This window comes from Perissodus microlepis, chromosome 7 (assembly GCF_051167445.1).
Source record: "Perissodus microlepis isolate ML-2025 ecotype Zambia chromosome 7, ASM5116744v1, whole genome shotgun sequence".
In the NCBI taxonomy this organism is placed as follows: Eukaryota; Metazoa; Chordata; class Actinopteri; order Cichliformes; family Cichlidae; genus Perissodus; species Perissodus microlepis.
The window spans coordinates 409,598-481,686 of record NC_140467.1 but is presented as its reverse complement, the minus strand read 5'-3'; the positions used below and the strand labels follow the sequence as shown (position 1 = coordinate 481,686).

The 72,089-nt window shown below is 42.2% G+C and overlaps 1 protein-coding gene across 1 annotated transcript; it reads left to right on the top strand.

Moving 5' to 3' along the window:
• The first annotated feature begins 22,078 nt into the window (after positions 1–22,078).
• On the top strand, positions 22,079–49,304 carry cbln1 (cerebellin 1 precursor). Its single transcript, XM_084932660.1, has 3 exons — positions 22,079–22,853; positions 24,054–24,173; positions 47,107–49,304. Exons 1-3 carry the CDS (start codon positions 22,596–22,598, stop codon positions 47,302–47,304), a joined length of 576 nt encoding a protein of 191 aa, XP_084788786.1. The 5' UTR covers positions 22,079–22,595; the 3' UTR covers positions 47,305–49,304.
• The last annotated feature ends 22,785 nt before the right edge of the window (positions 49,305–72,089 follow it).

Sequence of the window (72,089 nt, the reverse complement as noted above, 5' to 3'; positions counted from 1 at the left end):
CTTACCCTGCCAATTCAAGCCACTGTACTGGAAAGTGTGTTTGTTGTGTTGTTGTTTGCATTTTAATGCATTTATCTGACAAACCGTGGCCTGCTCTGAGGTACAGGTTTGTGTTTCAGTGAGTGAAATTGTTGCATTTGATTTGTATTTCTGTGCATCGTGGTCAGCCTGAATCGGATACACCACGATAACCGAGCTTGCTGTTAGTTTATAACTTTGCACTCCAACCACTCAAATACGATCAGTTCTTACTTTTGGAGTCCAACACAGGCTCATCTAAAGGACGACGCTGATAAGGTCTGATAGCCAGACAAGCTTTCTACCAGCTTTAAGGCCAATTTCAGTTATATTAACATTAAAGATGAAATATTCCAGCATTAGTTTTACTATATCATGTGGCCTGTCTTTCTTCTCTTTCTACTGATATATGTACATGTATTTATTTTTCATGGAACAAACATGTTCTGGGAGACCTGAATAATTCGTGAATCATGACTCAGGCTGGTGAAGGTTTTAACAGAAATATGTGATTTAAAAAAATACTGTTTATGTTTACTGAAAATGACAGAAAACTGCTGACATTTTCTTTGTACTGTCAGTCTGGAAATAAAAAAAAAGCTAAAAAAAGCTAAATCTTTGTTTTTGAATATAACAATGGAGAGCCCATTTTGAATGGCTGTTAAAATCACCCATTATAACCGTGAGACCGTGAGAGACTGATTCATCCCCTCTAGACATTGCTTATTTTTCCTCTGTCTGCACTGATGTAATACACAGTGCGATGTTGAGCCACGTTTTACTTGTGCACACAGGAGCATGTCAACGTGAGTCATGTCCCAGGCACAAAATGAAACATTTTCCCAAATCCTCTCAACTAATAACAGCTCCATGATGGTAAATCTGTTCCTATAGGAACAGGGACTGACAGACTAGTCTGAGGGTGAAGGTTAGACTCACGGAGATTGTGCAGCTTTCACGGAAGATGGAATAAAACAGAAATGGTGCAACTGTCAAACAATTATTTCTAGGCCAGACAGAGTGTCAAGTTTGTATCCCAAGATATCTGATATGCCAGTAGAGTAGATACACTGAGGGAGTAAGGGTTATAATTACCAGTGACTCTGATCATTTAACCCCTATTACATCTAAAAACATTTTTTTATTTGCTATCTGTGCATAAAACATATTCACTCAACACACAGTTGTAGATAACTATGCCTGTTCCTGAGAGGGTGTATTTTGTTTTCGATAGGAGATGGATATCATGCAATATTGATGGCAGAGAGTTTGCTGCCTGTTTCTGCTGAGTGCTCTCTCCACAGTTTAAAAAAATGAAAAGACCCCAGCGACGGGATGCCAAATAAAAGCATGTCAGTCAAGACCATTATAGTCAAAAGGAGATGGTTATTTCCATCTGATGTAATTAATGTTGTGGCATTATGGCTCTGTTCTGGGACTCATCGTCCTTCCATGAGGATAATGTGGGGAAAGCAGACCTCCCAGCACTACGGAGAGCAGCAGCGACACACACCAGAATAAAATGAGCTTCAGCATCGTTAAGTCTTAAGTCTGAGAGAAGTCACCCAGATGTCTGTGGGTTGCAAAGTAGCTTTCATGCACAGCAAATGTAGATGCACTAAAACAGGTTAAATAGCACACAACAACATTACATATGAGCGGGCGTAGGGAGGTTTGAGGTCTTCACTCACCCCGGTTCTGTTAGCTGTCAGGGCTGGGGGGCTGGGAGGAGGTGCTGGCCGTCAGACTGGGGTCTGGGATGCGGGGCCTCCCTGCTACTGCAGATAAGGAGGTGGTCCGCTTGCCTCCACCCCAGAGAGAAGGGTTACATCTCCTGGGTCTAGGTGCGGCTTGCCCCTCTGGGGGCGGGGGTACCTGGACCTGGGATATAGAGTATGTTTGGGGAGTGCGACTGTCTGTGCAGTGTCTATTTGTGTCTGTCTACACGTTGGGTGAGTGCCGAGTATTTGGTTGTGCATATGGGGGTGGGAATGCACGTCTGTGTCCACGTGTGCCTGTTTGTCTGTGTCTATATGTCAGGTTGGGTCTTAGACTCAACCTCTCTGGGTACATCTCAGGCCCTCTAAAGTACGGAGGCCTATCTCCCCTCACCACACTCCCTGCCGGTGGCTGATGCCCTTAGACTTTGGTGTGTTGGTGGTCCTTGTCATCTGGGGCTGGGCGCTCATGCATGTACCGGCTCACTCCTGGTGGCCGATTGGCGGGGCCGGGCGCCTGTGGCCCGGCTGGGCTCCTTCCGGGGGGTGGGATGCCCTCAGGCCTCTAGCCTCTGGGCCTGAAGCTCGGTCCTCTCTGGCACAGCTGGCTGCCGGCGGAGCCCGCGGGCACGCCACTGCAACCCCCTCTGGCCTCTGCTCCGTAGCTGCGGGGGGACCTCTCGTTTGGGGCTCTACTCAGCTCTTCCCAGGAGGGTGGCACGGTTCCCCCCCCCTTTGGTGGTCCTCCTCGGGTCCTTGTACTCTGGGGCCTCTGGATATCTGGGGCCTGGATCTCCTCCATACCTGCTTCATACCCTGGTGGACGGGGCTATGGCTCCCCACACTCCCTAGCAGATCGTTACATGGAGAAACCTTTGGAATACAAGCATGCTGATCCACACAGGTATGCACACAGGTGTACACACGGGTGTTCACAGACGCGGACTACACCTTTCTTGGCTGCTGCCTCAAAGCACATTGTGCGCTGTCTATCTTGCGTGCTGCACAATATCGTTTATTATTTAGTATCTACTGTTATCTACTGCTAGCTAGTTTATTGTGATGGTGCTGTTTATATTATGTTGCTCTTTGTTGTTTGCTTTCTCTTCTGTTTTTTTTCTCCATACAGGTGATCCAGGTGTTTTGTTTGTTTTTGTTTGTTTTTTCCTTTCTTCCCCCCCTTCTCACCGTCTCTTCTCCCCTTTGGTTTTCTTTCTCTCCCTCTCTTTCTTTCATTCTTTCTCCCTGTCCTATCCCCCAGTCACGTCTGTCCCGTTTGTAGCAACCGAAAATAAAATAAATACATAATTATAATAAAGGTCAATCAAATGGACCAATATGGCAAGGCCATGATGATCCACTTGGTAAAATAAATCCGCTTGGCATCTTTCTTGGCCTTAAGACAACAATTCTGATGGCTAAAGATCCAAACGGGACACAAAAAAAAAAAAAAAAAAAAAAAAAAAAAATAGCACATTATAGATAGACAGCAGCCATTTAGATGCATCAGTTAAAGAGGTCGGATATAAATACACCCAGTATGACTAAACTCAGAATGCCAACAATAAACCTGACCCGCTGTTTCGTGTGGATAAAGGATTATTACGCCCATTTGTTTCTACCAGCAACACCAGCGTTACCCTTTAACCATGCAGTCATTATCCTCATGCTCGTCACGGTACAGTTGATGAATCCTCTGAGGTTCTGGTCATGAACTCTTCTCTTAATCGCTGACGATGAAACATACACACCTACGTGCTGGCGAGCGCCCTTTAGTTGCTGTGCAGTCATAAAGGGGTTATTTGCTTATTTGCACTTGTTTACCTTTGATATCTCGTCTCCTACTTGGCTTCCTCACCTTTTCACTCCTCGTACTATCAGACAACTTTACAAATGGAAAGTCTCCAACTTCAGTCAACTCTAAGATATCTGTGAGCTCTTCTGGGAATCAACCAAACTATTATATTTACCTAAAATAACAATAAAGAGTGTCTGTATAAAATACACATGGATGTGCCCAAACTCTTAGTTTTGAACCTTTGAGCACTGTATCTTGAAAAACCTGTAAATCCCCCTGATGTAAACTGACCTTTAATGTATTATCGATTACTTTGGTTGAAACTAGTCTGAAGAAACACAACACCAAGTTCCAAAATCCAAAACTGTCACTTTGTGTAACACAACAAACTCTAAAAATATTTCAGTTATAGCTTTTGTTGTAACTGTACATAAGCCGATTGCACAGGTAAGCATTTATTCTTTTGTAAATTCGATCTTTACACAGAGCATAATGGGGCATTTTAAATAGGACACGACATCCTTGCTGTGCACTCGGCTGTCAGGGGCCAGCAACCATCAGATATGCCAATATCTTGTCAACAAAATGTAATAAGGTCTAGAAAATGAGATTATAGTCTGTGCTTTACATATCGGATTTGATTATTTTATCAGAAGTGCTATATCTGGTGACACATCATAATTCACTTAATGGCAGCTCCGCTTCAAAAATATGACTATAAATAGCAAGAGCATATGCTAATTAATCTCATGCCAGTTCGACTGTATATTAAAGGACTTATTCGATTTGTGGCAGCCCGCTGCATCAGGACACGCCGCTGATACAGGGACGTCGTACAAAGAGGTCAGGATCAGGTGTGAGCCAGAGACAACTGCTACACATATTCAATTCAATTCAGTTTTACTTATACAGCAGCAAATCACAACAACAGTCACCTCAATATCTTTATATTGTACAGTAGATCGTACAATAATAGACACAGAGAAAAACACAACAATCATATGACCCCCTATGAGCAAGCACTTTGGCGACAGTGGGAAGGAAAAACTCCCTTTTAACAGGAAGAAACCTCTGGCAGAACCAGGCTCAGGGAGGGGCGGGGCCATCTGCTGTGATTGGTTGGGGGAAGAGAAGGAAGACAGGATAAGGACATGCTGTGGAAGAGAGACAGAGGTTAATAACAGATATGATTCAATGCAGAGAGGTCTGTGAACACATAGTGAGTGAGAAAGGTGACTGGAAAGGAAAAACTCAGTGCATCATGGGAATCCCCAGCAGCCTACGTCTATTGCAGCATAACTAAGGGAGGATTCAGGGTCACCTGGTCCAGCCCTAACTATATGCTTTAGCAAAAAGGAAAGTTTGAAGCCTAATCTTGAAAGTAGAGATAGTGTCTGTCTCCTGAATCCAAACTGGAAGCTGGTTCCACAGAAGAGGGGCCTGAAAACTGAAGGCTCTGCCTCCCATTCTACTTTTAAATACTCTAGGAACAACAAGTAGGCCTGCAGTGTGAGAGCGAAGTGCTCTAATAGGGTGATATGGTACTACAAGGTCATTAAGATAAGATGGGCCTGATTATTTAAGACCTTGTATGTGAGGAGCAGGATTTTGAATTCTGGATTTAACAGGAAGCCAAAACAGGAGAAATCTGCTCTCTCTTTCTAGTCCCTGTCAGGACTCTTGCTGCAGCATTTTGGATTAACTGAAGGCTTTTCAGGGAGGTTTTAGGACTTCCTGATAATAATGAATTACAGTCGTCCAGCCTGGAAGTAATAAATGCATGAACTAGTTTTTCAGCGTCACTCTGAGACAGGATATTTCTAATTTTTTTTTTTTTTTTTTTTGCCTGTCCCATTTGGTTCTTTAGCCGTCAGAATTGTTGTCTGAAGACCAACAAGGATACCCAATGGATTTGTTTTGCCAAATGGATCATCATGGCATTGCCGTATTGGTCCATTTGATCGACCTTTGTTTTTATTATTTATTTTATTTTATTTTCAGTTGTTACAGACGGGACAGACATGAGTGAGGGATGGGAAAGGGAGAAAGAAAGAGGAAGGAAAAGAAAAACAGAAGGGAAGAGGGACAGTGAGAGAGGGAAAAAAAAAATCTCCTGGATCACCTGTTGAGAGAGAAAGAAGAGAAAACAAGCAAAAAAAACCCCAAAGCAACATACTAAACACAACACCATCGCATTAATCTAGCTAAGTGTAAACAGCAGTAAATACTAAATATTGAATATTGTTGTGCAGCACGCAGGACAGACAGCGCACAATGTGCTTTGAAGTAGCAGCCAAGAAAGGTGTAATTTAAGTCTACGAACAGTGAACACCCGTGTGCACACCTGTGTGGATCAGCGCGCTTGTATTCAAATGGTTTCCACATGTAATGGTCTGCTAGAGGATGTAGAGAGCCATAGCCCCGCCCCCAGGGCATGAAGCAGGCATGGAGGAGATCCAGGCCCCAGACATCCAGAGGCCCCAGAGTGCGAGAGCCCAAGGAGGACCACCGGAGGGGCATCCGTGCCACCCTCATGGGAAGGGCTGAGGATCCCCAGACGAGGGGTCACCCAGTAGCCACCGAGCAGAAGCTAGAGGGGCCTGCACCGGCGCGCCAGCTGTGCCAGAGTGGACCGAGCCGCAGGCCCAGAGGCCAGAGGCCGGAGGGCCCCCCGCGCCCCGGAGGAGGCCTGACCGAGCAACAGGCACCAGGCCCCGCCAAGTAGCCACCGGGAGTGAGCTGGTACATACCTGAGCGCCCAGCCCCGGACACCAAGAACCACCAACCCACCGACCCCTGAGGGCATCAGTCACCGGCAGGGAGTGTGGTGAGGGGAGATAGGCCTCCACACTTTGGAGGGCCTGGGAGTTCCCAGAGAGGTGGAGTCTAAGACCCGACCTGACATATAGACACAGACGAACAGGCACACACAGACACAAACATGCATTCCCACCCTCATGCACACATATACAAAAACTCAGCACTCACCCAACGTAAGGATTGACATAAATGGACATGTACACACAATCACACTCCCCAAACATACTCTATACCCCAGGTCCAGGTACCCTCGTCCCCAGAGGGGGAAACGGCACCCAGACCCAAGAGATGTTACCCTTCCCCCCGGGGTGGAGGCAAGCAGACCGTCCCAGGCTCCGCAGCAGCAGGGAGGCCAATCGGACAGCCAACATCTCCTCCCAGACCCCCCGCCCCGATGGCTAGTAGAGAACGGGGGTGTGTGAAGACCCCATACCTCCCTCCTCCCGCTCATGTGTTAGGATATTTCTAACTTTAGAGATGTTGCACAAATGGAAGAAAGCAGTCTTACATATTTGTTTAATATGTGCGTTGAAGGACATGTCCTGGTCAAAAATGACTCCAAGGTTCCTCACAGCGTTACTGGAGGCCAAGGTAATGCCATCCAGAGTAAGAATCTGGTTAGATACCATATTTCTAAGATTTTCAGGGCCGAGTACAATAACCTCAGTTTTATCTGAATTAAGAAGCAGAAAGTTAGCGGCCATCCAGGTCTTTATGTCTTTAAGACATTCCTGCAGTTTAACTAATTGGTGTGTGTTATCTGGCTTCATGGACAGATAGAGCTGGGTGTCATCTGCATAGCAGTGTAAATGTATGCTATGTCTTCTAATGATGCTGCCTAAGGGAAGCATGTATAATGTAAACAGAATTGGTCCTAGCACTGAACCCTGTGGAACTCCATAATTAACCTCAGTGTGTGAAGAGGACTCTCCATTTACATGCACAAATTGGAGTCTATTAGATAGATATGATACAAACCACTGCAGCACAGTACCTGTAATACCTACAGCATGTTCTAATCGCTCTAATAGGATATTATGGTCGACAGTATCGAACGCTGCACTGAGGTCTAGCAGGACAAGCACAGAGATGAGTCCACTGTCAGAGGCCATAAGAAGATCATTTGTAACCTTCACTAAAGCTGTTTCTGTGCTGTGATGAGCTCTGAAACCTGACTGAAACTCTTCAAATAAACCATTCCTCTGCAGATGATCTGTTAGCTGTTTGACAACTACTCTTTCAAGGATTTTTGATATGAAAGGAAGGTTGGAGATTGGCCTATAATTAGCTAAGACTGCTGGGTCTAGAGATGCTTTTTGAGTAAAGGTTTAACTACAGCCAGCTTGAAGGCCTGTGGTACATAGCTGATTATTAGAGATAGGTTGATCATATTTAAGATCGAAGAATTAATCAATGGCAGGACTTCTTTGAGCAGTTTTGTAGGAATGGGGTCTAAAAGACACGTTGATGGTTTGGAGGAAGTAATTATTGAAGGTAACTCAGAAAGATCAATTGGAGAAAAAGAGTCTAACTTAACATCAATGGTACTAAGAGTAGCTGTAGATAATATTACATCTGTGGGATGATTACTGGTAATTTTTTCTCTAATGATAAAAATGTTATTTGTGAAGAAGTTCATGAAGTCATTACTAGTTAACGTTAAAGGGATGGTTGGCTCAACAGAGCTCTGACTCTTTGTCAGCCTGGCTACAGAGCTGAAGAGAAACCTGGGGTTGTTCTTATTTTCTTCAATCAGTGATGAATAGTAAGATGTTCTGGCTTTGCGGAGGGCTTTCTTATAAAGCAGCAAACTATTTCTCCAGGCTAAATGATGATCCTCTAAATTTGTGACACGCCATTTCCTCTCCAGCTTACGAGTCGTCTGCTTTAGGCTACGTGTTTGAGAATTATACCACGGAGTCAGGTACTTCTGATTAGAGACTTTAGTTTTCACCGGAGCTACAGTATCCAGAGTCGTACGTAGTGAGGAGGTAAAATTATTAACAAGATGATCGACCTCTGTTGGGGTAGCGTTCAGGCAGCTGCTCTGCTCTATGTTGGTACAGGGCATTGAAGATGATAACAGTGGGTGGATTATATTCTTAAACTTAGTTACAGCGCTTTCAGAAAGACATCTACTTTGATAAAATCTACTCTCCACCGCTGTGTAATCAATTATTGTAAATGTAAATGTTATCAGGAAATGATCAGACAGGAGAGGGTTTTCAGGAAACACTGCTAAATGTTCAGTTTCTATGCCATATGTTAAAACAAGATCTAGAGTGTGATTAAAGTGGTGGGTGGGTTCTTTTACAGTTTGAGAGAAGCCAGTTGAGTCTAATAACTCAATTGTAATATTCATTTTGCACACGCTCTGAAATAAAAACAACTGTTCTAATGCATTCTTACACAAACGGCCTAACAAAGATTGTAACAACACTGACATTCTAAATATATATATAGTGAGCCACGCCCTCTGTGGCTTCTTTAGATCTAAATCTAATCAGGCTGTTGGAAAGCCTCAACACCTCCTACCCAAAATATACTCTAGCTACAGATAGTGGACAAGTTTGTTGAAGTTTACGGCATGAATGACTGAACTATTGCATAGTCTAGTGAAAATGTAAACATTTAAGAACATAAGATACGACCTCACAGATGAGCCTCTACTGTGATTAAACACTGCGTGCCAAGAGTGAGAGTCAGTTTGATGCTTGAAACAGGATAGTGGGCATGAGTTTGTCGAGTAATTGGGACGACACACTATCTTGCCGACTGTCTCCACGTCTGCTCTACCAGTGGCTCCTTAAAAAGCTCCATGTGTACTGTCCCAGTGGTGAACTGCATCTGCTTTTCTCTTTGAGTTTTGTCACCCACATTTCTCTGAGATGCATGACATGTACAAGCAAGAGGAAAGCAAAGCTCGAGCTCCCCAATGAAACAAAAAGAGGGCAGAAATAAAGCAGAGGGCATTAGCGTTTTCTCCTCCCTTTCTCTGCTTCTGGTTCTTTTGGATAATGTCGTTTATCTCAGGCAAAGGTATGACGCAGTGACAAGGCATGCTCACATGAACACTTCGACGGGTGTCTCACACACACACACACACACACACACACACACACGCTCATCGCTCATACAAACGTGGGTCTCAGGAGGGAAGCCCCCGATCACCCAACAGTACATTGCACTGATGCCTGGTTAACCCTGATCCGTCTCTGCTTACCTGGCTCTGTGTGCCTGAGTATGTGTGTGTGTGTGTGTGCACATTTTATTCTAGAAGGCTGCCTCTATCTCCGTGCAAGCTTGTGTGTCTGTGTGTGTGTGTGTGTGTGTACTGTTTTGCAGGAATTTGCAGGACCTGACTTTTATCTTCCACGATGTTCTTTTTAGCTGCTGAAAAATCACATTTATGTCTTTGCAGATGTCAACAACTGTGAAGTAGTATGCATGGATTCTTTTTAAGTGAACACTATATTTTCTCTGTAGTTTGGTTTTAAACGTAAACATATAAAATGAAAGCCTAACACAGTGAAAAACCATGGTAAAGGTTTTCACACTCCTTGGGAAAGACGCATATTTGTATAAAATGACAGGACTGTGATTTACCATCCTTACCATATGCAACAATGGCACCAGCCAAACTTAGCACACAACATGTTTTGTTAGATTCTGTCAGAAGGAAAAGAAAACTCTCCTCTGTGATTGGTACAAATATGCTGCACAAGGTGCAAATATTTCTTTTTTTATCATTTCATTCATCAGATTTATATTTCTAACATCAGTTATTCTTTTTGGACCAACCATCGCAGTATTTTTACAAATTAGCTGCAAAATGAAAACCACTGAGAGCCACTGAGAGGTGAAGTGGGTAACACTGCTCCTCTGTTTTACTTTGCTCCTTGCATGCTTGTGGATGTTATGTGGGTATGTACCAGCCTCCAGTGGTGGGGACATAACTCAAAAAAAGTAATATGTTACACATTACTTTTCATAAAAGTAATGCAGTATGGAGAAAGTATTTTGTTACACTGCTACTTACGTTACTTTCTGAGACACACTGTCACATATTTACAAAGTAACAACAGTCCAGCACACCAGCACAAACCCCTGTTCTAATGAGAACACACTCACAGTCCTTCTTTTAGTTTTTCCATAAAACACAAAGCAAAGATCAAAAACAACCTAAAGAGACTTCAAAGCGATCACCACAGTGATTCTACTTTAGGAACATTAAACGCTGCAGCCTGGTTGCTCATCACTGCCTTTGTTACGCGTTGAAGATCAGGGTCTGGCTGCTGGGCTTTGGTCAGCATGCACTCAGCTTTACAGTTTTTTCTGATGGCTTAAGCACATTTTTTGTAACTATTGGCTATTTTTGCAAAACTCTACACACAAATAAGAAAACTCTTCACCCAATCAGCAAAACATTGTAGTTTTCTTGTAAAAGCGAATAACCCTGCTTAACTCTCCACACCTTTGTAAAAATGGTATTTTCGTATCCAACAGTTAACACAAGCCATCATATTAACCTCCTAGGACCTGGCGTCCACATATGTGGACATCACATTTTGGGTTATTTAGACCAAAATACTAAATTTTGCTCTACAAGGGCCTGATATCCACTTACAAGAACATTATACTGCCTCTGTTCTATCAAAATTTTAAATGAATATCCTCATATGTGGCTCTTATTTTTCTTAAAAACAAAAATAAGGTAAAAAAAAAAATCTGGTAATTCTTTGTTTTTACATTCATCAGGACCCAATCAGCCCAAATATCAAAGAGAAATTAAAAATGCTGCTGTGGAAGAGTTCGGGTCTTAGGAGGTTAATAAGCACACAATGCACCAACTAAACACTGATGGTATGAATAAAAAACACATCTGGCTTTTGCTTTCTCTGTGCACAAGGTAGGCTATGTCAGTTTGAGCTCATACTTTTGTCATAGGTCTGTAAACATGGAGGGATCCAAACTTCATGTACTGGTGTTTATTTACACACATCAAAACAAACATAAGTGTTTATTCCCAAGTCCAAACAAAACAGTAATTTCACTGAGGAAAAAAAAGAAATCAGTCTACATCGTGTCGTCTCTCTGGGTCCGGCCACAAAATTTCATCAACATCACATGCAATGTCCTCGAGTCCAAGGCACCGGGGAAAATATCTCCTGGAATGGCGTATCCAGGCCTGACATGATGCCTGGTCAATATCCCCACATGCCTCCTCCATTGCCTGTAAAAGGGCTATGCGTTGATGGGGATGACGGTCATAGACCTTCCAGCGCCAGGCAGAGAAGAACTCTTCAATTGGGTTCAACAATGGAGAGTATGGGGGGAGGCTGAGTACAGTGAAGAGTGGGTGATCTGTAAACCAGTTGCGGACCAAAGCAGCCCTATGGAAACTAACATTGTCCCATATGATGACGTATCTGGTCTGCTCTGGTCTCTGAATATTAGTGAGCATGTCATGTAAGGTGTCCAGGAATGTAATAATGTGTGCAGTGGTATATGGGCCCAGGGTTGCATGATGGTGAACAACTCCATTTTGACTTATAGCTGCACACATAGTTGTGTTACCACCATGTTGTCCTGGGACATTGATAATGGCACGGTGTCCAATGATGTTCCTGCCACGTCTCCTTGTCTTAGTGAGGTGGAAACAAGCCTCATCCACAACAAACTGCTCAGGACCCATCTGCCTCTAGCTCCATCACTCTCTAGACAAGACAAAACAAATTCAGCACAGCAGGCACATGCACAGCACTACAGTGTGCACTTCCAGATTCAGTACCAATGATACTATAGCTCACCTGCACATAGTCATATCGCAGCTGTTTTACTCGTTCACTGTTTCTTTCCAAAGGTGCTCTGTAGATTTGTTTCATTCGGATTCTGTTGCGGGCAAGTACACGACCTAATACAGAAATGCTCACATTTCGTATGTTTTGGAAGGTGGTGTCATCCTCAATTATGTGCTGCTGAACTTCGCGTAGTCTAATGGAATTATTTGCAATCACCGTATTGACTATATGGGTTTCTTGGCCTGCAGTGAACATGCTTCCTCTGCCCCAGCATCTGGTCAGCTAGCAATTCTGTAAAGTAACAATTTCACTATTGTTACATCTGTGGTATTGTTGTGTTCCTCATCAGCATACGGCAGTGCTACAAGTCTTAGTGCAAAGTGACTGTACTAACGATTCTCATTTTGAAATGTCCTTATGATGCTTGCTGCAGTGTAGCGGCTCGAGTTAGGCTGAACCCGTTGGCCAGCTTCCCTCAGGGTCATTCCACGGTTGATTACATGGTCCACTATTGTAGCTCTGATGTCATCAGCAATTCTATTTCTTACTCTTCTTACCCTTCCTCTTCCCCCTCCTCGTCCTCCTCTTGCTCCTCCTTGTCCTCTTCCTCTAACTTCACCTCCACGTCCTCTTCCTCAGCCTCCTCTAATTCTCACTCTTCTCACTCTTCCTGCTCCCTCCATTGTACTCCACACGGACAGCTTACCTGTAGCTTATTTATAGTGCTTAGGCGGATTGCAAAGTGAACTAATTATCTGAAACAGTTTTCACATGAGACAGTGTGCCAGACAGTTGGCAAAATAGAGTAAATAATAGCCATAAATGTGTATAGTTTTTCTAGGACTGTGTTGATCATTTGGAAATTGAGTGTAAAGCAGTGAGTTGTGTTTACAGTTCTGCAAAAAGAGTGCTGTGCAGTGGATTGTAGCTACAGGTTTGCAGAGTGTGTGTTACAAAATGGTAAACTGAGTGCAAAGCAGTGTTTGTGCTTTTAGTTTTGCAAACTCGGTGAGTGGTTTTGGTATAAGTATTAATAGTTTTTGAAATTGTGCTGTAAGAATCACAGTTAGGGTTTAAGCATTCAGAAAAAACTGTAACATCACTTTGGGTTCTTGGCTAGCTTTGCATTAGCACGCTCTCTGTACTGAAGCTTGCAAAGAGCTGATGTTGTGCTGGCAGCATCAGCTGTTTCTGTCCTGGACGTACACGTTACAATCACACTCTTGTCCTTTTGTGTAATAACAAGAAGTAAGTGCTGTGGGCCACTCTGCCATTTTTGTCCTCTTGCACATGAACTGTAATGCAGTACTGGAGTTGTCACTACAGTACTGCATGTTACACCCAACACTGCCACCCACCTAAACATGATTGTGCAGCATGAAGTGATCATAGCAAAACCCGAAAGGAAGCAAACAACAGGCTTCAAACAGGACGCAGGAATATTCCGGCTATCCAAGAGAAAAGCAAGAGAAAAAAAGAGCCGTGGTAATACTAGAGGACATTTGTATGTGTGCAGAGTACAAAAGACTTATGGTGCTCTTTTTCTTGTAGATGAGTAGGAGGGGACAATGTGACGAGCCAGACTTCTTTAGTACTCTTTAAGTGGAAGCTCACAGTGGGAGGTGTGAAATGCTGTAATTCTATTTGTTTGTATGATTACAGATTTTGGAACTTGAAAATGATTTGCTCCAAATTATTTATAAACTGCCAACACATTCTTATTGTTTGATAGAAATAATCTTGTTCTTGTGATGAGCCACTTTATGTGTGCTTGGTGTAAACTCAGACCCTTTTCTTGAGCCTACCTCTTCTGTCCAATCTAATAATAATAATTTTTTAATTATGACTAAACTAGTATTTGCTGGTAGTGGTAGTTAGCTCCTGATCTGTAGTTTTGGAAGCAACGTTCATTTAAACTGAAACAGCTGTCTGTGATTTCATTAAGAGGCCTCCTCGTGCCCTTGAACCAGCTCCATGGTGCTCCTGTGTAGTGACACTCAGGGACAGCAAATAAAGCAATTATCTAGAACATTTTGTTTCCTATAGATGTGTGCATTTGATTTTTCCGTTAAGGAAATTAACGTAAACACACCTCCACCTCTGTCTATATGGATATAGCTGAAAACAATAGTGTAGCCTGCACTGTAGTAGAGGAAGAATAAATCTAATTTCATATCATGTATCCATGTGCAATAAGTATTAAGACTAAAATATGCCTGCAAATAGAAAATGTGATACTTGTTCCTCTCGGCATTCACACCTAATTAACTTCCAAACAGCACATTTTAGTCCAGTGACGACAATCGGACTCTTTCCAGACAATATGCTGACTGACTAAAGCCATATTTTTCCTCACTTTACGCTGGCTTTAGCCACTGCCTTTGTTCACTAATGCTGTCTTTACACTAACGATTACATGAAGAAGTCTTTTCCACACATGAACTTTGATTAATTATAGTCTCTATTCTCTGTTTTACCCCCAAAAGATGAACTTTGGTGATCTCACTTCCAAAATGTCACGGCAGTACTGCGCATCCTCAGAGTCTGTAGCTGCACAGCATCATCGGCCAGCAGGCAGACAGACAGACGTGCGACGATGACAGACAGACAGGTAATTAGGCTGGTAGGTGGACGGACAGACAGTCGGGACAGGAGACAGGCCTCGTGTCCGGAGGCAGTGAATATGACACCCATGATCGCTCTTTAATCTCTGCTGTGGAAAAACAAACACACGCGCACACAAAGCGGGTGTGTGGTGACAGCTTGCTCCTGTCTGTCAGTCCAGTTAAACTGCAGTCAGGCCAGTGTCACACTGACAAACAATGAGCTCTGCTTCTCCAGGGTGAGCGCGACAACCTCCGACAACTAACACACACACGCCCAGACACTCCACGCTGACTGTCTTGGCAAAAGAGCTATGTGGTCATGGGTAAGAAGAAGAAGGAGAATGGGGGTTTGAGTGTGTGGCAGCATCTATATTTCAGTGTATGACAGAAAGACAGAGAGAGAGAGTGACAGAGAGTAGATGTGGCTTGTCCCCGGCGCCCTGCATCAGAGAGAAGTCCTTTTGGCCTGTCATTCACCGTCAGCTTGTATTAGAAGCTAAAGGAAACCCCTGGGAGAGAGAAACAACAACGGGGAGATGGGGATGAGAACTGCAGGAATGACAGAGGGGAGGAGAAAAACACACACAGAGAAAGACAAAGGCAGAGGATAAGAGATGAGAGAGGTTAGAAGAAAGAGGAAAAGGACGGGAAACAATCAAAAGTGGTGCTGAAGTGGGGGAATGGAAAGTGAGAGGAAGGAGGATGATACAAAACGAGGAAGAAAGTAGATGGAAGAGAAAAAGAAGAGAAATATTAGAGTTTTAAAAACAGGTCATGAAAAAAGGCTTCAAAACGTTGCCAAAGTTACACTGTATTTACACGGCGTTTTACTCAGCATGAATTACAGCTTCTGTTTTTCATTTCATCAAGTTTGTCGATACAAAACAGCTACAAAAGGCCAAACTGCAACAATTACAATGCTGCTCAATCACACATGAAATCTACCACAAATGGGAAACACTCTAAAAAAAGATTTGTAGGTCACTGACTTTGAAAATACCTCATATCTCAGTCATGCTGCATATCTGTAGTGATATGGACTGGTTAATGTGTTAGGTACAAAACGGGATGCCACATTGTTAGATGGAAATGAAAATGATCACCCTACAGAGGGCTGAACTAAAACACGAAAACTCAAAGTGAAAAATGAGGTGTTCATTTTGGGGACTATTAATTTTCGTCGTAGTGCTTTTACGGACAAAAACAAAGCCAATAAATTTAAAAAAAGCTAATGCGAGAGGACAAAAACTATAATGAAATGTATTGATGAAAATAAGATGAAAATGTTCTGGATAGACAAGATCCAATCAGAACTAATCAAGTTGTGTATAAAGGCGTGATGAGTTTGGAAATGATCCAATCAGAAGTAATCTCTTTGTGCAGTGAGGTTAGATCACACCTAGCTTCCTGTTTCTCATGAAAACGCAACAAAATGTCAACGCTTGGTAGGAAGAGAAGGGCAGACATGTGGACACGCTTCCTGTTTAAAGTCTACGAAAATAAAACATTTTGTCAACCATGTGGAGCAACTCTCCGGTAAAACCACAACAAACTTTTGGATTTTAGTTTTAATTTTCTACGGCCCCCACATGCCAGACAATGTCAGCGGATGTCCCTAATTAGACGATGGATAGCGTCCTGAGGGGTCTGTACTTCCAGATCTGGAGCAGGGCATCACTGAGCTCCTGGGCGGTTCAACCTGGTGATGTCAGATGGACCAAAACTGAACTCTCAGAGGTTTTTTAATTGGATGTAGATCAGGTCTGCATGGGAGCCATTTGGTGGCCTTGTTTCCATCATCTTCCAAGAACTGCATACTCCGCACCACATGATCAAAACACAGTGTTGGGGAGTAACGGAGTACATGTACCACCGTTACGTATTTAAAATACAAAATATGAGTAACTGTATTCCGTTACAGTTACCATTTAAAAAGGTGGTATTTAGAATACAGTTACTTTGTTGAAATAAATGGATTACACGGCGGTACTTTCCTGTTTCATATTGTGGCAGGTCAGGACTGTTTGGGTTTGTTTGATAGCTACGTTCTGTTGTTCCAGGCGGCAGCGTTACGGTTGACATGGTGACGCTCTCTCTCTGCGACTGTGTGTTTCCTGGTGAGAGAGCGCCTTTTGTTGTTGTTGTTGTGCTAAGCTAATAGGCAGAATGTTACAGGCATCGCCCTAAACAATGTAGCCTCCTGGGCAGTGTAGTCCGTGCTGCAGGGAGAATGGACCGCCATACCCGTTATGTGTCTGTGAGCGAGGAGGGAGAAAAAGGAAAAGTACGAGCTGTCACCGAGCAGAAACGGGAGCTGGAAGCATGTAAATATAATAATAACCACTGCAGCCAAGAAGAGAGCCTGACGAGCCCAGCTGTAAGTAAGCTATTAAGACTCCACTGTACACTGTGTTCCTGTTTTCCTCTGAAACAATAAGCTCCGTTGCAGCAGCCTTTCAACGCCTCTCTCTGTCTCTCACTAGCAAAGTGAATACATTACAAAATACATTTTGGGGCATGTATTCTGTAATCTGTAGTGGAATACATTTTAAAAGTAACCTTCCCAACACTGTCAAAACATGAGGCCGGGCATTGTTGTGTACTGGCTGGAACCCAGGACCCACTGCACCAGTGTAGAGTCTGACAGTGGGTCCAAGGATTGCAGTTGCCAGGCCTGTAGAGGTCTGTGCATCCCCAGATCATCCCTGATCCATCACCAAACTGGTCATGCTGAACGACTTCACGAGGCCACTGTTTTTCTGATTGTTTGGTCAGAGACATTCACACCAGTGGCCTGCTGGAGGTTATTTTGTAGGAATGATGCAGGGCTGCTGATGGCTCGAGGATGTTCTACTGTCCGGTGCAGCTCTCCTAGAGTAGCTGCCTCGTTGTTACCCCTCTGATGCACCTGGTGTTATTTCATTAACACCAGTGATGCTGAAATCTCCTCTGTTGCTTACCTGACCAGACCAAGGCCCCAGAGGTTTAACTGACTTCATGTTATACTCTAAATAAAAAAGGTTTTGTTGTTGTTGTTTTTTTTGTTTTTTTTAGCAATGTACACGTAGCTATAAGGTTAACAGATTTTATATGTCAGAGTTAAATTATTATCTACATGAAGAAGCAGGATTATTACAGTTTTGTTTTTCTGATTATTTTCTATTTCTACATATTTACCATTTACTTTCTGAAGGTCTTTAACTTACAGTCATGTAAACATGTCAGTGCTCAATAAGTGTGATGCAAAGCTTCATCTGGCAGCTTGGGATCACTAATTTGACGATACACACCCAAACTAAAACTAACGACATTCTCGTTCCATGTTTTTTTGTTTGTTTGTTTTATGAGTACAAAATATCCTTTCAAGCGCTGCGTTAGGCTGGTGAATAAGTCTCAGTGCAGAGAGATATTGAGGTGAGAGTCTACTACCAGTGCCCACCCCATATATCCACAGTCTGGGAACCAACTCTATCGTCAAAGATGGCAACGCCCAACCCCTCAGGGTAGGGTTTGTCAGAGACCTCCAGAATTTGTGAGTGGAGGGAATGGCCGGCCTGCAGTCCTGACCTCAACCCCATTGATCACTTGTGCGATCAGCTTGGGTGTGATATTTATGCCAGAGTGACCAACAAAACCACACTGGCTGGCAAAAACTGGTTGAAGTGTGTGACCAAGTGTAACAGTGTTTATGTGGTATTATTCCACTTGCCACAAATGTCAGTGTAATGAGGAAACAGCGCCCCCTCTCGGTGTGGCTGGTTAGGTGAGGCTGGCTGCAGTAATCGCTGCCAGTCTGCCGTAGCCATACGAGAGGTGAGTTATATTGTTCCGCACACGATATAGCTAAGTAGTACAGACACATAAAACATGTTTGATTAGCTGATGGGCACCGAGTGTAATCAGTGCTTAGTGGACACATGTCCAACACCAGTTTATGTACTTTTCATTTGTTTATTATTGTGTAAAACTGTGTGCTAAAGCAGAATGCTGATGGGATGTTCTGCCGTAGTGTGCTGTGCGGAGTGGTGTGTGGCGAGCCTGTGCACTGATACAACACCGTTGTTTCCATTCAGGAAATAAAGTGGCGACGATCGATCAGAGACTCCTTGTCTTCTTAAAAACACAACGCAGAGTCGAGGAGTCTGTTTGGGCCGAACTGTTGCAGCGGGGTGAAGCAGAAACCGGTTACACAAGCTGGTGACCAGCATGAGGAGGTGGTGCCAAGCTGTTGTGACTGTGTGTACAGGGTTGGGGAACGGGACCTGCAGGTTTCAGATCTCACCCTGGGTCAGTAATAATAATAATGCATACTTTATCAATCCCCGTGGGGAAATTACCCTCTTTGCATTTGACCCATTCACCCAGTGAAGCAGTGGGCAGCCACTAAGCAGGCGCACCGGGGAGCAGTGTGTAGGGACGGTACCTTGCTCAGGGGTACCTCAGGGTAGCCGTTCAGTGGATTCAAACGCCCGACTTTCCGATCATGGGGCCACCACTCTACCTACTGAGATATTCCTGCCCCCCAACACACCTGAATCAAATGATTAGTTCATTACAAGGCCTCTGGAGAACTTCAGTGCATGTTGAGGAGGTCATTTAGCCATTTGAATCAGCTGCGTTGGATTAAGGACACATAGACAACATGCAGGACACCGGCCCTCGAGGCCTGGAGTTCCCACACACCTGGTGTATGGTTCTTCCACATGCCACCTAGGACCCCGTTTGTTACATTCATAAATTGCTAAATATCCACAGTGTTGGGAAGGTTACTTTTAAAATGTATTCCACTACAGATTACAGATTACATGCCCCAAAATGTATTTTGTAATGTATTCCGTTACATTACTCAATGACAGTAACGTATTCTGAATACTTTGGATTACTTAATATATTATCATGCTGTTTACAACTACGTGAATGTCCTATTGCTGTGTGATTTATTACGATTACTGAAGGTCCGCGGCTCCGAACCGTAGTAAAGGGACCTCTGGCTAATACGTCGGGTTCGTGTCGGGCTCGTAGCTGAAAACTAGCTTTACTTTGTTGTCTGGGTCGACTTTGCTAGTGAGAGACAGAGAGAGGCGTTGAAAGGCTGCTGCAACGGAGCTTATTGTTTCAGAGGAAAACAGGAACACAGTGTACAGTGGAGTCTTAATAGCTTACTTACAGCTGGGCTCGTCAGGCTCTCTTCTTGGCTGCAGTGGTTATTATTATATTTACATGCTTCCAGCTCCCGTTTCTGCTCGGTGACAGCTCGTACTTTTCCTTTTTCTCCCTCCTCGCTCACAGACACATAACGGGTATGGCGGTCCATTCTCCCTGCAGCACGGACTACACTGCCCAGGAGGCTACATTGTTTAGGGCGATGCCTGTAGCATTCTGCCTATTAGCTTAGCACAACAACAACAAAAAGGAGCTCTCTCACCAGGAAACACACAGTCGCAGAGAGAGAGAGAGAGCGTCACCCTGTAACCATGGCAACCGTAACGCTGCCGCCTGGAACAACAGAACGTAGCTATCAAACAAACCCAAACAGTCCTGACCCGCCACAATATGAAACAGGAAAGTACCGCCGTGTAATCCATTTATTTCAACAAAGTAACTGTATTCTAAATACCACCTTTTAAAACAGTAACTGTAACGGAATACAGTTACTCATATTTTGTATTTTAAATACGTAACGGCGTATTCATGTACATGTATTCCGTTACTCCCCAACACTGAATATCCAATATGTCTTGCTTCTTCAAACTTCAATCATGCAGAAAATTCTTTTGGCACTGGGAGAGAAGATTTGAAAAGTTTGACAAGGACATGCCCCCCCCCCATCAACCATCACTGACTGAAACAGGACTCACATATTCTCATATCATGTCAGATCCTTCTGACTTCACTGCGGCACAAGTCACTTTAACACCGCACTTACATAATGTACATTTTCAAATTTGGAACTGTAAATTTCCAGATTGTTTTATTCTACTTAACCTAATGTATATAATTCACTCACTTATTGCACATAATGTCCTCTTTGTATATATCTACTTACTTACTGTATGTAATATTTTCTCTCTCTTTTATGCACAGTGGAGGAGCGTATCAGGTCACATTTTACTGCGTGTTATACTTGTATAACTATCTACGTGACAAATAAAAGATCTTAAATCTTGAAGTTTTTCATGGGTGCAACCCACATACCCAACTTTGCTGCTCTACTGACATTTTCCTTAAAAATGTGCCACCATTTAAGAGGAAGTAAAACAACACTGATAACCAGGAAACACTGAAACAGGAGGGAGGGAACGCTGAGTAACTCGAACTAAAATACAGTCATGACTAAAGAGCAAAATGATATGATAAACAAGCTAAAAACAAGACATAAAGCAGCCGAGCAGAGCACCAGTTCTGAACTTCAACCAAATACAAGCTCAGGCCCATGACAAATACCAAGAGCGCAGAAGTGAGAGCCTCTGTAAACTGACAGCAGTGTGATTTTTAAAGCACAGCCACGATATACAGTGGCATATGCATATCAATATTTTACACTGCCATAAAGAACTAATGTAGGCCTACTCTCACTTAGGGAAGTAAGTGACGTGATGGCTTATGAACTGAGTGGAATATAAGATACTTCTGATTATACTTCATGTGAAGAGTAGTCGCAGAAAATACTGCAACCCTGGTTCATGTAACCAGTCTGTGATCTTATATGTGTAGGATCCAGTTATGTTTTTTCTATTGACACGACATCGATACTTTAAACACTGTATTGGATGCATTGATGCTTTGGAGATCGATACACCTAGCCCCACTGCAGGGCAGTAAAAGTCTACGTTTTACTCAGTGACACTAAATCACTAAGATAATCTTTAAAAAATGGACTTGTGATGTTTATGGCTTTATTTCCCAGCGGTGCTCATTTGGCACATTCTGCATTATTTCAACACATCTATCTGTCTGTCTGTCTGTAGTTAGATAGATAGATAGATAGATAGATAGATAGATAGATAGATAGATAGATAGATAGATAGACTGTAAAAAAGAAATTGAAGCAGTAGTTTGGGATGGAGCAGGGACAGAAAGAGAGAAAAGGAGAGAGAGAGGCTCTCTTAAGTAGTGGGGCGGGGAGGGGGCGGTCGGCACGCAGTGATTGGAAAATATCGAAGACGCGCACGCGCTAATCCGATGATGAGTCTCCGTTACAGAGGCAGGGAGGGGTGTGTGTGTGTGTGTGGGGGGGGGGGGGGGGAATCTGTGGAAATAAAAAAGATAAAAAAAGAAAAAGTGGGACCTGGGCGGGAGCATCTTTCGCTCGCGCGCCGCGTCCCTTCTGAGCCTTTTGTGTTTGAAACTCTCATATCCCACATATCAATAATTCAAGCGCGCGCGACAGAGCAGACGGAGCTCCCCCCTCTGCGCTATGAGTTCTGCTGTCTCGTCACTCGTCCAGGGCCCTTCCGCTGCGCGCACGACTCTCCCTTACTGTGTTTCCAAGTGACAGATAAGCTGCCGAGAGGTGGGAAAACAGGAAAGGAACAGGTGAAAACTGGGGACTCGCCTGGAGATACGGGTTAATAAAGCAATTGTTGAAAAAAAGGAGCAGAGACGCCTAAAACTAAACTGTCTGGGTTTGAGACACTCCGCCGGGGAGTTCACGTTAGGCTAATTAAATCCAAGAAAGCGGAGTTGCACCTAGTTGTAAAACGAACATTTTAAGGTTAATCGAGGAACAGTGGGAAACTCTTCCTACCTGACTTTTTTTTTTTTAAAGGGGAATAGACCCACTCCGGTTTGAGGTGTGAAGACGACCTGAACAAGTTCACTGCTCGGTTCCGGCATGCTGGCGTTTTGCCTTTTAAGTGCCGTGTGGCTTGCGGCGAGTCCGGTCCGCGCTCAGAACGAGACGGAACCAATCGTCCTGGAGGGAAAGTGCCTCGTGGTGTGCGACTCCAACCCGACCTCGGACCCCACGGGCACAGCGCTCGGGATCTCGGTGCGCTCGGGAAGCGCAAAGGTAGCGTTCTCCGCAGTCCGGAACACCAACCACGAGCCCTCCGAGATGAGCAACCGGACTATGGTCATCTACTTCGATCGGGTAGGAGACAAAAGATACAGTCCAATGTGACAGAGAGAAGGAAAAAAAGATTCCAGCTCAGTGTTTGTCTGTTTTTAATCTTCTTACAACCTGAAGAAGGAATGTTGTAAGACATAAAAGTTTCAGATGATCTGTTTTATTGTGTAGACTATAGAATGCGTGCTGGTGAAGGTGAACTGTATTAATATGCTGGGAAGACAGTTTTTACTACTGATGGCGGGGGTGGGGGTAAAATATAATTTAGTCGATGTCACAAAGGCGTCAGGAATAAAACTGGCATTTTCCCCCTGCACGTTAGAGCACCACAGATATTCCGCTTCGCCTTCCTGCAAACTACGAATTTAGACTGTGCGCAATAAATACTCCACTTAGTCAACAGACATGTTGCGTAAGACCATTAGAAAGACGAAAAACAAGTATCCGGGTTAACTTGGGGGATAGATAATACCACAGCGGCGGAGCTGTGTGCAGATGCATCGTGTCTCCGGTGGTGTTGGCTGCCGGAGAAACAGACTGTGGATTCATTTTTTAGGTAGTAAATTTTATTGGTAAAGCGGCTGTGTAGCCAGGTGTGCAAGGCTTTTCAATATCTCAACTTTTTGAGCTGACGGGGTGGGATGTGGGAACTGACATCTCTCCAAATAATTTAGTAAGGGAAGGTCACGAGAGTGAGATCCTACCCGGCTGCCGTTAAAGGTTAATTCTCCCTCAAACTGCCTTTCAATTTCACGTCATAATTCGCCTCCATCCATAAAATCAGACATTTGGCTGCAGGAGTGCATAATTGAAAAATTCATTTGAAAGCTCGATCAAGTTCCCCTCCAGTCCCCATAAAGTTTAGAAGTTCTGACAAGGAGAAAAATCCCCGATAAAAAGCAGAGAGTTTTCCATCTACATGAGTGAATCTGAGTGTGTGGTCTGGTGGGGGGGCACAAGAGTCTTAACAGGATGTCTGCTCCAGAAACACGTGGGTTGAATGGATTAGTCAATTCCACACCAAATAAACAATAGAAGACATTCTGGATGAAGTATTTGTCTGTATAAGAATCCATTTTCTCACAAAGGGCAGCACAAATTAGTTTGTTTCCTTGTCAAGTCAGTTTTGAAATAAAAATACTTTGAGTTGGTTGCAGTTGTGTTTCGCACAGCATAACAAAGCGCTTGTACCAGTGAATTTCTTTCTGTCTGTCTGTCTTTCAGGTTCTTGTAAATGTTGGGAGGAATTTTGACGAAGAGAGAAGTAACTTCATTGCACCACGGAAAGGAATTTACAGTTTTAACTTCCACGTAGTTAAAGTCTACAATCGCCAAACTATACAGGTAACGCCTGTTTGTGTATTTGTCGTGTGTGTGTGTGTACCTGTGCTTTTCTGCTTTTCGACCACACTGCGTGACAGCTGGATGTTCTTGCCCATATAAGTCGAACATGAGCTGCACCGTCGGTCATTAGATGTTTGAGACGTCTTTCTCCAGAGACAACAACAGCAGAGGCCGCCGTTAATAGTGTGAAAGCTAGCCCTCCGCCACCTGCTGGGCCAATCATAATTAATCAATACATGCACAGAGGATGGAGCCAAATGAAGCCCGTGTAACCAGCAGGAGGACGGGGCTGCTGTGGTGAGCGCGAGGGGTGCGTGGCTCCGGCGTCTTTACTTTCAGCACCACGGACAGCAACGTCCCCCTCTGTCCGTTTCCCTGACAAAATGAGACAACAGGAAGATTTTGATTATTTAGAAGAGATTTTGAAGAGAGCAAACACAGACAGGCATTTTAATTTTCTCCCTCAAGCACACAACGTCACACACAAACAGGTTTTAAGTAGAAGTAACATTTATTACTACAACTATTTATTTGTTTGTCACACCCTCACTCGCATGCACCGCCTGGAGTGTGGTCCGTCACAAGTCTTCTTTTTTCCCACTAATAACTCCTCTTATAGCTTAGCTGTAATTTCCACATTTCTTTTGATGTGTCAAGTGATAGGAAGCTCTTAAGCGGTCCCATTTCTAACATTTAACATGCGCGTGATGATGCTTTGCAAGCCACACAGCGTTAATTACAATGTAAGTCTTGCAATTTAATCCGTTGTGTAATTATGCTGTTCGCTCCCCTGAGGCTTTGGCATTATGTTTTGCTACTTATACATTATTATTGGAGTCTTGCATTAATTAGCATGGCAGTGGAAGAAACAACAATAACAGCAGCGAGGAGAGCGGGCAATATTTGAGAGGGAAAGCTGCGTCGGGCTTGCCACATGCTCCCAGTCATTTTGTGTGTGCCTGTATGCAGAAGATGCTGGATGGCAAACGCTTGACTCTCGGTACTGCCACATTATCATTTATAGCTACGAGATATAAAAGTAAAAACTTTGAGTTTTAAAAGCACTTTGGGCTAAGTCCTGTTCAATATAAGCCCTCTGAAGTCTTAAACATTTTAAAATCAATAACTGTTGAAAACTGATTGTGGATGATTCGAAGAAGCTTTGTTCTGGCATGCTTTCTGACATAAAATAGACCAGTGTAGGTTGTCCTCTCTCCTCCAAGCATCCAGCCTGCGTGCTGCTCACCCTCAACCTCTTCCACTCATCCTCCTCCCATCCATCCAGCGCATCTGCTGTGTTGAAAACTCCCACTGTTTGATTGCCTTAGAGGCAGCTACTGTGGTGCATGCAGGAGACGAAAGACAGCAGGAAAAGAGGAGCAGTTGAGAGTAAATTTAAAAAAAAAGAGGGACAAGGGGATGGAGAAGAAGGGGGTGGGCGCACAGGGGTGAGAGGACAAAGGAGAGGAAAATGGGGGATGATAGAAATGGAAAGGAGAGACAGGAATGCATGAAAGAGAAAAGGAGACATAATGGACCAAACGGGAAGAAAACGAGCAAATGAGACAGGAAAAAGCCAAATATCACGAGTCGCTATTGATTAGCAAATGCAGCATACATGTAGGAAAGGATAAACATTTTGTTCCATCTCATCAGTCCTTTCCGGTGCACGGATCTGCCTGTTTATCTGGGAGGTTCAGAGAGGTAATGTGGGTGTCTTTGCTCTATGCCTCCAAATTAAAAATACATATGGAAAATGAAACGCGGCATATTCTCCCATCTAAAGGGAACTCGTATCGCTCCAGCCATCCATGTCGGCTAATAGGGGGCTTATTTACAGTGTTTATAAAAATCACTTACTGTATAGCTATGAAATATTTTGCCACTTGTGAAAATGAGTTGCATTTGCAGCATGTGCCACAGCACTCAAAACAAATAAAAGAAATAAATTCCACATCATGAATTCTGAATGTTTCACATCTGTAACTCAAATATCAATAAGACGTTCACACAAGGTGCTGGTAGACTCTGAGTCCTCTCAGATTCAGTGGGCTGATTTTCAATTAGATGTTTATTTTTTGTGCATTTTTGAAGACGTGATAATCTATATTGAAAATTACTGGAGGTAGTAAACAGAGGTTAATAAGCTCTTTGACCACTGCGCAGCAACTTTATCAAAACACAGCATCACAGCCTATTATCAACAGCTTGTTATTACTAAGTAGATGTTTGCATTGTTTTAAAAATTGGTTTCAATTATCTCTGTGAAGTTTGCACTGGATATTCATTTTAGCGACCTATAGTTTTTGTTAGTAAAAGATCCAGCAGAGCATTATGAAAAATATATTGCCATCTGGTTTTACAATGTAAAAAGGGGATATTTTACAGCAGTATTTTAAGCATGTGAGCATATTCAGAAGTAGCTTTCATAAAAGCCTCAAGTCAAAGCCGGCCTGTAGCTCTGAAAGTGACACAAAGAACACAGCTAAAATGCCTCACGCTGTGTGTATTATAGGCCTTTCTGTTACTTTGATTTTCCCATTTAGAGCAAAAACCCAGAGGCTTGACTTCAAGCTGCTCATAGCACACGGCCCAATAACAAGAAATGTTACCTTTCTACACATAGCTCTTCGACCAAGTAGTTGCACATGTCCCTAACACACCTACATGTATTCCCAAGGCAACGTTTTTTATTCTCAGCTTAAAGTGAGTGGGGTCATTCAAATAAAACATCTTTATTGTCATTACACATGTATAAATACAGGCTAACGAAATACAGTTTGCATCTAATCAGAAGTGCAATAGGAGCAGATTATATACAGATGTTTATATTGCTATACAGAGAGCAAATGTACAGAAGTGCTGCTCAACACGATTTCAGAAGTCATGCAGTACAGAAAACCCAGTCACTGTGTTCCCTTTAGCAAGAAGACCACAGGGGCCCAATATAACGTTAGTCTGCCACATCCACAGTGACACTGAGACGCATGTTTACCATCACCGTCGGTAACTGTCGTCACTTACTGTGACACATGAAATCACATTTATCTGAATGATATTATAAAGAATGCCAGTTTATCAGTTGTTTAAGCTTAAAAGTAAAAAATTGCATTTGAAGCAAAACGTTAAATATTTCAACTGCTTCATATTCTGAGCAGTGCTGCTATTAGTTACATTAAAAAGTAATTATTCTGATTACACAGTAACATGTAATAAGATATTACAAAGAGCATAGTTTGAATCAGATTTGGTCAAATCTGTTTTTTTAGAACGTACAGTATTAAAAAGCTGTTTAGATAAATAGGAGTATATTTTGACAATTATACACTCCAAGAATATTTATATATGATCTATAAATTCACAGTATACATGTTACTGCGTTACATAAGGCCATAGTTTTTAGTCATGTCTCAAGTGGTTTTGCCATAGAAGCACCACTTCATTAAAGTGTTGGCAAATTCTGTTTTAAAAACACTTTTAAAGATTGATACGTGCACACACCACTGAGATGAACATTTGCATAAGCCACATTCCTTCTAAACGTACTTAAATATCCTCAAACAGTTTATTTAATATAGTGTGACTCCTCCGTGTGACTCCTCCGTGCTGCTCTCCAGTGCAGATAACACATTTATTAGACACAAGCACAAAAATGGGAGGCCACGTTACCTCAACCGAGGTATGTGTTAAGACGTGGCGAATAATTATCATGCCAAAAAGATTAAAAAATGATTTCTGAAAATGGCAAACGGTCGTAGTTTCAAGCTAGGGCCTGAAAGAGCCTGCTGCCTCGTCTGACACTATGCAGCACTGAATTCAAACAAGCGTACAAACATTGTTTAAAAAGTGGTCTTTGATGCTTTTATGTTAAAATGCTAGACGCCCATATGAAAGATGGCTGAAGTTTTTAATGACTGAACTTTAAAGTCTTTAACACTTCTTAACTTTGGATGATGTCAAAGTATTTTTTCATTCATTCACAGTTCTGGCGTTGACCACTAAAGGCACCACCCATCCGCTGTTCACATATTCTGTGTGTTTGTAAGGTGGAGCCGGTCAGGAGAAAAAAGGGCGGTTGGCCTTAGAAGGAGTGAGCTAAAACAGCTTGTTTCAAACCGAAGGCTGCCCCGGCACCCAGTGTAGCGCCAACACGTAATATATGTGTAGCCATTTAGCACCTGTCACTTGTTCAAAGTGTATCTAATGTAGAGTGTTAAACACTACAACAAGGATTGGGACAGTAAATTACCACTAGTGGTAATGCCGATAAAGGTCAACAAATACACATTATAATTATGGTGCACAATGTACCGTGATGATAATATTTATTTGATTTTATTACTGGAAATGGGAAAAAGTTAAACTACGTAGCTTCAATTAAAAGAATAGACTGAAACCCAGATAACCTAGCATTAATGTGGAGCAGACTGTACTGCACATGGATCTGTTGCACCATGAACAGAATGAACTGCATGAAATATAACAAATAAATAATAGAAATACGATAGGCTTCTGCTCCTGGTTCAGAGAGTGTTTATTTCATGCAGTGGAAATGAGAGGCGAGTCAAAGCCACATAAATAAACATCTTATCTGTTCTTAGGTTTTCTTGACTTAGAAAGTATGGCAAGGGTAAGCATTGCTCTACAGGTAATCAGCCGGTCTACTGTTTCACACCAGTGCAGCCGTTATGGTCATCTAAAAATCACTGTATTAAATTTTATATAAAGCGTACATATACGAGGACACATACAAATGTCAGTGATCAGCTGCGTTTTAAAGCCAAATGGGTACCACCATTAGCATTTGTGATTCAGGGCTCAACTGTAATGTAAAACCACCCTATATAGGCACCACATTGTACTAAGTTGATACACACGTCTTCCCCCAAGCATTGGGTGATCTTGATCCAATGCCACCCTCATGTGAAAATATCACAACATTTGTAAACAACATACATTTTTGGTAGCGTCCTGTTAGCTACATGGTTACAGCACACACGTGTCTGTGCTTTGGTTTTGTTCCAGCGGTGAACCTGTGACCTGTGTCACTCCGGTCTCCTAAGCTTCCATCTGGCTCTGTTACACTTAAATGCCCCATAAAAGGTGAGAAAACATAGAAGTGTTTGAAGAAGAAAAAAATCTTGCCAGCCAAAAACAATTGTGCCAGGTGTTAATAACAGTGAGGATGGATCCACGGTGATGCTTTAAGCAAGAGACACATTCCTCAATAAGCCGCTGTGGCTCTGCATTAGTGTGGCACAAAAGATTCACCCATTTTTATTCTTGGACTTTATGCTAATTATAATTTACAGATCATGCAAATTTCCCAATTAACTGATACTCATCAATAGTCAGCCGACACTAATAAGAATCTAAGAATGCAGAGCTATGCCTTTTGGCTGTGTTATGAAAAATATGCCAGGAGGTCAAACAGAAAGTCACCTTTCAGCGTTTGCCATGTATTCGTTTTTTGCACACTCTGACATCTTAATGAGTTTGGTTGGGCGGTATCGATTGTCAAAAGATGAAGCATTTGATTAGAAAACACTGCGTTCTTCCAGAGAAAAGCGATAAACAGGCGAATATACAGAACATCGTTAAAATGTGAGAGGTAATTAATAGCTACACAATATTATGGTTTATGTAGAATACATATATTCAAAATGTTCTGTATTGTGAGCATCTAATAACAAAGAAGATGTTTCTAAGCTTTTCCTTTTCATTTATATTTCACACACACACACACACACACACACACACACACACACACACCCTTGTTTTCACTGCGTCAGAGGACAGTACAGTTTTATCCTTTCAATTAAATGACTTATATTATTACATTGTGGGGAATTTGCTTTTTCCCACCAAAAGGGTGGCAGGTACAACTTGATTCTATTGAAGTGATACACACAGATTTATACAGTGACACACAGTCTGCCAGCCAGATGCTTGGTGTCGTATTTATCTAATGAACCTGAGCTCAGTCTCGCAAAGGTTGCACTGAATTCATGCTCATGTGTGAAAGAGAGGAGGAGTCGGGCGTTCTTTGGATATTCATTTTCTTTAAATCGAACAGGGTTGATGTAACAAATGAGTCATTAGGACATAATGTGAAAAGACGGGATATTTACATATCTCACTGACATCTCTTTAAACAAAGAGCAATATTTAAATTTAGCACTCAGGATTATAGGAAAAAACTTTTAGCCATTCGTGGCTGGACTTGCACCACACAAAACCGCTTCCTGTTAATTACCAGAGTAAAAACAACTCTTGCATTTAGCAGACGCAAGGTGTGTGTCTGCACGTCTGCAAGATGAAACAGGGCAGCTGTGTTAATACCACAGACAGTACACACTGTCTGTAGCATTATGATATGATGGGCACTTAGTCTGAGGTTCAGTGCTTTGCTCGGTATAATTTTATATTCAGTTTTTATTTGATTTTGACGTTTGTCTTTCTTGTACTCTGTGTTTTATTGCATGGTATAAATAATTTAAGTAGCTGAATTGTGGGTATATTCAATTTCCTCTGGCTTATGGTGTGTGTAATATAAATATTAGAGACTCATAGGACCATCTGGTCTTGTTGGAGTTTTCAGATGATCTGTCTTAATTATCTTTCATGTGGTTTGACATTTGGCAACAGATCCAGAGTTGCATGTTTTTCTGACTTTCACCAGTGGGAAACAACAACAACAAAAAAAGACAGTTGAAGGCTCTGCCCAGCGGTTTCCTCAAATTAATGATGTTGTTCCCCCAGGCAGTATCGATGAAGACGGGTGTGATCTGCTGACATTTGTTAAGATCTGTTTTTGTGCCTGTGTGAGTCTGTGTGTGTGCACAGTTCAGTCGTGACCTTTGCTCCGGTTGCCTCCATCTCTTTGAATAAATGCTGTTTCATTTTTTGATCATTTTCACAGAAACCCTTTACAAAAGCACCAAATCAACTTTTCAGAGTGCTTTGAACAGAAAACAGTCATTTGTGCCAGTGGATGACAGTTAGGCAGCACGTGCCAATCCATGTTCTTCAAAGTGAAGCATTCAGACATCATTCATTGATTGTTTACAATATAACATGTCAGAAAACATCAACAAATACCCCAAAACATCCCACTCGAATGAGACTTGCATTAAATTGGTACGAGTGCCAGAACAGCGCCCAGGAAAAATATGCTGCTATCAGTTCTAACATCGCTGTCCTCTAATGTAACAATGATGACAATCATATTTGATATTATGTTGTGTTTAGATTCTGTCATCAACTGTGTAGATGAAAGAGCAAATGTAGCATTTTCAGTAAATGTTGGTCATTCTTTTATATATTCTATGTAAAAAAAGGTAAATGTTGCTATAAAACACTCCAGGGAAATCCAGGATTCTTTCTATCTGGAGCTGTTCAGTGTGTTTGACTCCTTTAGTAAAGCAGCTGCTGTAGTGATGCCGTCAGTGCAGCCTTATCAGCCCAATCCTCATCACAATAAGTCTGTTGCTAACTTGGGACACATTGTTAGCACTTCTTTAAGTATTCCTTAACAGTGCAAACAGTGCAAAGATTTCACTCACAGCTGCAGCAAACTGGATGTCTCCAAACTGCGTTCGTATATGAATATAACTGATTACACAGAAACCCAGCTTTTTTTCTTCAAAGGTTGATAACGACAGTCAAACGATGCTGTGATATACTTTATGGTCTGACACACACAGTAATGGGGACAGCCAGGTGAAGTGAAGACAACACGTTTACTTCAAGCTCAATGAAACACACGGACCAAGCCAAACGGTCCCACAGTTCAGTGTGACGGGACAAATAAAGTTAGTGTGGTAGACAGAGGTGGAAAGAGTACTAAAATATTTTACTCAAGTAAAAGTACTATTACTTTGCTGAAATTTTACTCAAGTACAAGTAAAATTACCTGTCTAAAAATGTACTCAAGTAAAAGTAAAAAGTAGCTCATTTAAAATGTACTCAGAGTAAAAGTTACATAGTTACTTTTCTGTCAGCAGGAGGACAGCCGCTTCTGAGTAGTGCAAAAAAAGACAGTGGATATAAATCTCAAAGTAGTTCTTTTTTAGTGAAAAGAAAAACTTTACAAATGAAAGTGCAGTGGCAGTTAAACTGCAAGTCTATACATGAAAATGGATAATGGTCACCAAACCAATCAACCAAACTGTCAGGTATCACAGTGTTTTCAATACAAAACCATATCATTCTTTCACATGAGAATGTGTTCTAAACTGTCAAATAAGAGAACAAGTACTGAACTGAACGGCAGCTGCTTTAAAAATGATTTTTAATTTTTTAAACTTGGCCCTGCCCTACTGTACCTCTAGAATAAAGTTCCTTTGTATCCATCCTAGAGTGTTACTCTCTGAACCTCCTGTTAATTTTGAGGAGCAGTTGATTTTCAAAGTCAGTAGAGCTCATCCTTGCTCACTTTGCAGTGAACAGTAGTCCAGCACAGCTAAAGAGACGCTCGCAGGCAGCTGAGGCAGGCAGGCCAGTGTTAAGTTTGAGAGAAAGTTTTTTGACGTCCCTAATAAGACATCAATGCATTACATAGCTACCGCTGGTAAATTATACCAATATACCTCGTGTTTTGTTTTATTGGACAGTAACAGGCTAGTTAACGGGAGGTTGCAAGTGCTAATTAACAAGTAACAGAAGTCAGCTGTCTTTGACTAATCTAAGGTAAGTGAGCGCTCTGTTATTCTTTTGCCTGCAGTGTGAACATGTGTGGGTTAAGTAAGAAAGTAGCCGCTTCTGTCTTTAATTTAACTATTTTTTAAAATAAATTATTATTATTAACAAACAGGAAAAACGTAGGTAAACACATTTTCTTTTGGCAATTTACCAACCCAGTAAAAAAAATGTAAGTTGCGTGGACAACAACGTGCCCGATTACAGCAAGTTGCTAGTACCAACCAACACTGTGTTCTTCACAGATGTCTTAACGTAATGTGATTAATTTGAACACAGCCTTTTTGCTACCATAACGGTACGAGTTGTATTTAACTTACCTCTTGCGCAGGTTTGATGTGGAATTTTTAAAAGCTGCTAACTCGGCCTCTCTGGGCAAACACAGCTTACACTGCATAATAAAGCTGTTGCCTTTCTTGCACTTGCAGCCGAAATGGTCCCTTAAATACGGCCAGGGGTTCACATCCGTTTCTTCGAGTTCAGGGTCAGCAGAATTCGACGGGGCTTCTTTTTTCACTGGATCCGTAACACCGATGTCAGACTCCATCTTTAACGTCACCTTAGCGCCAATTTGTTCTACTACCCATCATTCCCTGCAGTATTTCCAAAGCGCAATGTTTTTTTTAAATTTTAATTTACTCAGTAATGGGTGTGATTGAAAACGTAGCGAACTACAATACTTTTAAAAAATATACTTAAGTAAAAGTAAAATTACAGACTTGAAAAATGACTTTAAAAAGTACAAATACACAAAAAAAATACTCAATTACAGTAACGCAAGTAAATGTAATTCGTTACTTTCCACCTCTGGTGGTAGACGCCAACAACAGATTACACATTTTGGTTTTCTCTGGGTATTAAAAGTTTGAACTGCCAGGAGATGACCCCAGAGGCCCGTTACCGAACACCCGCAAACCTGCTTAGCATGAGACTGAGGTGAAAAACATCGTTAGTCTCTGTGACAAAATGTGGTGTAACAGCTGCTAGTTTCCTTATCTTGAGCCTTTAATACAGAAAATAGGATCAAAAAGACTTCATGTTAAGATGTAAAAGTAATTAAGTAATGCTGAAATAGGGTCAAATAGTTCTTTTGTTAAACTTTGCGACCACAGAGTTTGTGTGCTTTCTTTCAAAAGTTCTGTACCTGCTTTGGTCAGTGAGTCATTTCTTCTGTGCCTGTTTTCAAAATGGCATCTGGAAATTCATTCCTAATGAGGCTTCCTGCTACCAAACGAAAACAATCAGACGTACTGAAGCAGAAATTAAGGACAGTGACAGTCAGACAGCTGGCAAAGGAGAAGAAGCAGCAGTGATCACTGAGTTAATACATCTGAAGACTGGAGAGGCCAATTCTGGTGTGTTAGAATACTTTGTGTATTATTTGTTATCAGAGTGAACAATAACTACACAATAACTTTCTGTGCTTTTTCTAATATATGACTGTTATACCAACACGTTGTCATCCCAATGCGTAACATACCGGCGACTGTGACAAATCGTATGTTGGGAACGATAATGCTGTGGTTATACTGGATGTACACTCTTGATTGCTCGCTTCGCAATCGTAACTTCAAATTAGCAGCATACGGTCGCTGTGCACACACAGCTTTGTCTCCGAGTTCCTTTTATGCACATGTTTCATCTGGAATGGTAAAAAATGCCTTTTTTAAATGATTACAAAACACAGCCATTACCCACTTTGAGATTCCTTTTCCTTATTGTATTCGAGAAAGCAGCTGCTGTTTCCTCAAAATCTAATGAAACGGTGCATCAACAAAAGCAGAAAATCTGAAAATAGAGAAGATGGTCGATAGCACAAAATAAACACACAGAGATGACCTAAATAACAGCAAACATGCTCCACATTCACATAATGATTCAGCTTGTGAAACAGTGAAAGCTTTCTCGACCAAAATGCAAAGCATGATAGTGGAAATGATCAATTTACTGAGTTTAGCCAGAAACCTCAGGTTTGCTGTTCATCCATTAAGAAGTGGTACTGCTGTAATTATCTATGAATATTCCTATTGTGGTTGTTATCACTAGTCCTTCTGTTAATGTTGTGTTATACCAGGAACTGCTGTTGTTTCCATACTGTTCATTTGTCATGACTAATGTGCTAATGTGTCAACATCCTTCACAGAGAAAGCAGAGCCCTTCAGGATTATTCCATTATCCTGGCTGTGGGTGGGGCAGACTGCCTGTTTACATTTACTTTGGATTTAAATTCCATTTCAATTCTGTTTTATTTACACAGAGACAAATCACAGCAATCAGCTGAAGGTGCTTCATTTTCATTATTAAAGGATAAAGATGCTACAATCATGGAGGAAAAGCTCAACAGTCTGACGACCCCTTATGAGCGAGCACTTGGTGAAAGTGGCAAAGAAAACACCCTTTTAGCAGGAAGAAAGTTCCAACAGAACCAGGCTCGAAGGACCGAAGGTGTCTGATGAGGCGCTGGACTGCTAATCTGTTGTGCTTTGTACGTGTGGGTTTGAATCCCATCCTCATCGTAAATCCTCTTCTGCACTCCGACCAAATTCTTTCGCTTGTTTTCTATATATTCCTCTAGTTTGAAAGAGATGACATTGCTCGGCTTGGCGGAGGTGGACGGGGACGTCTAAGCTTCTCTGCTCATGCTGCTGTGTAGGGAAATGAATGGGTGGATGCTAACTAATAGGAGTGGGCCAATTAATATATTCAACGTTTCTCAAACAATATTACCACTAAATGATTTCAGAGGCACGCACTTTGACTTAGAGTGCATACAGAATATCCATCTTATCCATCCTTACTGTTACGGATTCAAATATTGGGGATGGATACAAGAGGAAAAACCACAATAACAACACTGGTCCGGCCAGGTTGAGTCAAACGATGATTTTAATGATCACACGCGTGGGAGATGGACACCGTACGCAGACAGCATCAGATCTCAAAATGGTGGAGCATTGATCAAACTCTTATAGCCTCTAGTGGCCCCCACCTAATCATAAAAGCCTAAACATTCACATTCTTTCTCTCACACAGTGCCTAAGCTACGACCTTGGCTCCCTGTTTATCTGCTCCTGCTGAGATGGGGCAGAAAACTCCAGTATGTTCTGTTCTCTTCTAATCAGACAAATAAGGCGATGACTTTCTGCAAACAGTATTTCTCATAACTCAGCAGTATAATGCATCATAAAACAATATCATTCATTCACAATAAACCAGCAGTCTAATGTAATGCAAATCAGCTTAACAAATGCAATAGTTATCACCTTCTAATTCAGGAGAATAATGCAAACTAAAACTACATAATAATTCACCATCTTTAATTAAGGGTCTAACATGGCATAAAATAATATTATAATCTGACATTACCCACTGAGGCACACAGCCTTCTTTTGTTTTTGTTGTCTTTGGCCATCTTCACAATGACCCTGGAGGAACTTCAGAAAACTCTGGAAACTTGCTGTTTTAAAGACGGAGGTGTCACAGTCCTCAGACAGATGCACCATTATGTAGCTTATGTATCACCACTCTGTCTCTGTCTCTGTAATGTGTGGATGCAAATGAAAATGTGAAAGGTCCAGTGGGGAAAAAGAAGGGAAAGCAAAAGATGTACCGATGAGAGAAAAGGAAACGTGTTGAAAAGAAGAAAGATGAAAAGGGTGGGGGACAACCAGAAGAGTATCATTGTCATGTCAAGACAGACAACCGGACAGGAATTGATGATGCAATAACAGGATGTCATCGTTAAACATTAAGTGCAGCACGGAGACGTCAGACAAATTCTATTTGCATAGAGAAAGACAGATTCTGTCTTTGCTGCCTCTCGGCCCTCTCCGACATCCTCCTGCCAGTGCAGCCGTCTCTCTCTCCTTTCTCTGCGCTTCCTCGTTCTTCTCTCACTCTCCTTCGTTATTCTGTCTCTCCTTTCCATTACTCAGCCAGTTAATTGGTGCTTATGCATTAATGAATGCAGATCGATCGCGGCCTGACATGACGCGAAGCCCTATTATCATGCTTTTATATTTATGGCTGCTAATTGAATGGGTGTAGGTGTAGCTGAGTGTGAGGGTGGGGTGGGTAGATGGCCACACAGAAGCACAGCCAATGCGTTTTTTTAATGTGTACAGTTGTGTGTGTGTGTGTGTGTGTGTGTGTGTGTGCTGACCGCAGTCTCATCCTTCCAAAGCCACTGTCACAGCTTTATTAGAACCATACATCACTGACCCTGTAACACAGAAACACATCCAAATCTGAAAACATGACTTTATTCATATGTCCTCTGTTCATAGACCTCATGTGTTACAGTCTGAATTAAAATCATCATCAAGCTATCAAATGATTTGTTAGCTGCTCTTGTGTCTCACATGTTGGAGCCCGACTTGGCTGGACACAAATCACACAAGCCCACTTGGCACTGTCCCCTCATTGTCCTGTCATTGTGTTTTAACAAAGTATGTGCAGCCCCCCACCCCGATTCTAACTCATAGAAAAGCCTGCCCATGTTTGAATTTTGCAAGTCTGCAGGGACAGCAGGGGAACACATTTTGACAGTAAGAGAGATCACGTGTGTGTTTCATGTATATGTGGGGAACCATGCGGGACTGGAGGGATGGAGGCTTGGTTTGTAGGTGTCCCCAGGAGTGACTTGGTTGAATGGCTGGGTAGTTGTGTGTGCTCTTGTGTTTATCTGAGGGTAACGGAGTGATGTAGTGATGCTGGCTTTTCCTTGTCTGCCATCTCTGTCTCTCTTTGGAAGCATTACACGCACACTGGACACGAACCATGTCCCCCCTCCGTCTCTGCTGTCTTTCTGCCTGTTCCTGTGTTTAATGGCCTACTTTTCATCTGTTGTTCGTCTGTGTGTGTTCCCATCCTGATATCTCTGCCTGGTTTTCTTCTCCTTCTCCTGTCTCCCCCCTTCTAATGATTATTTTATATTATGATATGAAGGGTTAATAAGGCTAACCCGGAGTCTTTGGATGCATCTCTCCACATAAAATGTTCTCTTTAGCTTTGTGATCCTCATCTGTATTCTAAGTATACTGGGCCCAGCTTGATTTTTGACATGGTGGAGGAAGTACTTGATGTTTTTTATTTGAAACAAGAAAGAGTTGGTACATAAAAATACAAGTTCATACATTCATCAAGCATCAACGAAGAGTAATGTTTCCGAGTAAGAGGTGCATTAGATTTCTCTGCTTCTGTACTTGTTTCCTTTGGACATTATCACTCAAAGATCAGTTGAAGTGATGCAGATATTGATGAAGCTTGCGTAGCAGGATGGGATCCAGTGTTGATATTAGTATATTTGTGTTGAAGCAATCCAGGCTCATCTCTCTTCAGTGATTGAAGACTCTTGGAAACAGAGTAATGACTACAATCAATCAATGCATGCACTAATGCAGCGTTTTTCTTTTTCACAGTCTGGAGTTGCAATACAAATGCAAAACTTCACCTCCAGTTAGACACATACTGAAGGTGTAGTACTGAAGGTGTCAGTGACAGTGTCACCAGATATCAAAGGAAATCACTGGTTATCAGCAAAAATGTCTAGATTGTGCATCCCCGGCGTATATATTCGATTTCAAAAATTGCCTCATCAGTCCGCGTATCAGCTGTTCATAGAGATATTTTTATTGTGTACATGATGTTCTTTAAATGTAAGCATTACACTGAGGCAGTGTCTCAGATGAATGGATGCCATCCATGAAATACAGTTAGAGTTTCGATTCTGTGAGTGAATCTTAGAAGGCCATCAACCACAGTTAGGGATACATTTGTCAAAGTTTGACCTGCTGCTGTTTTACATCTGATCACCTCTGAGCAAAAGTTTTGTTTTACAGACTTTATATTTAATATTTTTTATACATCATTCAGTCCTTCATCACTGGAAAATATCTTTTTAGCTCAATAAACGCAAAGATGCTGAAGTGATTTAATGTTCTGACTGCTGTTTGAAACTTTACTGGATGTTCAAAGTTGAGGTTAGACGGCTACATACAACGCACTCTCCTCTCATACCGACACACCTCCATTGCTTTCCTCTGGTTAGTCTCCCCCCTAACCCTGACCTAACCCTAACAGTGCAAAGGCACTCCCAGATCTAAAAACTGTATATACTTGGTCACCTGTACAAAATGTGGTATCCAGTATGTCGGGGAGACACGTAATACACTGTTGACCAGATTCACACAGCACAGGCACAATATCTCAAAGAGAAAGAACACCCATACGTACCTGGTGAGACACTTTGTATCTCATGGCTGGGAATCTGTGAAGGCGACTGTGATACAGGCAAATCCCAGATGGTCAGTCCAGCAGAGGAGGAGGGCTGAAAAGGTTTGGATTGCCAAATTAGACACAATGTATCCCAAAGGACTGAATGAAAAAGGATGTTGAAAAACACAAGTCTGGTGTGATGTACATAGTTATTGTTCTATATGTGTTTCTAGTGCTATTATGTCCCATTCAACACACACTGTTCTAACATCCCACCCTGAGACTTATCCTAAACCTAACCTCACCAAATGCCATGCTGGGATTTATTTGAGCCCTAAACCTAACCTTTCCCCTCTCCCCCTCTCCCCCCCCCCCCTCTCTCATTTTCTCTCCTCCTCTCTCTCTCTCTCTCTCATTTTCTCTCCCTTTTTCTCCCCCCCCCTCTCTCTCTCCCTCTCTCTCCTTTTCTCTCCCTCCCTTCCCCCCTTGCTCTCCATCTCTCTCTCTCTCTCCCCTCACCTATCCCTCCTCCTCTAATCCAACTGAAAAACAACTGATATCCCCAATTGTGAATGAGGAATAAAGCCCTCTTACAGGTCTGTAGTGGGACCATGTGGACCCCTGAGTGGAGACTAAGGAAGGCCTGTGCATTGAAGCCCGGCCGCCTTTGGCGACTGAGCTTCCATCTTGGTTTCCCTAACCCAAACATGACCCAAACCTAACCCAAACATGACCCTTACATGAACCAAACCTAACCCAAACATGACCCTTACATGAACCAAACCTAACCCAAACATGACCCTTACATGAACCAAACCTAACCCAAACATGACCCTTACATGAACCAAACCTAACCTAAACATGACCCTTACATGAACCAAACCTAACCCAAACATGACCCTTACATGAACCAAACCTAACCCAAACATAACCCTTCGGCTGCACCAGCTACAGGGGCGCTGTCACTTGGTGTCGCTCTCTCTGTGGTAGAGTATCACTTCCTGTTTCTGCTCAAAGACAGTGGTGTTTCTGAGTAGCTTATCTGCTTAGCAATTTAGTTAAAAACTTTTAGATACATTTTTTTTCATAGTATAATCTTCACGTGCTTCATCTGAAGCTCACTCTCTGTGTACTCACTACCTAATTTATAGCCAAAGTATTCACTCACTGTCTCTGTACTGTTTCGCTAGCTTGGCTTAGCTTGTAGCCAACTCGCTAGCAGCATGGCCTCTTCACCTGTCCCTCCTGCTCATTGTGTCAGATGTTTAGTTACTCCTCGGCCTCCTTTAGCAGTAGTGATACTTGTAACAAATGTAGTATAGCTACAGCTCTGGAGGCCAGGATTACTGAATTGGAGACTCGGCTTTGCACCCTACATTCACCCGTAGCTAGCCAGGCCCCTGTAGCTGGTGCAGCCGAAGATAGCGTAGGCCCCGCTAGCTGATCCCCGGCAGACCCCAAGCAGCTGGGGAAAGAGGGCGGCTGGGTGACGGTGAGGAGGAAGCAAAGTCCTAAACAGAAGCCCCGGGTACACCACCAACCCGTTCATGTGTCTAACCGTTTTTCCCCACTCGGCGACACACCCGCCGGGGGTCAAACTCTGGTAATTGGTGATTCTGTTCTCAGACATGTGAAGCTAGAGACACCGGCAACCATCGTCAATCGTCTTCCAGGGGCCAGAGCAGGCGACATTGAAGGAAATTTAAAACTGCTGGCTAAGGGTAAACGTAAATACAGTAAAATCATAATTCACGTCGGCAGTAATGACACCCGGTTACGCCAATCGGAGGTCACTAAAATCAATATTGAATCGATGTGCAACTTTGCCAAAACAACGTGGGACTCTGTAGTTTTCTCTGGTCCCCTCCCCAATCAGACCAGGAGTGACATGTTTAGCCGCATGTTCTCCTTAAATTGCTGGCTGTCTGAGTGGTGTCCCAGAAACGATGTGGGCTTCATAGATAATTGGCAAACCTTCTGGAGGAAACCTGGTCTTGTTAGGAGAGACGGCATCCATCCCACTTTGGATGGAGCAGCTCTCATTTCTAGAAATATGGACAAATTTATTAAACCCCCCAAAATATGACTATCCAGAGTTGGGACCAGGAAGCAGAGTTGCAGTCTTACACGCCTCTCTGCAGCTTCTCTCCTCCTGCTACCCCCCCAAAAACCCATCTCCATAGAGACTGTGTCAGCTTCCAAAAAGACAAAGAACAAACTAAAAACCAGCAACAAACAACTTAAACATAAACAATCACAAAGAAAGAACAATACAGTATCCACATCTGAACCAAAGAGTAAAACAGTGAAATGTGGATTATTAAATATCAGGTCTCTCTCCTCCAAGTCTCTGTTAGTACATGACTTAATAATTGATCAACAAATCGATTTACTCTGCCTTACAGAAACCTGGTTGCAGCAGGATGATTATGTTAGTTTAAATGAATCGACACCCCTGAGTCATTCTAACTACCAGAAACCTCGAAGCACAGGCCGAGGGGGCGGTGTGGCAGCAATTTTTCACACCAGCCTATTAATCAACCAAAGACCCAGACAGACTTTTAATTCATTTGAAAGCCTGATGCTTAGCCTCGTCCACCCCAGCTGTAAAACTCAGAAACCAGTCTTACTTGTTATCATCTATCGTCCACCTGGGCCTTACACAGAGTTTCTCTCTGATTTCTCAGACTTTATATCTGATTTAGTTCTGAGCTCAGATCAAATAATTATTGTGGGTGATTTTAACATCCATGTAGATGCTAAAAATGACAGCCTCAACATGGCATTTAGTCTGTTATTAGACTCAATTGGCTTCTCTCAAACTGTAAAAGAACCCACCCACCACTTTAATCACACTCTAGATCTTGTGTTAACATATGGCATAGAAACTGAACATTTAACAGTGTTTCCTGAAAACCCTCTCCTGTCTGATCATTTCCTGATAACATTTACATTTACAATAATTGATTACACAGCAGTGGAGAGTAGACTTTATCACAGTAGATGTCTTTCTGAAAGCGCTGCAACTACGTTTAAGAATATAATCCACCCACTGTTATCATCTTCAATGCCCAATACCAACACAGAGCAGAGCAGCTATCTGAACGCTACCCCAACAGAGGTTGATTATCTTGTTAATAATTTCACCTCCTCACTACGTACGACTCTGGATACTGTAGCTCCTGTGAAAACTAAGGTCTCTAATCAGAAGTACCTGACTCCGTGGTATAATTCTCAAACACGTAGCCTAAAGCAGACGACTCGTAAGCTGGAGAGGAAATGGCGTGTCACAAATTTAGAGGATCATCATTTAGCCTGGAGAAATAGTTTGTTGCTTCATAAGAAAGCCCTCCGCAAACCCAGAACATCTAACTATTCATCACTGATTGAAGAAAATAAGAACAACCCCAGGTTTCTCTTCAGCACTGTAGCCAGGCTGACAAAGAGTCAGAGCTCTGTTGAGCCAACCATCCTTTTAACGTTAACTAGTAATGACTTCATGAACTTCTTCACAAATAAAATGTTTATCATTAGAGAAAAAATTACCAATAATCATCCCACAGATGTAATATTATCTACAGCTACTCTTAGTACCATTGATGTTAAGTTAGACTCTTTTTCTCCAATTGATCTTTCTGAGTTAACTTCAATAATTACTTCCTCCAAACCATCAACGTGTCTTTTAGACCCCATTCCTACAAAACTGCTCAAAGAAGTCCTGCCATTGATTAATTCTTCGATCTTAAATATGATAAACCTATCTCTAATAATCGGCTATGTACCACAGGCCTTCAAGCTGGCTGTGGTTAAACCTTTACTCAAAAAGCCATCTCTAGACCCAGCAGTCTTAGCTAATTATAGGCCAATCTCCAACCTTCCTTTCATATCAAAAATCCTTGAAAGAGTAGTTGTCAAACAGCTAACAGATCAACTGCAGAGGAATGGTTTATTTTAAGAGTTTCAGTCAGGTTTCAGAGCTCATCACAGCACAGAAACAGCTTTAGTGAAGGTTACAAATGATCTTCTTATGGCCTCTGACAGTGGACTCATCTCTGTGCTTGTCCTGCTAGACCTCAGTGCAGCGTTCGATACTGTCGACCATAATATCCTATTAGAGCGATTAGAACATGCTGTAGGTATTACAGGTACTGCACTGCAGTGGTTTGTATCATATCTATCTAATAGACTCCAGTTTGTGCATGTAAATGGAGAGTCCTCTTCACACACTGAGGTTAATTATGGAGTTCCACAGGGTTCAGTGCTAGGACCAATTCTGTTTACATTATACATGCTTCCCTTAGGCAGCATCATTAGAAGACATAGCATACATTTACACTGCTATGCAGATGACACCCAGCTCTATCTGTCCATGAAGCCAGATAACACACACCAATTAGTTAAACTGCAGGAATGTCTTAAAGACATAAAGACCTGGATGGCCGCTAACTTTCTGCTTCTTAATTCAGATCAAACTGAGGTTATTGTACTCGGCCCTGAAAATCTTAGAAATATGGTATCTAACCAGATTCTTCCTCTGGATGGCATTACCTTGGCCTCCAGTAACGCTGTGAGGAACCTTGGAGTCATTTTTGACCAGGACATGTCCTTCAACGCACATATTAAACAAATATGTAAGACTGCTTTCTTCCATTTGTGCAACATCTCTAAAGTTAGAAATATCCTGTCTCAGAGTGACGCTGAAAAACTAGTTCATGCATTTATTACTTCCAGGCTGGACGACTGTAATTCATTATTATCAGGATGTCCAAAAAACTCACTGAAAAGCCTTCAGTTAATCCAAAATGCTGCAGCAAGAGTCCTGACAGGGACTAGAAAGAGAGAGCAGATTTCTCCTGTTTTGGCTTCCCTTCATTGGCTTCCTGTTAAATCCAGAATTCAAAATCCTGCTCCTCACATACAAGGTCTTAAATAATCAGGCCCCATCTTATCTTAATGACCTTGTAGTACCATATCACCCTATTAGAGCACTTTGCTCTCGCTCTGCAGGCCTACTTGTTGTTCCTAGAGTATTTAAAAGTAGAATGGGAGGCAGAGCCTTCAGTTTTCAGGCCCCTCTTCTGTGGAACCAGCTTCCAGTTTGGATTCAGGAGACAGACACTATCTCTACTTTTAAGATTAGGCTTCAAACTTTCCTTTTTGCTAAAGCATATAGTTAGGGCTGGACCAGGTGACCCTGAATCCTCCCTTAGTTATGCTGCAATAGACGTAGGCTGCCGGGGGATTCCCATGATGCATTGAGGTTTTCCTTTCCAGTGACCTTTCTCACTCACTATGTGTTAACAGACCTCTCTGCACTGAATCATATCTGTTATTAATCTCTGTCTCTCTTCCACAGCATGTCTTTTATCCTGTCTTCCTTCTCTCACCCCAACCAATCACAGCAGATGGCCCCGCCCCTCCCTGAGCCTGGTTCTGTTGGAGGTTTCTTCCTGTTAAAAGGGAGTTTTTCCTTCCCACTGTCGCCAAAGTGACCCCAAGGGGGTCATATGATTGTTGGGTTTTTCTCTGTGTCTATTATTGTACGATCTACTGTACAATATAAAGATATTGAGGTGACTGTTGTTGTGATTTGGCACTATATAAATAAAATTGAATTGAATTAAACCCAACCATAACCCAAACATGACCCAAACATGACCCTAACCCTGTTACTGTGATGTACAGCACAGTCAGAGACGGAAAAAAATGTTTGGTGTCAGCATTGAATTTAATTTCAGCTTTACTGATGAAATTTCAATTTTATGAAATTGAAATCTGTCCAATGTCTCACATATATTAGCCTGAGATCTACGATTATTTTAGTGAGTGGTTAAGAGTGATATTTTACGTGTGGCAACAAATCTGTCTTTCTGCTAATACTTCATTTTAAATGTAAAAGCACATAATTCATATTTATCTGGTATAATAAACTCAGCGACTGCGTTTTCAGCCGATAGTGAAATGTAAATTTGTCCATGACCTGTGCCGCGTTTCCTTTGTAACAATTAAAAAAATAATTTCAGTATAGTCTGAGTATTTTCCATCAGATTCAAAGCTGACTGTTCAAAGCTGCACACACGCACCTACACATGCAGATACAGTCTGAGTCGCCATGTTCAGTTTGCTATTAAGAGGAGTGCTGGGCCAAGAGAGCCCTTGACTCTGACAGGCTCTCCATCTCCTGCCCCCACACACACACACACACACACACACACACACACACACACACACACACACACACACACACGCACGCACACACACACACACACACACTCTCTCCTGACCATCAGGCTGACTTGGATAAGGGTATAATTATGGGATGTTTATGACTGTGTTCCATCAGTTGGTGACAGTTTTACAGTTTTTTACCTCGAGAGCAAACAGAAATATTTTGACATGTTTAGCTCTCAGGTGTAAATTTGAGTTTTTCTTCCTGATGTCCATACCGTAAAGATCATGTAGACAGGTAACGTGGCCTGTGTGAAGTTTGTTTAAGGAATCAAAATCTTTCAAACTGCAGTCAGCTCGTTGAAAATGAAAACACTACTACACCTGAGTGACCTGGACAGAAACGAACAGCTAGCGTATTGTTTCTGTGCACCAGGAGGCAGATGACAATATATGTTGGGAGTTTTAAAGGAACGTGTGGTAGAAGAATATTAAAAGTACCCAGTCCATCTTTTAATCCATCTAGCCATCCAAGAAGTTGTCCACCAGTTTCAGATACAATATACTCTGTTACATTTACTAATTTGTGTATTAGGTGTGACCATAAAGTTTTCACTTGGAGAAAAATAAGATATCGATGGCTGATTGCCCTTCCAAGGTCATTCTTTGACATTTCCAGCCTCCAATAGATTCCTAGATTATTAAGTAGCCTGCACATCTGCCTCTGGAGTGTACTCTGGGTCTCCATCAGATCAGAAAAGGTCAAAAAAGCAAACTTTTAAGTTGAATTTTATTTTGGGATAGAGGGGGAAATCCAGTGAATGCAAGAAAATTGTGTTGGTGTGACCAAAAAACCCCAACACATTTCCTGCAGCTTCACTTTCTCTTTTTTTGAAACAGTCAAACTCCAGGCTGACAGTTTCACCCGGTGAGGAGCTTCACTGCACACAGCCTGGTGAAAGCGTCTCGCATCTATACTGCTGGTGTAAGCTAGAGACCGAGCTATCGGCAGTGTTTTTTATTATTCTCATTAATAAATACTTTTTATGCTGAAAAATCTATTTTTCATGTCAGTGATTCCTGCAGAAAATAATTAGTTTTAGGCACATTTTAACATCTTATGATTGTATTTTAAAATAGGAGCATGACATAAACTCACATCAGCCACCCTAGTGTTGTAAAAAACAAGACTTGTACAAGAACCTGAAGAAAGGCAGTACAGCAGAAACATTGTGTTGCTTCTCTTATCAGGTTGCAGTGAGACTTCTCACAGGACTGTAATCTCACAGGGTTTATAAAGCGTGTTCCTGCATAAACAGACGTTTGCAGGTACCAGAGGTAGAACGAATCGATGATTTTGTTTAAGTGAAGTGTAAGGGGGAAACATATATCTAGGGAGCGCTTGTTTTTCTGCTGTAGCTCAGAAGCGAAGCGATGAAAGCCGTTGTCAGGTTTGAACACTGCCCGGGCCGGGCGAGGGAGGGGACACAGTGCTCACAGCTTCGTCTCTCTGTAAGAAGAAGAAGATGTTATTCCCCACTGAAACATTTGTTGAATCAGACACTGTGTGAGTGTTTGTGCGCATATCTCTGTTAAGTCTTTCTACAGGTGGATAATGTGCAGAGCACAAAGCTTCAAATGAAATCATTGCATGCGTTTCCTCTTTAAAATATGACAACTAAAAAGTCCAGAAATACGATGCTGTTAGTCCACATGGAAGCATCATTATTGTACTGAGTGTTTTGGAAGTCTGCCGTGCCATATGTTCCCGCTTCTGTGAGCAACTTGAGGACTGTTTGTCTCTTTTCCACACTCTTCATTCTATACGCCGTCTGTCCTTTTCATCCAGGTGAGCCTGATGCACAACGGTTGGCCAGTGATTTCGGCATTTGCCGGGGACCAGGACGTGACGCGTGAGGCAGCCAGCAATGGTGTTCTGATCCAGATGGAGAAGGGAGACCGGGCCTACCTCAAATTGGAGAGAGGAAACCTAATGGGAGGATGGAAATACTCCACCTTCTCAGGCTTCCTGGTGTTCCCCATGTAGAGAGGAAGAGGAGGAGGAGGTGCAGGGATGGAAACAAAGGAGGACGAGCTGGTGGAAGCTGGAAAGCAAAAGGAAGATGACGAAAAGGCAGGTGGAGGAAGAAGAAAAAGGACATGGTTAAGATGGGAGGGAAACATGACAACAGACTTGTGTTTGGGACGCTGCAGAGGAAGGATGAGATGTTAGAGAGATATGAGCGTGATGTGATGTGAGAAAGTTACAGAGCCGGCACATGAGAGTGTACGGTCAGCTTCTTCACTTTGCTTCTTCTTTTCATCCATCCTTTCATGCATCCGTCTCCTCCCTCTGTTTCCTCGTGGCTTGACTGCAGCTTTGGACAGCCAAAACCTTTTCTATACTCTGCTGACAGACGCAATCGATCACCGATATGGTCCAGAGTGTTCTGAAGCCCACGTGTAACCCTCCCTCCTGTCCCCACAGTCCCATCATTTCTTCATCGATCACCATCAGCATAAGCTTTGACCAATATTACTTGAGCAACTATTCCTCGCTAACCCCAGTTTACTGTGCCCATATGTGTGTTTGTGTTCTTCTCATGCTCGACATAAACGCCACTGATTTTGGATCAGCTTCTTCCCCTGAAGCCAAACTATACTTTTTAGAGTGTAAACAGTAAAGTCTGATCACAGAATCAGGGGCTAACCTTTTATTTATCATCATAATCACGAGCCTTTTACAATAAATGCACCATTTGTTCTTTAAACACACATCTGTTTCTCCTCTTCATTATATTTAGCACGTAGCGGGATTCCGCTTTGTAATGGTTATGGTTCAGCACTCGTAGCAGTGGGGTCAAGGGTTAGGAAAACATGGGTTAAATACTTTGCTGTGTGTGTTTAGGCAACAACATTTTTCTACAATAAACTGAAGTTTTTTCTACACTCATCCGAGTGCCCCCACCTCACCCACTAAGACTCGTGGTCCATTAGTAGGCAGTCATTAAACTTGTATACAAAGTGCAACTGGGGAGAACAAAAGTCAGTAGAAGACAGGAGGAGATGACAGAACAGTTCAGTTTAATAAACCGTCTCCACTCTCTAGTCAGGTACTCAATACTTCTCCATCAATCTCTGGTGTCTATATCTAATGAGCCGAACACTGATAGTCAAGCAGGAAGTAATACTTTACTTTGTTCCTTCACTGTTTTAATCACGACTCTGAATCAGGCTTCTGTGCACCTGTCCTTTCACCCGTACAGTCAGTCTGCTTCCTCCCTGTCACTGCTGCCATGTTTTTAGATATAGTATCCCCATGTAGGATCCCTTTTCCCTCTTTAACTATGCTGTTTACCCACAAGTGCAGATTTGGCTTCCTTTTAGCACACCTCTGTTATCCCCTCCATCCTCCCTTCCTCATGTGTGTACTTTATCCGCTGCTGTACTCATTTGCCTCCTAGCACGGATCCTTTCCTGCTTTTCTTCAATGTGGACTGTGGACAATGAAACAACCTTCAACTTTACAAAATTATAAATATATATATATATGATGAGAAACAAATGGATATATAAATATAATGAAATCTAAGCCACCGTTTCTATTCTCCTGGTTTTAAGATGAAAATAATGGTAATACTAATACTGAAAACGTAATCTGGTTGATGACTGCAGTATCTGTATTTCCGTACTTCAGTGTTATATAATGAAAAAAATATTCTAAATGAAACTTAGTGATTGTGTGGAAATCTGAGGCTGCCATTGCTCTTCTGATGAAAACATGCTTCTTGTTTTTGTTTTGGGTCAAACCAAGTTGTGGCTAAAAAGCTGAGACTACTACTTATATAAAATAAACTATAGCTAAAAGGTACTTTTATTATTATCATTATTATTATTATTATTTGACTGTAAATTACATGTGAATATTTAGACTATGACAATATTTGATTTATGAATCAATCAAATCGATTTATCTACTGTTTTCTTATTTATTTGCTCTGAAGAAATCAATAAAACTAAATGGTACTTTTATTTTTCTTAAACCTACTTTAAGCCTGTCCTCGTACTTTATTTTGTTCAGTCTTGAAAAACAAGCAGAAACTCGTTGATCCCTGATGACATGTCTAACGGTGGGCTGTGTTCACTGTATATGACCGTGTGCGCGTGTCTGTGCGCGTCTGTGCGCGTGTCTGTTTGCATGTGTGCGCGTGTGTGTGTCCGTGTGCATGTGTGCGTGTGTGTCTCTGTGTATGTGTGTGTCTGTGTGCGTGTGTGCGTGTGTGTGTCCGTGTGTGTCTGTGTGCATGTGTGTGTGCATGTGCGTCCATGTGTGTGTCCGTGTGCGTGTATGGAGCTTTTCAGTGAGTCACCTTAAACACACACTGAAATCTGCTTGATGGTGTTCTTCTCCACTACCTCTGTCCTCCTTTCTGTCTCCCCTGGTCCTTCACTCTCATTCCTCCTTTTCCATTTACTGTGTTTTTATGCCCATACACTCTCTCTCACCCCACTCTGTCTCTCTTTCTCTCCCCACTCTGTTGATTTTTAAGGTTTTGTGGTTCGTTTCTCTCCAGACTCTAATGAGCTCCAGGGGGAAAATTAGTGCTGGAATAACAAGCAAACATCAACATCACCTCCCGTCTTCTTCCCGATCCCTCCTTCCTCCTGTTCTTCCTGCTTTCACTGTTCTTCTTCACCTGAAGTCATGTCCTCTGTTCATCGTTTGTTTTTCCAACACTTGATTCTCCTTGTATTCCCGCTTTTCACATCTTTTCTTTAACTTTCTTCTGTTCTGTGCATCTGTCTCACTGTCTTTGTCTCCTTCTTTTCAAACCTTTTCTTTTCTTCTACATCTTCTTTCCAAATTCTACTTGGCAAATGTTGTGGAATATAAAACATGAAGCAGTCTTTTGTTTCTGGACACACCTCCTTCGTTCTTCTTTCTCTCTGTTTCTCATTCACTCCCCACATTTAATAAAAAGGCAATGAGTGCTCGCAGGTTGGCATGTGCAACTGCTTAGTTTAGGCTTGAGTCACACAGGCCTTTGAACTGGTCAGTGAACCTCTGGTAACCACAGCATGCATATTTAATGAGTGGAGATATGTTGCAAATGGGTATATAGTGCTCCTCTGAAAACATCCCGGCAGTTTCTTTGGTTGCTCACAGTTGCACAGAAGATGCCAACTTGCTTGCAAATCCGAGCCAACTACAAGCTGAAAATGGACATTTCTTTTGCCTTCAAAGTAAAAGGCCATATTTCATGCAAAACACAGGAGACCACCACATTCTGCTAGTGACCAAAGAAATCACACAGAGGTTTTTGGTGCAGCACCTTCTTTGTGACTGGTTTTACTGGTCATCAACCTCCTCTATATCTGCAGTCTATGCTAAGCCAACCATCTGCTGGGCCTATAATCAGCAGAAGGCCACGGGACAAGGCTGAATCTGATCATGGAGCTATGAGAAAAAGTGAGCAGGCCAAGTGGATAAATGTTCAAATGGTGACGGCAGTCTCTCGTGAGGAGACAGACGATTACGTTTCTGAGTAAATATTTAAACCATAACAGGTCAAGAGAAATGTTCACAAAAGCTGAACACAGCCCACGTGTGACCTTTTTGTTACAGTTGGGGTAAGCAATGTGTTTTTTGTAAGTCGGTCTGTTAGGGAACTAGACTTCTGTAGGTCATCTGTCCTCTAAAGTCTAGCTGGGAAACATGATCCAATCAGAGAACAGCTGCAAAGCAGAACAAAGACCACAGCAAATCATGCAAAAAGTAAGCTGCAGTGAAACACTGTATTAAGGACTGAAAGAGCAGATTTTAAATTCTGCTGGGAAATCAAAAATCATTCGCGACCTCGTATGCCTACAACTGGGCGTGGCTTAGAGAGGAGAGGGGAGGGTTGCAGGAAGTTTCACCCTGATGCAGCTGTCGATCACTCATCTGAAAGACGGAGCAACAACACAGCACAGAGAAATAACTGAATGTTGCTTCATGCTGACACTGTTTAAGGATCAAATCTGCAAGTCTAAAACTTTGTTTTCATCAAAGAAAGTGTCAGTCAGACGTCTTGATGCAGGAAAGTAAATCTCCAAAGGTTGATTCTGTTCATCTGGACGTAGCGTTTTGTGGGAAGTATAAATACTACAACTACAGTTTTTTGACATTAGGATTTAAAACATATAGTATCTGAATGTAGTACTCAGTATAATTCAGTCAGTTTTGGTGTTGTTATTAGAGAAAAGTCATGTATTACACATCACTCATTATGTTTCGTACAAGTAATGCAAAAGCAAATCATTATGTTATTCATTAACTCACAGGAGAAAGCAGTTAGTTACACTACACTCACTACATTACCTTCTTGTCACTCCATAAAATGACCTGAATCTGAAACCACAGCTTCACACACCAACACAAATCCCTGATCTAATGAGAACACACAAATGATCTTTCTTTCAGTTTCTACATATGAAATGGTAAAATGGTAAATGGCCTGTATTTGTATAGCGCTTTACGCTTCATATGAACACAAAGCTGACAACACAAAGGCTAAAAGCTAGACTTCAAAGTTATCTCCACGGTGATTGGAAGCTTCACGTCCGACTGCTCATCTCTGCCTTTGTTACCTGTAGAGGTTTAGGGTTTCACTGCTGGGCTGGGGTCTGCATGCACTCAGGTTTAACATTGCTCTGGATTCTTGGCGTGCTGACTGTGCAGATGAGTGCAAAGAGCCCGTGGTGTGTTAGCAGTATAATGGGGTTGTTTCTGTCCTGGATGCAGTTGAAAATAAAAGTATTGTCCACATCTCTGCTGTAAACCGCTCCACCATTTTCCTCTTCCTGCACATGAACTGAAATCAGCTGTGCTGCAAACGTGCAGGAAGAAAAAGACATGTTGGTTTGACTTGGTTTCTTTCTATCCAACCAGCGTGCAGCTCACTAAATTTAGCGCTATAACATGCTATGTTACTGCACTCCTAAAAATGTGATCACAACCAACACTGTTCACAGTCATAGTAATACCAGCTATGATTGGAGTGGATGAAGTGGGCTGGGTTTGTCCACATTGAAAACCCACTGCATCATTTTATTAAACATTTTTTGAGTGGTGACAATGTTGCAAAGCTCTCTTTCCCCCATGGATCGGTTACCCTCTCTTTCCCCACTTCACTGTTGTTTACTCTTCTTTATTTTCTATAAGGGTAAATTAGTTTGGTCATATTTCCTCTGTGGCACTCTGGCCTTTCACAGCACCTAAAGTCTACCGGCCATGACTAAGACTATTTCAAGTCTTCTCTTTCCTCCGGACAGTTGGTTAATTTGAACATCCAGATTCATGCAAATATCAACATTTTCATTTGCAGGGTAAAAAGCTGATTCTATTTTTCTGCTGTTTTGTTGGTGACACATATAACCATAGCCCTGTGGCTGTGCCCCACTGTGGCTGGCTTTACTCGCTGAGTGTCGGTGGCTTAATTTAGAACTGCAAACAAACACGTGCATCATAAATGTCCATTTATAACGTCTCCTTACACTTTGCAGCCACTGGCACCAATCATGACTGTGTGTGGGCATCAGGAAGGAAAAAGATGATTTTGGTGTTTTATAGAAAACCCATGTAGCATCTGTTCTCTCTAAACAAGAAGAACAATGAAGCTGTTCTTTCACATCATTAGACATCTCTGACACGCTCCATGACAATGTCTTGTAGGTGCTCACACCAGTTGAGTTTCATTTTACTTTACCTTACTTGCAACATGACCCTCTGTGCAGCATATATACATTTAACCCTCTTAATTTCCAACCCTTTTTCTGCTGAGCTGGAAGGAAAACAAAAGCTATCTTCATAGCTGACTCACAGTCGGTGGTCCCAGGTTCATTTCCTGAAATCAATTACATCATGCACTCAAACATTCTTCTTTGTGCTGTTAAGTGGAACTGTTAAATTGATCTCATGTATCTTTTGCACATCACGCAAGTTGTGACAGATGGCAAGCAGTCGGCATCCTGCTGTACATCAAACAAGTCTCATTGTCATCTCATGACTGGAATCGAGGACTTTTCTGCTGAACACTGTATGTAGAGCTTATTGAGCAGGGACCTATTGCTGGGATTTACATTTTAGATTTGATTTTCTTCCAGGATTGCCTACTAATCAATGTCAAAGTTCTGCCATGGAAAATGAAATTGCACCAGATTTAAATGTGGCCAATATGCCTTCAATGTCATCTTCTCTTTGCATCTGTCCTTTCTTTAATTAACAATTTGTTTACAACATGTTTGTTTCCATAACGACGGAGATGATGGCGTTTTGAGAGATCCATCTCCTCGTTTATAACTTACTTGTTCGTGCATCGTTTTCTTAGAATGCATTTACTCAAATGTGTCTTCGTACATAAATGTTAGCCATAACGTTTATAAAATAATATAGGTGCATGTGTGCGTGGTGGAATGTGTGTGTATTAAAGTGAGGAGTTGTGTGTGTTCGTGTTTTCATTTCCCTCGCAGCGGTGGGTCTCTTCAGAGGCCTTGTCCTCCACCAGTAATTTGATTGTGGCAGAGCAGAGGAGACATAATTGTCTGCAGCAGGTCATCCCATGCCAAACAAAGCGTGCACGTGTTTGCTGTTTGTACTCTCCATCGTACTCCACCTCTCTCCTCCCAATGTCACCAGAAAGCTGACAGTTGGGTCTGATGCAGCATTGTATTTTCAGCTCTATGGAAATGTGCACACACATACTTGTTTACAGTTTCCGAGAGTACGCACACACTCAGACACACACTCCGCTCCTGCTGCCATCCACAGTTTGCCCCCATGCCCTCTCACTTCAGCCAGATGGACAAGGAGACACACACACACATTCAAAAAGAAATACTAACAGCCAGCAATGCAGACTGACATCGAGATAAGGAAAAAAAAAGAAGAAAAAAGCAGGTCCAGCAAGTTTTTTGGTTCAATCCAATTTTATTTATAAAGCACTTTAAAATACAGGAACAAAGTGCTGTACAGAAAATAAGTTAAAACAATAGAATAACAGAAAACAGCAAAATAAATAAATAAAACACATAAAACATAAAATTAAAACAGCCCTATATTAAAACCAAAACAAGATAAAACAGCATCGAATCACCTAAAAACAACTGAAATAAAAATAAAAACCAACATCTCACGTGGTGTCAAAGGTCAGGGTAAAGAGGCGGGTTTTCAAGAGTGACTTAAAAACAGATAAAGAACTGGCCCGTCTAATCTCTAAAGGAAGCTCGTTCCACAGTTTGGGAGCTGCTACAGCAAAAGCACGATCTCCTCTAAGTTTACGCCCAGTCCTGGGCACATTCAGGAGCAGCTGATCAGCTGACCTGAGAGAGCGGGTGGGTGTATGAGGCTGTAGCAGCTCAGAGAGATAAAATGGGGCAAGGCCATGGAGAGCTTTAAAAGTAAATAAAAGAATTTTAAAATGAATCCTAAAAGAAATGGGCAGCCAGTGCAGTGAAGCTAAAACAGGGGAAATGTGCTCAAACTTTCGAGTGCCAGTTAAAAGACGAGCTGCGGCATTTTGCCTCCTCTGTAGATGAGTAATATACGATGCGCTGACCCCAATGTAAAGTGCATTACAGTAATCCAGCCGAGTGCTAACAAAGGCATGGATCACTGTCTCAAAGTGCTGCCGTGAAAGAATTGGCTTTATTTTTGCAGCTGCCTGAGGTGAAAGAAGCTAGATTTTACCACTGCCTTAATCTGACTGTCAAGCTTCAGATCACACTTTGACCCCCAGGTTTGTGACAGCTGGCTTAACATACTGGGCTGTGTGGAATCTACATACACATTGGGGGTCTCAGTGGGGCTACCAAAAACCATCACCTCTGTCTTTTAATGTCATCAAGACACTGAAGTAATGGCTGTGTGAGGTATCTGCCCTTTTTCTTTAGAGGGACATAGATCTGACAGTCATCAGCATAAAAGTGGAAGCAATGCCGTGCTTTCTCAGTACAGAACCAAGAGGAAGCAGATATAACGAAAAGAGGAGGGGGCCTAGAACTGAGCCCTGTGGGAGTTCGCCCCGCCAAGTAGGACCTGAACCACTCCAGTGCTGTGCCCCTAATGCCCACCCAGTGCTCCAAACGAGAGAATAAAATGGCATAATCCACGGTATCAAACGCAGCTGTCAGATCTAAAAACACAAGAACAGCACAGTCCCCAGCATCAGTCGCTAAAAATATGTCATTAAAAACTTTTAAAAGGGCTGATTCAGTGCTGTGAAAGGGTTTAAAACCAGACTGGAAAACCTCTAAAACATTTTGCTTTTCCAGGAAGGCCGTTATTCAGATGAAAGATGACCTATGACCTCTACACCCCAACTCACTCTGAGGTTACACAAATACAGAATGAGTTTCTATCATTTTTAAATTATCTGGCACCCATGTTTACGCCCTTCCTCTTTGTTTCACACACACACACACACACACACACACACACACACACACACACACACGCGCGCGCGCGCTCATACAAACGGGGGTCTCAGGAGTTGAGTTCATGCAGTTAAATGAGACTCACATACACGACTAACAACATTTTACGAGATATTCCAAGAACACTAAGATGTTTCATTGAAGTTGCAACCATGTATCCCAAAGGCAGGATTTTATGATACCGTTGTGAAACTGGTGCATATGATGTCAAACTTCAAACAGACTAAATGTAGCAGGAGCGACACAGACTCAGAGAAATGGCCGTTACACTTTCTGTATAACTGAGTTGTTTCCAAGCAGCTTTAGATGGAGGCACTCTCTGACTGCATTACAAAAGCTTTTTCCACATGACCAGAAACTGTAGGTCGACGCAGGTTTACACAATTACAACAACATAATCAATTTCCTCAAGCAACTATTTCTCTGCAAATTATTTATTTATTGCCCAAAAGAAATAAATGAATGACATCAACACTTAAGAAATTCGTTTTCATGATGATTATTTGTAATATTTATTTTTAAATTAAAATATTTAATGTGTGTTACATTCGGAGGAAGCTGTAAGTCATGATGGACACATGTGCTGTGATTCTGTGAGGCTCCAGCTTCACGAGCAAAACTGCCCGTGTTGATTTTGTGTTATGAGCTAAGGTGATGGGGGAGCACAGGTGAGAGCCCAGGACACAGAATTACAGACAGATACAAGACACAACAAAGAATAAAATATAATAAACCCATGCAGCTCGTACTGAGCTGGGATGTTCTCAGAAGAACACAAACTGATGAAAGATCTTCATAAATATAAAAATCGTGCTGCTTAACTACATTTAAAATGTTCGATTAAAAGAATATCCCAAACCAGACTAAATCTGTTCTTGTCATTGTACTGTCCACTGAAAATACACACATTACATTTTTTAAATAAAAATATTAGTTCATTTTGAATTTTATGGTAGCAGCACATCTCAGGTCCATATGTTTTTGTAATTTAACAACAGTCTATAAATGTCTGTGATCTGAGGAGACCAGCTGCTGGACTTATGGCATTTTGGTGTTTATGACGTAAAAGATTTTGTGTCTTCTTTTCATGTCATAATGTGTCAAATGTTTCAGTAGATTAACATATGCATCAGATTTGTCACTCTGACAGTCACAAACTCTTTTTTAACACCTAAATGCTGAGTACCAGGTCTGTTCAGCGTAAACACATAAACCAGATGATTGCAAAGAACAAATTAAATCCATTTGGATTTGTTTTTGTTAAATTACTGACCTGCATGACTGAGAACCTGCACAGACATGTTGCTCACTCTAAACATAATACATAATACTGTAGTTCACTACAGCTCAGCCTTTGTGTGTCAGATCAAATGTAAGTGCAAAACAATGCTAACCTTATGCAGGTAATTAAACCATTAAAGAGGCTCTGCACAGTGTGCTGCAGCTGTTAGTCCGTAAAGGAACCAAGGCTGCATGTTTTAAACCCACATACATTTCTACTAAATAAAGATGGTGGACTTCGGATGATAATAATGCTTATCACAGGCATAAACAAAAGCCTGAATGTGCAGTTAACTGAACATTATTTATGTTATTGATTATATGTATGTTTTTCCTCCTGCAGTATGCTAAAACATTTGCTGTGGTGACGAATCAATCCATTGATGTGTGTTTTACTTTAGGAACAAATAGATCAATGAGGTGACAGATATTTGTCTAATGTGGTACACTGAATAAATTATTATTGACTGAATACAACATTTTGTAAAGATTGCTTTCATTAATACAATAATAATAGGTAATTAATTCAGTATTGAGATTATCTGGCAATTCGTTTCCATCTTCTCTCTCCCCAGCGCAGGAACTTCGCTCGTGATTATGAAGCTAAATACCTTCAAGCATGAAGCCAAAGTTGAGTCACGAACATGTGATGGTGACGAGATGCGACCGCTTATCACCTTAGTCTCAAATATGTCAGTTCAGTCACAGTTTTTAAGTCAAGAAATTATGACGACTGCCTTTAATAATAGATGTGGGACATTTTTTTCTCATTTTCTCAGAATCACACTGCTGTTGTTAATAAAACAAGAGACGAATATGTGTGTTTGCAAAATGGACCCTAAGGAGACGTGGGAGAAAATGAACTAAGGTTAACCACAAAGCGAGCCGCTTATTTGGCTGAAAAACATGAACACAAGAACAAAGCAAGGCGAACATGGGCGAGAACTAAAACATGAAAACTCTGACATGAACATGGCCTGAACACGAACATGAGAAACTATAACCTGAGATAAACAGAGTATGAGCTTGAGGGAAAACCCTGATCCATGAAAAGCCAAAACTCACAGGAACATGTAACCAGACAAACACACAACCCAACACTGACCAGAAGAAGACAGAGTACTTAAACACACTGAAGGGTAACGAGAGGATGGGGAACAGGTGGGAACACAGCTGGGACAAACGAGACAAGGGGAAGCAAAACTAGACACACTGCACACAGGACAGGGACTTTCACAATAAAACAGGAAACAGCAGGGAACGTAGACATGACAACACTAGCTTGACGATTAAAACATGGAACAGGCAGACATGAAATACCTGAGGAGACATGGAAGATGGAGACTAAAGCTCTGGCATAACAGAAAGTAAAACACAGGACAAGACAGACTATATAGAGGACAGGAAAAGACTCATAAATCATGGAGACATGGTTGAAACAAAACCTGAACTAAATAATACCACAACAACTTTATATTATGGCAAACTAACATAAGAAAAATCAAAAATACAAAATAAACTCAAAACACTGGGTCACAGCCCCTGACAGCGTGGCCCATCTGACGCAGACAGTTTTGCCTAAAAGTAAAACTTAGCTAACATAACTGTATCAAAGTATTTGTAATGAATAAAATGTTTATTTGTACCAGGGTAAAAGAGGCTCACAGATCTGTCACAGAACAAATGAACGGGATTCAGGACTAGTTAAAACAAAGTGCGAACTATGATCAAGACAAGTCTGAGATAACAGAAGTAATATGTGAAGACCCGAGCGACGTAGGTCCTACAGTGCTGGGGAAAAACATGAGAAAGCAAAGGGAAAGAAGAGAGTGGAGTGAGAGAAAAAGATGACAGCAGAAGAGGGTATATGATGAGAAGAAGAGATGAAATGAGAGCACAGAAGTAGAGTTCAGAGCAGAGGAGTGCAGGGCTGCAATGAGAGCCTCTCACACCACACTAATGGTTTTGTGGCATCCAGCAGGTAGCCAGTCTGGCCAGCCGAGTTTGGACGAGCGTGAGGGGATTGAAAAGTGACTATGTGACAAGAAAGAAGGTAAATGCAAATTTACAAGACTTGTGTCATGTTTTTAATGCTTAAATACAGTTTGGGTTTGCTTCTCTTTCCCCCACGTGTCTTAGTTACTACGAGTCTGTGTTTGTGTTTTTAAATGAACACATTTAGAGTCAACCTGTGCTTTCTGCTCTTTTACCTGTTTCTCACCTACTTACTCACCGCAAGTAGGTGGGAAACAAGCTACGTTACTGTTCATCACATCTGCCTCTTAATCTGCATCTCTGTCCTTAATCTAACAGTTTATACACAAATCCAAAAACAGACTGAAAGTAAACAAGCTGATATTTCTGATTCTTCCAACAATGTGTTTTCCACTTTTATCTTTTCTATAATAACTCAGAAACTTATAAAGTCAAAGAGCAGCAACAGCCAAAGGTGCAGAGCCGCTTATTTTCATGAACAAACGTCGGTGGTTAAAAATAAGACATGATATTGTCTCAGCTCAACCTTATTGGTCAGATGAAATGCTGCAAAGGTAATGCAAAGCTTCTGACTGTCAGGTGGTTAACAGTGGTTAATGTCAGAGTTGAGACTGCTTGGTTAACTAATGTAGTCAAAGAGCCACTTGGACCAGTTAAACTAAACTTAGTATCATTAGTGGGTCGGTGCAGTTTTAGTGATATAATGCCATCAGTACCATTGTACCAATACCATACCGTCCTTCAAGAAGCCTGGAAGCCTGCAAAATGGAAAATGGCTCCAGACTTTTGCATGCTGTGAAAGAAGAATAGTGGTATCATAATATGTTGCTTACATTTAGCAGCACAAACAGGATATCTGGCATGCTGTCCATGGAAGGCACTTTCAGTTAAATTCAAGCTCATTTCTATAGCACCCAATTACAAAAACAAAGACAAAACAATTACTTTAAATCACTTTATACTGTAACACTTGCGATTCTTTGGTGCTATCTGCTTGAATTTTCTGTTTTAAAGACAAAAAGAGCATGTAAGGAAAAACGAGAGAAAACGTACAACTTTTAGGACAACTTCTAGCATCCCACTATACATAGTTAGCTTTTATTTGTAATTTAAGGGTTTCCACTGCAAATATATTCACACAATTAACATGAAACTTCATGTTTGGTGAGAAAGCAACATGTCAGTCGAACTGTTTAGGCCGCTGACGCTGACAGGAGGGAGCAGCGACAGCAGTAATACTGAAACACATCACATTTGGGACTTTTTTCAGTCACATGCAGTCCCCCATATTAGTCTGTCAATGCTGCCAAGGTCATGTATCACATAATGCAATCATTTAAATAAACAAGTAGTATTTCTGGATAATTTCATAAATCTGGAGATGTTTTAAGGCACCAGCAGTCACGTTTATTTTCTGCACAGGCACTGTGAAATGGTAAAACCTATGACAGCATCGTTACAGATTCTGAGCACAGAATCAGAACCTGTAACATTATGGAACTGCAATAAAGATCTAATATTTAAAATCCTCGCACCATACACACAGCTGAAATACTGTCCAATTATCCAGGTGATGCAACCACTTTTCTACCAGAAGCAACACTGAGAGAAATTTCTTCCTTAAGTGAAGGGACATGGAGTGCAGCGACAGCCATCGCTGTGATTTTTAATTCTTAAAAACAGATTCACTCACACAGTAGCTATCCTTTCCTAAACATGGAGAACAACTCACACAGATATATGTTTCCAAAAAATCATAACACAACATATAATCACTGATAAAAGGTGTTTTTCTATGTCTTTGGCTCTACTGCTGCTGTATTGATCGCCACACATCACATTAAACAGGGCTGAGACAGGTGAGAAACAAGTAGTGGAGGCAAGCGTAGGAGTAGGAAGAAGGCAAAGGGAGGAAAAAGGAGACATGTCATGTCCACTGGCAGAGCTCTCACTCATGCACAGGTCTGGCCCTGAAAAATTGGTGGCAGGAGGGCAAGCTGGGAAGTGTGAGTCCTTGTACATCTGTGCGCTTAGACAAAAGAAGGAGACAGAAAAGAGGCGAGCACGGGACAGAGTATCTGAGTAACGTATGAACAAAGGAGGGAGATGGCAGAGGAAAGGCAAGAAGGTGAGAAATTTACTAGGACAGCGAAACAGAGTGCGAGGAGAGAGGAAGAGAGGCCATATGGCATCGCTTCAGGAGACGAGAGCTGAGCTGATTGATCGAGGAAGAGGTGACTTAGAGCACATTTGGTCCAGTGGGCGACAGTTATCACACGGAGAATCCACTCAACATGTTTCAATCCAAAGGCAAACAGCACAAAACACTGATTTTAAAACAGGTCTTACTTTATACACATACTGAAGACAAGACATCGTTGTTTTATAGCCACTGCATCTTTTTCCTCTGACTCGTGCCCACTCTGTTCTGTGTTCACCTCTCATTTCTTATACTGAGGCTTTTCTATCGTTGTGTCTGTCTGTATTTAAAGGGACGCAGCCAATCAGTTTAGTTATCAAATAAAATAAGTGAAAGCTTCTCTTAATTCTCTGTAATTTTGTAAAAATAGACCAGAGCCTCTTAACATGTAACATAATCAGTTGTACATATTTTACCTACCAAATACAATAAATTCCAACACTTCTTTGGATCTGTGAGCCAATTTAGTCACATTTTATTTTATTTAGTGCATGTATATGATAATCTGTGGAGCTCAAATCAAGCTTGAATTTGTTGAGAGGTACAAAAAGTAGGAACGCCACGAGGCCACTAACCTCTTCCTATGTCCTTCCCCTGTTCCACAGGATTTAAACTGCTGTATTAACATCATGCTTTCAAATATGAACGCAGTCACAAAAGTCAGTGACACTGCAGATAATTCAGTGTTAAGAGTATCCAGTTAAATATGAGATTGCCTTACTAAAGTGTGTTCAGAGGACAGTCCCAGTCTTTCAGCAGGTATTAACTTTTTCCTACCTTACCTGTGCACAGGTACGGTAGGCTGGCCATCATCTCAACGCTGTGGTCCTGTTTTTGTGTCACAGCCAGGCTGCAGACTCTGGGCTGTAACAGGATTAAAACAAATGGCTAAAACATTTTTCCTCTTAAATATCTCACTATCAATGACGTAAAGACTTCAGATTTGCTGAACTGGACTTCTGTGCTGCGTTTACTTAATTACTTGCCGGAGACAGTAATCCCTTGTGTCCTCTCGCCACTGCTCTTCTCCCTCTACACTTCAGACTGTGCGGCCACCCACGGCTCCAACACCATTGTGAAGTTTGCTGACGACACAGTGGTGTTGGGCGCCATCTCCAACAACGATGAGGCGGCCTACATGGACGAAGTGAAGAATCTGGCATCATGGTGCCAGGACAACCACCTCCAGCTGAACGTCGGCAAGACCAAGGAGCTGGTGGTGGACTTCAGGAGGAGTCAGCACACAGACTACAAGCCCATTATCATCAATGGAGCTCCAGTGGAGAGGGTGCAGTCCTTCAAGTATCTTGGTGTCCACATCTCCTCAGACCTGACATGGGCTGCCCACATTCAGGTCCAGACCAAAAAGGCTAGGCAGCGCCTGTACCACCTACGACAACTGAGGAAGTTCAGGGTCTCTCCAGAGATCCTCAGGACTTTCTATACAGGCGCTGTGGAGAGCATCCTCACACAGAACATGACATCGTGGTTTGGGAACAGCTGTGTGAAGGACCAAAAAGCTCTCCAGAGAGTGATCCGTACAGCAGAACGCTGCTGCAGGATTGCTCTCCCCCCGCTTCAGGTCACCTACACCAGGAGATGCCGGACTAGAGCAGCAACAAGCTGTTCCAACTTCTGCAATCTGGTAGAAGGTTCCTCATCATCCGGGCAAGGACAGAGAGACTCAAGAGGAGCTTCTATCCCCAAGCCATCCGGGCCCTAAACACACACACCCGCCCTCTCACATCATCTATAATTGACTGAGACAGGACTCTCTTCCAGACACTCTAAACCCAGGCACAATGTACATTTCAAATTCCTTTAATTTTAAATATGTTCATATTGTCTATTCTTTAAAATAGTCAGATTGTCTATTCTTATTTAATTTACATAATGTACAGAATTCACCTGCTTGCTGCAAACATGCTACTACTGCACATTCACTGAATGAATATATTATATGTAATGTTCTTCCCGCCGCTTTTGCACAAGTCAAGGAGCGTGTCAGGTTACATTTCACTGTGTGTTATACTTGTATAACTATGCATGTGATGCATAGAGAACCTTGAACCTTACACTGCCAGTTACAGTAGTTTTTGTTACTCCGTAAAATGACCTGAAACACTTCGTCACATAATTACTAGTTAACTATTAATAGGAGCCTGCAGGCTACAGTCCCACACATCTATGCAAGTCCCTGTCCTAATGAGGATCATTTTTACATATGAGCACAAAGCAAAGATGAAAAGCGGCCTAAAGACGCTTCAAACCGATCGTGATTCTACTTTAGACACATGAACTGGTAGAAATGGAGGCTACAAGCCCTTCTGCTGCCTTTGTTACCCCACGATGATTCAATTCAATTCAATTCAATTCAATTTTATTTATATAGCGCCAAATCACAACAAAAGTCGCCTCAAGGCGCTTCATAGATACAGAGAAAAACCCAACAATCATATGACCCCCTATGAGCAAGCACTTTGGCGACAGTGGGAAGGAAAAACTCCCTTTTAACAGGAAGAAACCTCCAGCAGAACCAGGCTCAGGGAGGGGCGGGGCCATCTGCTGCGACCGGTTGGGGTGAGAGAAGGAAGACAGGATAAAAGACATGCTGTGGAAGAGAGACAGAGGTTAATAACAGATATGATTCAATGCAGAGAGGTCTATTAATACATAGTGAGTGAGAAAGGTGACTGGAAAGGAAAAACTCAATGCATCTTGGGAATCCCCCGGCAGCCTACGTCTATTGCAGCATAACTAAGGGAGGATTCAGGGTCACCTGGTCCAGCCCTAACTATATGCTTTAGCAAAAAGGAAAGTTTTAAGCCTAATCTTGAAAGTAGAGATAGTTTCTGTCTCCCGAATCCAAACTGGAAGCTGGTTCCACAGAAGAGGGGCCTGAAAACTGAAGGCTCTGCCTCCCATTCTACTTTTAAATACTCTAGGAACAACAAGTAGGCCTGCAGAGCGAGAGCGAAGTGCTCTAATAGGGTGATATGGTGCTACAAGGTCATTAAGATAAGATGGGGCCTGATTATTTAAGACCTTGTATGTGAGGAGCAGGATTTTGAATTCAATTCTGGATTTAACAGGAAGCCAATGAATGATCAGGGTCTGGCTGCTGGGCTGGGGTCAGCATGCACTGAGTTTCAGTATCACTCAGGGTTCTTGGCTAGCTTTGCGTTAGCATGTTGTCTGTGTTTAGCTGCTTCTGTCGTGGATGCATTTTCCACTTTACCACTGCACTCTTGTCCTTTTGTACAATAAAAATTAAATTAACCTCCACCATTATACCCGACACTGGGTCCACACATGAAGTCTGTGAAGTTCTATTTTATTAGTTATCTGGCCAGTAAAGGCAGCTGGTTATCGTGTGCATCATCTGACAACTAACCCTCTCATCCAAATGTGGTAGCTTCTGGCTTCATAAACTGCCTCTGCTACCTAAAAATAAAATAATTAATATAAATGTAATAATAATTACAAGCTAATGCTTCAAAATGCTGTTTCCAAAACATTTTTGTGAAATAAAGAGCTCACCAAAGAAGGACAACTGTGTCAACACATGATCCAACGAAAGACAGCATCCACTGTCTGAGATCACATTTATTCACTGAGCTATTGAAATTACTGTGGCTCTTTGTGTGTGCGTGTGTGTGTGTGTGTGTGTGTGTATCCAGTTGGTATTTTGAAATTTCCTCCCATAACTGCTGATCCATGAATAGCTCAGCTAGCTGCTTCGCCACATGTCCTGTCATTGAGTGCCTAATTGGCAAAAAACATACACAGTGTTGTTGTACGCACACAAAGAGATGAATAAGTATGTGTGCGCACACGCACAGCACAAGGCGCTCAAACATACAGCCACATTTTGTTGCACAGCCACAAACACAAACTGAAACAAATAAACGTGCTCCTGCAATCCGAAGCAAAGAGAGGAAAACACAATTAGAGGAGAAAAATGTCAGGGCTACTTCACAGTGTGTCGACTTCTCAAGTGGACCCCCGGCCCTAGCTGTGCTGGGAATGGGAATTAACGGGGCCAGCTCATAAGGAATAAATTCCTGGGATCACTGTGCTTCAGAATGAAGATGCTTTTAATTAGAAGCATTCTTGACACTTATGGAAAAACCGTACCTGAAGTCTAAAGATGAAGCCTTCTATTTGAAGCGACTGCTTTGTGATTGAGGTCTCTATAAGTGCGGTAACAGAGAAATTATGGCCATTCGTTTTTTCAAATTGGATCCTGATTTGTCACTTTCTCAAATGATTGTTTTATCGCCTCCAATTAGTGTGATAAAGTGAAGCAGCAGAAAGAAATTGTCTGTAAACAAATGTAGCAGCAAGATGATGATGTTGTTTGTTTCTGGTGTTGTGTAATCCATCTTATGTGATTTGTTAGTTCTTCTAATGCGCTGATAGTCTGTGTCGCTCGCATTAAACTGGTTTAGCTCATTTGCTCATAATAAGGTTCATCTCAGCTGATTCTACATTACAAACCTCCTTCCTCAAACAATAAAAAAATAACCTGCACAGTTCGGAGAGTCAGTGTATAGAAAACCCCCCGTTTTACGCTGAGTTGGTTCTTCTCTCTCTCACACACACAGTGACTGACTATCATAGCCAATTTTACAGTAAATTACTCCCTAAACAAGCTCAATAGAGACAAGCCCAGCAGTCTGGCACCCGGCGCTCGCGTGTAAACATGATTATATCGAGGAAGTGGCTTCACATTTTCAGGCACACAGTGACAGCCAATTAGGGCCTACGTTAGTGCGGCTAATTCTTCAAATGCAGTATGTTGAGAAGGGACAGACTGGGATGGAGCGAGAGCAGAGGAAGGAGAAGAAAGGATAGATAGAAAAGGAGAGTGGCAATTAAAGAAAAGCACCACGGACTGTGAGACACCATATTAGTGCTATCCACTTATATGTACCTATATATATGTGTGTGTGTGTGAAAGCTGAGACATTTAATTATACCTACAGTTCAGTTCTATTGGCTGTTGATAGCGAGAATCATACAAGAAATAAAGTAATTTCCATTTTCTATTGACAAGAGGCAGGAGGACTCAAATTTGCCTTTGAACACAGAAATGGTATATGTGGCAGGTCCGAGTTGGAAACACACCTGTAGTTGCTGACTGGTAGGATGCCTCTGCTGCTCCCTCGCCCGCAGTGGAGCAGGTCACGAGGCTATCGGGATAATAATTTGGGGAGCTCAATTAGTTTGTCCTCTCTCCTCCCCTTTTCTCTGTCTCCATAAACAAAAAGCACATTACACATCGATCCCTGGGAGCTGCTGGGTAACGAAGCGGTGACGGGTCTTTAATGAACTGTCTTGTGCCAGCAGCTTGAAAAGGCTCCTCTTCTGAAGTTAGTCCACATCAGATTGAGAGGCGTGAGGTTCTTACAGCCATTTTCACCAGCCGTTTAATTTAGCCGCTTCCTCGGGCCCCACAGGGAGCAGAGTTTATGCCTTTCAGGGTGATGCAACTTGGGATTCCCCTTGCCAGTGATGCTTCTTTGATTGTTGACTGAATGATTTTCAGGGTGGTAGGCTATTTTCACCTTCCTGCATTTTTATTAACGAGGTTACGCAAAGTGCAGGTCATAGATCGGGGCTCTGTGTTCCCATATTTAGTGGATGGACTGGGTCTTATAGTGCTTTTCTACTCTGATTGACCAGTGAAGCTGGTTAACACTCAAAACAATTCAGCTTATTTCCCATAATACACACTGTGACATGCCAGGGACGTTAAGCAGGTGGCAGCAGGTGGCCAGTAAAGGGAGCATCTTGTTAGTATAAAATATCTTTGCCCAACAGCCAAGTCGAGGCAAACTGTTCAGACGACATAAATTTGAACAGGCAGCAGTCCCTGCCTGGCATTCGGGCTACAGTGAAGAAATGTAAGCCACTGCTTTCCTTAAAACTATAAGTCATCCTTAAGAAGTTAAAGGCTCTGTATTATTATTAAAACTGTAAAGCTACATATCTCACTCTGCCCCTACACCCCTGTCCTCGGTGCCTTTTTATTCCCTCCCAGTGCAGCAGTTTTGAAACTTTTCAGGGCATGCTGTGCTACACTTGTGTGTGTAATTCTTGTAATTCCCATGTTAAACGGAACATAATCACACTAGCACTAAAAGGCAATTCGGTTCAACCTCAGAAAATGAAAGGAAAGGGGGGAAAAATGACCCCGCACAGGTTATTGCTTTCTGTTGAGCATGCGTCAACAGCTCTTGAATTTAATGCATTCCTGCAGCAGAGATCGGCTCACCGGCCCTCGGGGGAAATAACTGCGTGCAGTCGTTTGGGGATTATGGACAAGTAAAGGAAGAAAAGGTGTGAGGCATATGCACTGTAAGACTGGAGGATTGTGCACGTGGGCCCTGAGGTGTCACAGATGCAACAGCCTATAAATGACAGGCGCTTCTGATGAGCGTTAGTAAGAGCACTTTTTTCAGTGAGCTCAATGTTGTGTTTGTAGTTTTGCTGATACTGCAAAATTAATTCTGGAGTGATGACAGTCAGATGATTTTCTCCAAAGCTGTGCAAACCTGTTCGGTGATACGTCTGAACAGGCACTATTTGGCACAAATTTATTTTTAATTATAAATCGTGCACAATTTTTACCAACCAACATTTACACACAGTCAGCTGACGACATTCTTCTTACATGCATTTGCCAAAGTGTGGATTTTATTGTGCAAATTAAAAGCCTTGATAAAGTAGATGTTACAAAAGCATGCAATAATCCATGCAAACTCAACTGCCAGTAAATGTACAAATAAACTCAATAAATATGTTTTATAACTACTGACAATAACTTTGGCGAATCCTTATATATACGCAGGCTTATCGACACGCAATATTATATTGTGTTATAAAGCCTTATAAGCACCTCATTAACTAACCGTGCTCGCACTTGTGTCCATAAACTGACTGGAATCCAATATTTTTAAACTGGATTTGTTTGAATCTTCATGTCAGGTGTTTCTGTCAGGCCCATGCTTCACTTCTTTTTCCTGCACAAGTTCATGAAACGTTTCAGCACAAACATATTCAAGTATACGAATGAATCATCGGGTGCATATTGATGCTTTGAGAATGCGCCTCTTCCACATACTGTGTTATTCAGTGAACATTAACACAGACATATCAGTGGTCTGTTCAGTATATAAACCATTCTCTGAGTGCGCTGGTGTGTCTGTACTGAGATTTGTTTCTGATGCTAAAGCACTTTTCTAATTGGCAGAGATAAGCAATTCTTAACATCTCCTAAATATTCACTGGTGCACACATACACACACGCCATTACAATAACACGCAGCATTAGAATATTGGGTTTACAGCCCTGTCGTTTGTCAAGGGGCTCTTTAGGGGCTGTAAAACTGTCTGAGTGTGGGGATTTGTCATCGCTACAAAGGCCCGCTACTTCTATTAGTCATAAAATATATAGAGAGGCAAATACAGGCTGTGATGAAGACACAGCAGCGAGACAGAGGGAGCTGGAATGTGTGTGTTGGAAGTCACTGCCAGCTATGCTGATGCTAAGTTTCTCAGTGAAGTTTTTTGTTCTTCTTATTCAACATGACAAACAGAGAGGGGGGGAAATGGAAAGTCTACAACGCGCTATAGAGAAGTATATGCTGTGCATGCCTCAGTGTGTATATGTGTGTGTGCACCTTCTTTGTTGCAAGCAGTAATTTCCCATTTTCAATATCCTGTTCTATTTCATTCTGTTCACTGTATTCCCTTTAACTTGCTCCCTCTCACACACAAACACACACAGAGACAGACAGTGTTTCTATGAAGAAAGATGACGCCATTGAAGATGATGACAACTCCCATCTGACATTTACTAACCTTTTGAGCGGAGAGATGGGTATGGAGGAGGGAAAGAGAAAAGGAGGAGTGGGGATGGACAGATGAGTCGGGGAAAGAAGGGGGAATCTACGCACGGCATTCCTGTTTTCCATTCTTTTCACCGTCACATTGTGTTCAGCTCCCTGAAAATGCTTTTGTTGTTGTCTGCACCTATTTTCAGGCTTATAGCACACAGCTTTTTGTACTTACAAAGCCCCTCGTTTTTTTCTCCATCTTTTTATTTGGCAGATGAGGTACTCTGCTTTGTACGTGTGTGTGTGTGTGTGTGTGTGTGTGTGTGTGTGTGTGTGTGTGTGTGTGTGTGTGTGCCAGCCAATGGGGGGAGGGGAAAGTAAAAGAAAGAAAAACTGTTTAGTCACAGCTGATAAATGATTATGGAAAAGACCTCGTCCACAGTGAGGCCGAAAGATTTGGAAAATGACACTTTTACATTATTCAAGGATCTTAACAAAAGTATTACATTTACTGTATCGGAATTACAGCCATTCTTACAGACAGTCCCATATTTTCAGAGGCTAACATAATTTTAAATATGAAAATGTTTTAAATATTTGGATGAAAATTAATGACTGCCTGAAGTCTAGAACCTTTGGATATCATCTGTCAAGGCCGGAACAACCAGTGTGTTTGAGGAGCGCACTCAAAAGCAGGAAACACGAACTGGAGTTTAACAAAAAGCAAGCCTTTTATTCTGGCTGTTAGAAAAACTTAGAAACAAAATTGTCTGTGAAGGTTCTCAGTCATCCAGGTCATTGTAGTCTAAGGAGCTTGCAAAGAAAAGCGTCTGGACTTCTTTAAGTTACTTGAAGACGTTTCACCTCTCATCCGAGAAGCTTCTTCAGTTCTAAGGTCAAATAGTGGAGAGTCCCAGATATAAACCTAGTGGGAGTTTCCCCCCACAGAGGGACAAAAGGACCCCCTGATGATCCTCTAATCGCCTGAGCCAAGGTGTGAAACTGGGTGTGGGTCCCAATCAGCCAGAGTTTCGGGTGTGTTCATTGTGAAACCTGGCCCCACCTTATCATGCGAATTCCTGAGGTCAGATGGCCCAGGATGTGAGTGGGCGTTAAGGCGTCTGGGAAGGGATCTCAAAACTGGATTATAGATGGCAGAGAGTTGGTGTCGTAAACCCCCGCCTCTGTTCAAAGATGGTCGCTCACAGTGGACATAGATGGCTTCTTTCACTCCTCTTTCAAACCATCTGTCCTCTCTGTCCAAAATGTGAACATTGGCATCCTCGAAAGAGTGACCTTTGACCTTAAGATGCAGATGGACTGCTGAGTCTTGTCCTGTGGAGGTGGCTCTTCTGTGTTGTGCCATGCGCTTGTGAAGTGGCTGTTTGGTCTCTCCAATGTAGAGGTCTGGGCATTCCTCACTGCACTGTACAGCATACACCACATTGTTAAGTCTGTGTTTTGGCGTTTTGTCTTTCGGGTGAACCAGTTTTTGTCTGAGCGTGTTGCTGGGTCTGAAATGCACCGGGATGTCATGCTTGGAGAAAACTCTCCTGAGTTTTTCTGATACACCGGCTACATAGGGGATGACAATGTTGTTGCGTCTGTCCTTCTTATCCTCCCTCGCTGGTGTCTGGTCTTCTTTTCTGTGCCTCTTTGCTGACTTTAAGAACGCCCATTTAGGATAGCCGCACGTTTTGAGTGCTTCCTTTACATGTGTGTGTTCCTTCTTTTTTCCTTCAGGCTTAGAGGGAACATGTTCTGCCCGGTGGTGTAGGGTCCTAATTACTCCAAGTTTGTGTTCCAAAGGGTGATGGGAGTCAAAGAGGAGGTACTGGTCCGTGTGTGTGGGCTTCCGGTAAACTTCGATGTTGAGTTTGCCGTTCTCTTCAATGTGCACAGCGCAGTCCAGGAAAGGCAAACAGTTGTCCTTTGTGTCTTCCCTGGTGAACTTGATGTTTTTATCCACAGCGTTAATGTGCGCAGTGAAGGATTCCACTTCTTGTGTCTTGATTTTGACCCAGGTGTCGTCCACATATCTGTACCAGTGGCTGGGTACTCTTCCTTTGAAAGAGCCAAGAGCCTTCCTTTCCACTTCCTCCATGTAAAGGTTGGCTACAATAGGTGACACGGGGGAGCCCATGGCACAGCCATGTTTTTGTCTGTAAAAGCCTTCGTTGTATTTGAAATATGTAGTGGTGAGGCAGAGGTCTAACAGTGTGCAAATCTGATCGGGTGTGAAGTTGGTCCTGTCCTCCAAGGAGCTGTCTTCTTGTAGTCGTTTTCTGACAGTCTCCACGGCCTCCGTGGTGGGTATGCAAGTGAAGAGAGAGACTACATCAAAGGACACCATGGTTTCATCTGGATCCAGGGTAAGTTTCTGGACCTTGTCAGTGAAGTCGGTGGAGTTCTTGATGTGGTGTGGGGTGTTCCCCACAAGAGGAGCAAGGATGGTAGCAAGGTGTTTAGCAATGTTATAAGTGGCTGAGTTTATGCTACTGACTATGGGTCTGAGTGGGACAGCTTCCTTGTGGATTTTAGGAAGTCCGTAGATGCAGGGTATGGCATCCCCTGGGTAAAGGCGGTGATATGTAAGGCGGTCAATAATTTTGTCCTTTTCAAAGTCTTGAAGGCAAGCTATAACTTTCTTTTTGTAGCTGCTTGTGGGGTCTCGCTTTAAGGCTTCGTAGGTATTGTTGTCACTGAGGAGAGTAGTGATCTTTGTATGGTAATCTGTAGTGTTTAGGACCACGGTGCATCTTCCCTTATCAGCTGGTAAAACAGTGATGTTGTGGTCTTTGCTCAGGGAAGCGACAGCCTTCTTTTCCTGTATTGTGAGGTTGGATGGAGGGACTTTGGCACTGGAGAGCGTGGCTGAGACTTTCATCCTGATTTGCTCTGCTTCTGTCTGTGATAATTTATTAATCCGTATGGCAGATTCTGTGGCTGTGATGAGGTCCACTATGGGCAACTGTTGTGGAGAAATGGCAAAATTGAGTCCTTTGGCTAATACTCTCTTTTCAGGTTCAGTGAGAATCC

Excerpts from the sequence above, each read along its gene's own strand:
- cbln1 (XM_084932660.1), top strand. The coding sequence starts at position 22,596 with ATGCTGGCGTTTTGCCTTTTAAGTGCCGTGTGGCTTGCGGCGAGTCCG. Across the intron at positions 22,854-24,053 it reads TGGTCATCTACTTCGATCGG|GTTCTTGTAAATGTTGGGAG; the intron begins GTAGGAGACAAA and ends TCTGTCTTTCAG. Across the intron at positions 24,174-47,106 it reads ACAATCGCCAAACTATACAG|GTGAGCCTGATGCACAACGG; the intron begins GTAACGCCTGTT and ends CTTTTCATCCAG.